We start from the raw sequence: 72,089 nt of genomic DNA on the forward strand, positions 1-72,089 counted from the left end.
TAAATAATTAAAACATAATACAATTTAAATAACCAATTAAAATAATTTTAAAACACAATACAATTCCACATAAGCACATAAATAATTAAACCACAATAAAATTTAAATAACCAAATCCACAAGTAATTTAAATAAAAAGAAACAAGCAAGAAATCAATTAAACTAACAACAATTGCAATTAAATAATTTAAACAAAATGATAAAATTATCCTTTTAAAATTAGGGATATTACATTTTTCCCCCCTAATCAAAGGAATTCCGTCCTCGGAATTCGCTCTTACCTTCTTCCCATAATTCAGGAAACTGCGAGCGAATAACATCCTCCCGTTCCTGAGTAGACTCTGCCTCATTGTGGTGACTCCACTGAACACGAACTAAAGGGATAACCTTATTACGAAGGAGTTGATCCCGGTGGTCAACAATATGACACGGTAACTCCAAATAAGTTGCATCCGGCTGCAACTCAATCTCCCCAACGTCGATATGCTGATACCGATCCTCATCCCGCAAAAATTTTCGTAACATGGAAACATGGAACACATTATGGACGCAATCCAAGTTATCCGGAAGTGCCAACTGATAAGCGACAACTCCAACACGATCCATAATCATTAATGGACCGATAAACAGCGGTGACAACTTCCCTTTCTTCCCAAAGCGTATTATACCTTTCATAGGTGACATTTTGAGTAGAACCTGATCTCCAACCTTAAACTCCAAAGCACGAGTACGCCGATCAGCATAACTCTTCTGCCTACTCTGAGCAGTACGTATGCGATCCTTAATAAGAGTTATTTTCTCAGAAGTATCCTTGATGAACTCAGGACCCAAGAATCGGCTCTTTCCAACCTCCATCTAACAAACAGACGATCGACACAGTCAGCCGTATAACGCCTCAAATGGTGCCATCCCAATAGTCTTTTGGAAACTATTGTTATAAGCAAACTCCACAAGTGGTAAGTAATCCTCCCAGTGGCCCTTGAAATCAAGAACACACGACCGAAGCATATCCTCCATAATCTGATTCACCCGCTCAGTCTGTCCATCAGTCTAAGGATGATAAGCAGTACTAAGGTGCAACTCTGTACCCAAAGCCTGCTAAAAACTCTTCCAGAATCTTGATACAAAGCTCGAATCCCAGTCCGATATAATAGACAACGGAATACCATGCAGCTTTACAATCTCTGCAATGTAAAGCCTTGCCAACTGCTCCGAAGTGAAGTCAGTGCGAATAGGTAGGAAATAAGCTGATTTGGTCAACCTATCTGCGATGACCCAAATGGAATTGTGACCTTTGAAAGAAGTGGGCAATCCCTCTACAAAGTCTATAGAAATGCTCTCCCATTTTCTCTCCGGTATCGGTAGTGGTTGTAGAGCTCCTAACGGCCTCTGATGATCAATCTTAACTATCTGACAAGTACTACACTGAGAAACAAATAGAGCAATGTCCCTCTTCATACCTGCCCAAAACTGCCGCTTCATATCCTGATACATCTTGTCTCCGCCTGGATGAACATAGAACTCAGAGTGGTGAGTCTCAGTCTTCACATCCTTCCTCAAATCATCAGCAGAAGGTACCACCAAATGTCCCTTGTACCTCAAACCTTCGTCAGTCCTAACATGATAAAATGGAACCTCCCCAGAAGCTATCTCTGCAACTTTGTCGATACACTGCTGATCGATGAGTTGTGCTTGTAAAACCTTGCGAATGATGGAAGGTGTAACCACTATGCAAGCCACAAAAGCGTCCGATAACTCATCTACATTCTTCAAAGCATTCCACTCAGTGGTGAATAAGGCAGAAAGACTACCAACAGGTCGGCGACTGAGTGCATCCGCCACCACATTCGCTTTCCCTGGATGGTACTGTATAGAAAAGTAATAGTTTTTCACAAACTCCAACCATCTGTGCTGTCTCATATTCAATTCCCGCCGAGTGAACAAGTACTGCAGACTCTTGTGATCGCTGAATAATCTGAAGGACTAACCCAACAGATAATGCCACCAAATTCGTAAGGCAAAAACCACAGCTGCCAACTCCAAATCATGTGTTGGATAATTAAGCTCGTAAGGCTTAAGCTTCCGAGATCCATACGAAATCGGTCGCTCCTCCTGCATCAAAACACATCCAAGACCCTGCAACAAAGCATCCGTGTAGACCAGATACTCTATCCCGCTCTGTAGGGTAGACAAAACCTGTGCGAAAGTCAACTTAGTCTTTAGCTTATCAAAAACTTTTTGACAATGTTCATCCCATACGAATCGTACACCCTTCTTAGTCAGATGAGTGAGTGGTCCTGCTATTTTTGAGAACCCCTGGATGAACCTCCTATAATACCCTACCAGACTGAGAAAACTCTGAATCTCGGTAGGTGATGTAGGTTGTCCCCACTCAACTATTACGAAAACCTTGACTGGATCCACCACTATTCCTTTTTCTGACACTACATGACCCAGAATCTTCACTTCTCGCTGCCAAAATTCACATTTCTCAAACTTGGCATACAACTGGTGCTCACGAAGCGTCTGCAACACCATCCGAAGATGTCTTGCATTATCGTCTTCAGACCTAGAATAGATCAAGATATCATCAATGAAAACAATGACAAATTGATCCAAATAAGCCCTGAAGACCTTGTTCATTAAGTCTATGAACACTGTTGGTGTGTTAGTTGTCCCAAACGGCATGACACGGAACTCATAAGAACCATATCTCGTGAGAAACGCGGTCTTAAGAACATCCTGCTCCCTAACTCTCAGCTGATGATAACCAGAACGCAGATCAATCTTGGAGAAGGACGTGGCTCCCCTTAACTGATCAAACAAATCATCAATCCTAGGTAAAGGTACTTGTTACGAATCGTAACTTTGTTCAACTCCCTGTAATCTATACACAGGCGGAGCGAACCATCCTTCTTTTTCACAAATAACACTGGCGCTCCCCAAAGTGAAGTACTCCGGCGAATGAAACCCTGGCTAAGTAGCTGTTGAATTTGATCCCTCAGCTCGCGCATCTCCACTGGTGCCATCCTATAAGGTGCCCTAGCAATAGGCGCAGTACCTGGAGCTAAGTCTATCACAATATCGACCTCGTGACTAGGTGGCAACCCTGGAATCTCCTGAAATACATCTGGGAAATCCTGTGCAATCAGTATGCTATCCAATGATACAGTAGTCCCCCCTTCCATTCCCTCATCTAGGTGCTAATGACTCCACTAGAACGCGGTATGGCGATGACATATATGTCCTGACCAAGTATGGTAAACACAATAGACCTATCAAAACAATTAGCTTGGGCATGGTAGTGAGACAACCAATCCATTCCAAGTATAACATCATAAGTGTGCATGTCCAAGACCAATAGATTGGCTAGAAACATGAGTCTGCCAATATCTAGTGCCACAGGCCCATCACTCTTATGAAGAATGGCTGTATCGCCCAACGGTGTAGAAATACTCTGAGGTCTACTGCATACCCGAGTCGTCATCCCAAACAAAGCAACAGAAGTCCTAGCTACAAATGAGTGTGTAACACCCGTATCAAATAAAACACGTCCATGAAAACCATATATTGGAAACTTACCCTCAACAGCCTGAGGTGCCTGCATATCCTATGGCATAAGGTTGTACACCCTGCCATAATGCAGCTACTGCGGCGGCGCTGGTAAAGCTGGATAAGTCTGTCCCTGAATCCGTGGAACCTGTGGAGCTGGTAAAGGTACTGACGCCCTCTGCCCCTGCTGCACATGTCGTCCTTGTCCCTATCTCTGTCCCTGTCTGGCTGTAGGACACTGCCTGGAAGTGTGACCATACTCTCCACAACTGTAACAACTACCCTGGAAAGTACCAAATGGTCTCCTCTGTCGGTTAGCCTGTGGCTGACCCTGTCCTGCCTGTGGTCCCCCATTCTGTTGTCGCTGAACAGGTGCCACATCCCTGGGAGCATCCGAACCACCCTTGTGCTTTTTCCAAGGCTGTTATCCCTTGAATTTGCCCTTATCATTCTGTCGATGTCCATTCCCATTCCCTTTCTCAAGTGACTGGTTAGCAGAGTCTCTGTCACTCCGCTTCTCACCCTTGGCCTGTCTGATATCCACGGTCAACTGGTACTACTGTAGAGCGGCGTCTACCACCTGAGCATAGGTAGTATAGGCTGGACTGCCTGTAATAGCTCTCTTGATAGACCACATCAGTCCCTTGACGAAACTGTTGCTCTTCTTCTCCTCTATATCCACCTCCTCCGGTGCAAAGAGAAACAAACATGTGAACTGCTACTCATACTCCGCTACTGTCATGTTCCACTACCGCAGATTAAGAAACTCAGTCTTCATGGCTGCCCTGATTACATAAGGGAAGTACTTTTCTTCAAAGCGTGCACTGAACTCATCATAAGTCAAAGTCATCTTCTCCTCTATGGTGGTAACTGACTCCCACCACTGTAGTACATCCCCAACTAGCTTGAAGGTAGCAAACATCTACTTCTAAACCTCCGTGCATTGAACCAAACGAAGATGTCGCTCGATGTCCTGTTTCCACTAATGAGCTGCTCTCGTATCGGTGGAGCCTGTGAACTCAGGTGGGCTCCCCTTTGTGAAAGAACTCCTAACCTTCTCTCAAGTATCAGTCTGAACAACCGGTGCTGGTAACGGTGCTGACTGTACCTGAGGCTGATTCCGAAGTACAGCCATTACCCTTTCTTCTATAGCCCGAGCAATAAGGTCATTGAGGTGAGGAGGAAACTCTGGATCTCCTCCCTGATCCCGAGACTGCTGAACTTCCTCCTGCTCCTCGTAGAACTGACCTTCATCCTCCTGACGCTGCCTACGGGCCGCTTCCCTTCGTTGCCGATTGTTCTGTCTGGTTCTTGCGTTGGCCATTCTGTCAACACAGAAAGACAGACATCAGCACGACTAAACCAAACCATAAAGAATACAATGAATCTTAATACTTAAGCTCTAATCAAGAGAAAATGCTATGCGGAAGTTTTATACGATATAATCCTAGAGACACTCGAACCTGGAGTGCTCTAATACCAGCTGTAATACCCCTCGGATCTGAGACACGGGTTGATCAGGCCCAGGCCCAAACCCGAGGGATATCAAACAATTAAGGTATTTTAAATCGAACACGGAATACAAAGTGAAATAAAAATTAAATAATAAGCTGAAAGAAACTAAAAGAAAATCCTTGTATCATAATTAATCAGATCCGATAATCCAAAACTCCATAAGTTTACAACTCAGGAATCCATCCATTGGACCCCTTATTAAAATTCTCAAACCAAAACTGAAATAATAGAAATAAAATCCAAATCTAACATAGAGAAGATTCTTACATAATCGGAGGAATGAATATCTGTATCTCCTCTGCACGTCCAAGCTCTAACCTTGGAACTGACGAGCACTTGAAAAATAAAGGAGTGGATCAGGCCCACAAGCAAGTCTTGATCTACTACAATCCAAACAGTAATCCGATACACAGATACATCCTAGAAAGACTCAACAATATTTAGAGTAGTCCATCTTTGTATATAATACACACTATAGGACGCTCGCTAGTCCAGTAGGTCTATCTCAGCCTGAATAGAAGGCAACATGCGAATACGCATCTTAAGGTGGGCATGAGTACCTAAACCTACCAGGGAACAACACCTATATCCAGTTATTCATCCTAGGTGATATATGCGCCATAACCATGGTTATGAGACTCAAGCTCATACCACGGCACCATATAATATATATATATAAAGCCCGTACTCCTCCTAATACAGAATACCATCCATCTGTGTAGTGGTCTGATATATGTATAACAAATCCATCCTGAAACCATAGTAGGTCATTCAATTCACAGTTGATATGACACATTTAGGTGATGGACTTAACCTTTATGATTAATCCATACCTTAATCTAAATTTAGGTAGGGCTTAGTGTCTGAACTAATCCGTACCTAGTATAACACTGTCCCATACCGGTGCATACCATCATCTAGTTTACGTAGTTAACAACACAGTATAATTATTTATTAACCACATCCCAGAATAAGCATAAATATAGTTTAGCATGTATACAACCAATTTATGCATCCAATATAACATTTAGATATCTCATTGCAGTTCTTTATATAAATGAAAAGACTATACATTTAGCTCCTCCAGTTAACATAGTTGACAAAACAGTATCAGATACTAATCAACCATACCCCAAAATTTGCTTAAATATAGTTTAACATGTGTATAACTAAATTATGCATCCAATAACAATTTTAGAATCCCAGTTCCAATCCTTTAAATTAATAAATTAAGATTATACAATTTACTTCTGCATATAGTACCATAATTGATGCATTATATGGCAGATTTTAAATATCAGTTAATTCCAACTAAGCATACACATATTTAACTACTATATGCTTATATCACAGCTAAGAACATGTCTCACAATTTAAGATTTTGCGGAGAAATAAAATTCCAAAAAAGTAGACAATAGAAATTAATTTTCAAATCATCCACCCACGGGTTCACTGTTTAATCTTAGATTAATTCTGTTCTCAATTCCTACTTGTAATCATGCTTCCCAACATTTTTATAAGTCTTAAACATTAAATTACATCATCCTGTAGCCTTTAAATAATTTTAGAAAATCCAATTTCAACCAAAAAGTCCCTAAAACTCAGTTTCAGTGCGTTTTAAAAGAGAGTAGGCTCTAGAAAAATAGGAGGCTGCTCTTTTCCATCTAGAGCCGGCTCTAGAATCTTTAGAGCCTACTCTAGTCCACCAAGAGCCTGCTCTAAGGGTTTTAGAGCTGGCTCTGTCCATTCTTTGAACCTGCTCTTGCTCCCTTAGGTGCTGTCATCCGTTTCTGTGTCTTCTTCTCCAACTCCGATAATTAACGGAGCCTCTGTGGTGTTGTTAAATCTTTGTTCTAGGTTTAAACTCAGTCCTAGGTACATATTAAACCACTGATATTCAATGATATCATGCATGGAACATAGTTTTAGAAGCAACGATCATAGAACCTTAGTCTGAAATTTTAAGCAACCCACAACAGATTAATTTGGTGAAATTAAATACTATGTTAATTACTTATTTAAGGGTTCATTTAATGTCTCAGACTAATCCTCAAGCATAAATATATATTCACAATAAGAATTTAACACAAGATTTAAAACAATCCGCAACAAGATTTCAGTTAAAACTTTTAAGCAACACTAAAACAGATTAATTCAATGGAACTAAAAACTGATTTAAACATGCATATTAGATGAATCATAACATTCGTTTCATCTATTTTAATCTTTGATTAATCCCTGGAGTCTTAACTAGGCATGTACATAACACGAATTAACGGGAGGAGAAGAACAGAGACTTGCCTGCAGTTTCAGATTTTGAAACTGTAATCCACCGTCTCTAAAGTTTCCAACAACGTCCTAGACTATCGTTCCACTCCTTCGGTGCTCTTGGTTTAACCCAGAAGCACTCCACTCCTTCCACCATAAGCCTCTCTATAAATTACTCAAACTCCCTCTCTGTTTCTCTGCCCTCACAACTCTCTGTTTGACTCTGTTACGTTAATAGGGTTAACAACCCTTGGCAGACGTATGTTTATATATTTATAGACTTTACTTGAAACCCTAAGTTAAATGCTAAACCAACTACAAGTCGGCTCAAAACCTAGACACGATGTATAACACAAAACCCTAATAATTAAACAGTTAAATTACATTTAATTCACAAAGCCACATAAGCACATAAATAATTAAAACATAATACAATTTAAATAACCAATTAAAATAATTTTAAAACACAATAAAATTCCACATAAGCACATAAATAATTAAACCACAATAAAATTTAAATAACCAAATCCACAAGTAATTTAAATAAAAAGAAAAAACAAGAAATCAATTAAACTAACAACAATTGCAATTAAATAATTTAAACAAAATGCCAAAATTATCTTTGTAAAATTAGGGGTATTACAAATCCCACACCGAACATGCTCTGTTCTCTCAAAACCTCACTCTGTATCTCTCTGTCTTTACAGAACTCAGTTTATGTCTATAGGCCAAGTGTTATGATCGTAAATCCTAGACTTATTGTCATGGTGTATTTATAAGTTTTAACCCCTAAAACCCTAATCCTTGTAGGATTAAAGACAGAGCCCAACTCTGCCCACGAACAACCCTCGTTTTAAACTTTGTCGGCTTCCACCTACGGGACTTCTTACAGAAACCCTAATCGTAATACTACAAAAATTTCCCTAATTTAACAACCGAAAAATAAAACAGTGAAATACAAATAAAATAATATAATTAACAAGTAACAGAAAATATCACACAACAATTAACAATTTAAATAAATGAACAATGCACATAAAACCATTAAATCAATTTAATTCAAAAATTAATTAATAAATGCAAGTAACCAATTAAACCACCAAAAAGAGCAATTAAACAAATAAAAACTAATAAAATAATAATTTAAAATGTCAAAAATATCCTTTTAAAATTAGGGGTATTACAGTAAGTGCCTAATCATCCAATAAATCAAATTATTGGCGATCCATCTAAAGGAGTAAGCACTAGATCTCAAATAAGTAATGTTTGTAACTATGTGGCTTTGTTTCCCAACTAGAACCAAAGAATATTCTTGAAATCGAAAATTATGAATCTTGGCTCTTGGCCATGCAAGAAGAACTTAATCAATTTGAAAGAAATGAAGTTTGGCGTTTGGTTCCAAGACCTAAAGATAAAACTATCATTGGCACAAAGTGGATGTTTAGAAATAAAAAGAATGAATCAGGAACAATTGTGAGAAATAAGACAAGACTTGTTTGCTCAAGGTTATAATCAAGAAGAAGGAATTGATTATGACGAAACCTTTGCCCCCGTAGCTCGACTTGAAGCTATAAGAATGCTCCTTGCATTTGCATCTCATAAAAACTTTAAGTTATATCAAATGGATGTAAAAACTGCTTTCTTAAATGGCTTCATTGAAGAAGAAGTGTATATTGAACAACCACCTGGCTTTGAAAGCTATAATTGTCCAAACCATATTTTCAAATTGACAAAAGCATTGTATGGTTTGAAACAAGCTCCAAGAGCTTGGTATGAAAGACTAAGTGGTTTTCTACTTGCTAATGGGTTCATTAGAGGAAAATTTGGTAATACTCTTTTCACTAAACCATTGATTGTAACTTGTTGGTCATTCAAATTTATGTTGATGATATTATCTTTGGATCAACCAATACTGTGCTATGTGAAAATTTTGCCTCTATTATGCAAAATGAATTTGAAATGAGCATGATGGGTGAACTTACCTTCTTCTTAGGGTTGCAAATCAAACAAACACTTGATGGCATTTTTGTTTGCCAATCTAAGTATGTTAAGGATTTGCTAAAGAAATTTGGCTTGGAGGAAGTCAAACATGCCAATACTCCAATGAGCTCATCTTTGAAACTTGACAATGATGAAAAGGGCATTAATGTGGATATTAAAAAATATAGAGGTATGATTGGTAGTCTCTTATATTTAATCGCAAGTAGATCGGACATCATGTTTAGTGTATGCTTATGTGCTCGTTTTCAATCTTGTCCTAAAGAATCTCATATGTGTGCTGTTAAACGCATCTTTCGCTATTTAAGTTATACTATATTCTTAGGTCTTTGGTATCCTAGACATACATCATTTGAACTTGTTGGTTACTCAGACGCTGACTTTGGAGGATGCAAGGTTGATAGAAAAAGTACTAGCGGGACTTGTCACTTCATTGGATAATCATTGGTATCTTAGTCTTGTAAGAAACAAAACTCTGTAGCTCTATCAACGGTGGAAGCCGAGTATATTGCAGCCGGTAGTTGTTGTGCTCAAACGCTTTACATTAAGCAACAACTTGAGGACTTTGGACTTCATTTTGATCATGTTCCTATAATGTGTGATAATACAAGTGCAATTTGTATTTCAAAAAATCCGATTAAGCATTCTAGGACAAAGCATGTAGAAATTAGGTACCATTTTCTTAGGGATCATGTCTCTAAGGGCGACATTGAACTTATTTTTGTTGATACGGAAAAACAATTAGCCGATATTTTTACAAAACCACTCCAAGAGGATAGATTTTGCTTGCTTAGAAAGGAAATTGGAATGTCCTCAGAAGAAGAAATACAGCAGTAAAGCAAAGCTGCAGCAGAGCCTGCTCCATTCAGAAAAAGAGCTGTCTCTTTAAAGAAAAAGAGTCGTTTCTACACAAAGTAGAGCAGTCTCCACAAATGATTTCAAATTGCATGCTCTCGGTATCTCAAAATTTTAAGAGAGAGCTAGTTCCCTTTACATAAGAGCATGCTCTATAATCTGAGAGAGCAGGCTCTATTAAAATAAGAGCCGGCTCCCAAACCCTGCATATTTTTTGTTGCTCTTGGGATCTCTCTGCATTTCTTACTACGAGCCATAGAGCCGTCTCTAGAAATTAGAAGAGCCTGCTCCTTAAATACTTCAATCAAGAGCCGGCTCCATAGAAATTCATTGAGCCGGCTCCCATGATAGTAATAAGCTTTAGTTTCTCTGCATCTCAAGAAAATCACAAGAGCAGGCTCCAATTATTCAATGAGCCGGCTGTCATCAGACATTGGCAAAGAGTCGGCTCTAAATTACTAAGAGCCGGCTCCATTAAATATCATAGAGCCGACTCTATATATATCATGAGAGCTGGCTCCATTAATCCACATCATTGCACTGTCTCGGGATTTCAAGCAACTGGACTGTAGGTTGTTCAAGTGCACTGTAGGATGATATATGTATACTTAATTTTCGGTACTTCACTATTCGGCATATCAAAACTGCTTCCAGAGAGCTTTTCAGCTTTGGCAACCTTTCATTCTCCTTAAGTATCTTTATAAGTAAGTCAAATTCTATCCAAAATTCATGAGTTCTTGCTTTTTAATTGCAATTTTAGTCATTAATTTCTTAAGTTCATCACTTTTAATCCTTCATCCATGAAACCCTTGAAAGCACTGTATCCATTTCACTCTCACAAATAATTAATTCGCTCATTCACTCTATAAATCATTTTATAGTTGTTTTGAAGATTTGAATTTGTTGATACAGTTTTACTATGGTTACTGAACTAAAGAAATCACTTTATTTAGAACTTGATTTCATGGAAACAAGTTTATAATTCTATCCAAATGGAAGCATGAGTACCATATGCTTTAAAGCTGAAGCTGTAAAAATTCTTGGTTTTTGGGTGGTTACATCGCCTCTTATAACTCCATTTTGGGTTTCTATTTTTAAAACTGATATTATCATCTCTAAATCCTAGTCTATGTTGCTCAAAAATAATATTGGGAGTTTTTCAAGCATAAATTTTTCTTTGCGCTCAATATTATGATTGAATGTGCAATTTAAATTAGGCCTTTTCATTGGTTCAATTTGTTTTATTATTTCCACTATAAATCATCAGTTAGTTTTTTATTGGATTTTTATTCTAAGTATTCCTTCTGTAATTTCAGTTTAATTTCTAGAAATATCCATGGCTTCATCTTCACGTAGAAAGAATCCTCCTCGTAGACAAAAAAGGAATACTCAACGTTCTCATGATGGTGAATTAAGCCTTAGTGAACCAAATCCTCCTCCAATTCAAATCTCTGCTACCATGCTATACAAAAACCCTACCTACAAAAGAGCATTTGACAATCACCTTCAACATAGAAAAGTGGCCCCAGCAATGGTGTTGTCTCACACAATCTGCGATGATCTTAATCTCAGCACCTATAGATTGTTTGCTGTAATTGGCCTTGGATCATTTGTTGAAATGAATAATAGATACTATCCAAAGTTAGTGAAGTTATTCTACACTCATCTTGAGGAAATTCCTAGAGAAGAAAAACTTAATTGCTATGTGGCTTGAATATATTTTCACCTCGATACAAGTAGCATTGCTCAAATCCTTCACCTTCACCCTGTGGATGGAATTCAATTCTATTCTCCTTCCAAATGGTTTGATGGACAAGGCTTTAACAAACTCACGGCTATTCAAGAAATGAGTTATGATTCCCGTGTAACCAATACCAAAGAGGTAAACACCAAGCAATTAACTATGGAAGCCCGATTAATTCACAAGATCATCATGTACTCCATTCTTCCAAAATCCGGAAGTCAATCCAAAGTCTCACACATGGATGTCTTCCTTATCTGGTGTGTCTTAAACGGAAAGCACTTTGATCTTGCATACATAATTCTTCATCATTTGCTTGCATGCAAAAGAAAGAAAATGGTCTCTTTGTATTATGCCATGGTTCTCACTTACATATTCATGGATAAGAAAGTTCCGCTTGATGATAGAGAATCCATTGAGCCAGGGTCAAGACACATCCTCACTACCTCAAATCTTGCGTCAATGGGGCTAAAAAGGGATTCAAATGGAGTGTGGTTTTATCCTAGGCAACGAAGGTTCAAAGAGGCTAGAGCTAGAGGAGAAGAGATTGAGGATGTCAATGATGGGGATGAAGACTAACATGACAGTAATGACGGTGCTGAAGATGAGGAAGTTCCAGTTGAAAATTGTACCAATCGTGCTCTCTTATAAGAAATTCTAAAAGGCACTCACCAAAACCAAGCCACTCATGAAAAACAACAAACTCAACTTGACGAAATACAAATGACACTCACTCATCTTAATGAGGATTTTGAAGAATTTCGAAACACATATGAACCTTCCTCTCCTTAGAACAGTATCCCTCCATTTCAAACCTACTTTTGTGTGCACTTATTCGCTTTTTTTGCTTTAAAGAAGCATCTTTTTACCTGTGTTTTATAAACTATGCTTTTGTCTGTCATATGGTAGTTGTGTTCACAGTCTCCTTATGTATTGACTTCTGCTATCTATAAAATGACATATTTGCTCATCATTTGCCCTTTAATTCATTTTTCTCTGATATTTCTTGAAATGGCAAGTTTTTTATTATTATTTATTCTCCCGCCTTTTTAAGATGCCAAAGGGGGAGAAAGATGTGTTCTTATGCTTATGTGTCTATTCGCTTATGTGTCTATTCTACTGCTTTTTAATTATATATCTTGATAGATGCTTATTATTAGGGGGAGACTCGTAAAAATATCTGTTGTAGAATCAAGCATGATATGATATTCTAGATATGCTTATTGAAAGGGGGAGCATTCCTTCAAATGCAACTCCACGTTGACTATAAACACATCAATGTTTTGTCATCATAAAAAAGGGGGAGATTGTTGGCCTAAAGATTTTATCTAAAGGTCAATCTTATGTTTTAATGATTACAAACCATTAATGATGTTTAAGTACTAATATTTTCATTGAATGATATTTAGTTGATCAATATTCAATCCTCAATGTTGAGCTAGAAGATCCATTCCAAACATTCCAAATACTCAAGCTATAGATTCAAGGAAGGCTCAAAGTGTAAGAAATTAAAGAAAAACTCTGACTCAAAAGATCACTTAAGCTTTTCAGCAAGTCTTCATCAAGCTTAAACGATCACGGTCAAGAAATGAAGAAAATGGTAGATAGGATGGTGAGAGTTTAAGATTTAATATCAAAGTTCATTTGAATATATTTTGAAGCTCAAAATTACAATTCATGCATAGCATTCTCATTTCATTTTTCAAAGAACATAATATTAGCTCATTAAGTTTATGAACACATTCACACATGAGCCTCACATAATATGAAGTATAGATAGGACTTAAATAAATTCATTTTAAGTCTCATACTGCAAATGGAGAAGGCTCCATAAAAAAAATGGAGAAGGCTCCATGCAAATGGAAAAGGCTCCATAAAGAAAGATCAAGCTCTCAAAGAATAGAGCCGGCTCTGTAAAAGACAAAGCATGTTCTCACAACTCCAGTAGCTATTTTTCAACGAAAAATGAATCTTCCAAGCAAAGAGCAGGCTCCTAAAATAGGAAGCAGGCTCTCAGAGGCTGGTAGCTGGCTTCATGTAATGGAGAGCCGGCTCTCAAGGCTAGGGAGTCGCCTTCTTTTATTTTACAAGAACTGGCTCCTTCTAGGGTTTTGAACTACAACGAAAACTTTTTCATTTATAGTTTCTCAACCACCTGCAACAGCTATATTGAACATCGTTCATCCATAAATATAGAGGTTGGTCTGCAACATAAATCACACCATTACAGAGAGCATTCTACCAGTCTTGAAAAGCATTAAAGAAGCATTCATTGAGCTTTCATTTCCTTTGCTTTCATTTTCTCTCGTACATTCCACTGCAGTAATTCTGAGCTTCATATATATATTCATCTTTACTATTGTCGGGAGCAGAACTGTGTACTTCTATCTTTGAGAGATTTTTTGTACAATTCATTTCTATTCCAAGTTACTGTAAAGGGTTGGTGTGACCCAAAAGAAAGCCTAGGAGAAGAGTGTTCTCCTAGTAAGGAAGAGAAGCAAGGTCTTGCTTCAATTGAAGATTTACTCTCCACCATTAAGGAGAAGCTCTAGTGAATTTGGGAAGTCTCAAGGGGGACCTTGAGCCGAGGAGTAGGAGTTTCCCAACCTCGCTAAATCGCCGAGTCATTATTTGCAATCTCTTATCTCTATCTCTCTTATACTTGTGCTATATATTGCTTGAATATTTTAATTGATTTGTGCTTAACAGTTTGTTAGATTTAATACTTTATAAATTGCAAAAATTGGCCCTTGACTTTATTCACACCCCCTCTAGAGTCAATTAGTGACTAACACCATTAGCCCTGCATCAAGTCATGAGATGCATAAACCCGAATGGTCAGGAGGTCATCGATATCTAGGGGATCGGGTAACAGTAAAGGAGTGTTACCACACAATGATTTATCCTTCTGATAAGGACAAGAAATCGCTGAAATAGCAATTACCGAGCTCTTTCCCTCCAAAAGAGATGGAAGAACCAGAAGAAGAGCATCTTGTGTAAAACACCTAGAAACCATGCAGATAGTCGCAGGGGACGAGTGCAAGCTGACCTACGTAGGGACTCTCCAGTCAATCAAGGAAAAGGAGGAGTTAGCAGAAATCCTAAGGAAGAACGTCGACATCTTCGCTTGGAATCACTGGGACATGCCGGGAATTGACCCACGGACGGCCTGTCACAGCCTGAATGTGGACCCTAGTCACCATCCGGTGAAACAAAAGCAGAGAAGGTTTGCCCCCGAAAGAAATAAAATCATTGCTGAAGAAATCAATCGACTTTTAGAAGCAGGGCTCGTCAGAGAAGTCCAATATCCTCAATAGTTGTCAAATGTGGTGGTTGTCCAGAAAAAGAATGACAAATGGTGAGTATGCATTGATTTCACCAACCTGAACAAAGCGTGCCCAAAAAATAGCTTCCCACTCCCCAAGATCGATCAGATGGTAGAGCTATGAACGGATATGAAAAACTGACTTTCCTTGATGCTTACTCGGGCTACAACCAGATCCCAATGAACCCTTCGGACGAAGAGAAGACTTCTTTCATCACCGAACATGGGACCTATTGCTACAAGGTAATACCCTTTGGGTTAAAAAATACAGGAACAACTTATCAGAGGCTGATCAACAAAATATTCGAAGAGCAGATCGACCGAACGGTTGAAGCTTACATAGACGATATGGTTGTGACAAGCAAAGATAGGAAAGATTATCGGCAACACCTGCAAGATGTGTTTGTTACTCTCAGGAAACATAGAATAATGTTAAATCCAGCAAAGTGTTTGTTCGGAGTGTCCTCTGGTTAGTTCCTCGGTCACCTGGTGAGCAAAAGGGGAATGGAGGCAAGTCCCACTCAGTTGACAAAATTGCTACAGAGTCAAGAGCCCTGAACCGTGAGAGAAGTCCAAATCCTCACTGAGAGAGTAGCAGCTCTTAGCCGCTTTATATCCAGACTATCAGATAAATACAAATCATTCTTTAATGTAATCAAAGCTAGAAAATAAGATATCTTAGGGGTAGAGCAGAGAGAAGTTCCCGTGAAACTCAAGGAATGCATGACAAATCCCCCAATTCTATCTGCTCCAAAACCCGAAGAGCCATTGTACCTCTATCTAATAGTATCTCAATCAGCAACCAGCTCGGCCCTAGTAAGAGAAGTAAAAAAAAAGCAACACCCGGTCTTTTACTCCAGTAAGGCCATGACCGACATAAAACGCCAGTACTCAATGGCAGAAAAAATCATCATTGCTCTAGTTCAGGCTAAAAGGAAACTTCGACACTATTTCGAGGCTCATCGGATAGTAGTTCCCATGATACACCCTATCAAAACAATTCTCAATAAACCAAATATCTCAGGTCGGATCACCAAGTGGGCAATTGAGTTAAGCTCCTTTGACATTAGGTACGAATCGCGCACCGCAAAAAAAGGGCAAGTGGTTGCGGATTTTCTCTTGGATATTGACCCAGGTGAAGAACAGCAAACCACGGAAGATCCTTGCTGGGAGTTCTACATCGATGGTTCCTCGAGCCAAAATGGAGCCGGAACAGGACTAGAGATAAGAACCCCCTAGGGGACCAGAATCCAACAATCTGTCTGACTAGAGTTTACAGTTACAAACAATGATGTGGAGTATGAGGTGCTGTTGGCAGGGCTCTATGATACCCCTCTGATCCGAGACACGGGTTGATCAGGCCCAAGCCCAAACCCGAGGGAAATATCAAATAATTAATATGTAATACGAACACAGATGACAAAATGAATTTGATAAATAAAGTTTAAGCTGAAAGAAAACTAAATGTAAAAAAAACTTTAATATTAAATATACTTAAATCCCAATAATCCAAAACCTCCATAAGTTAACAACTCGGGAATCCATCTCCAGTGGACCCTTAAAACCAAACTGAAATGAAAGTAAACTGAAGATAAAATCCGAATCAAATATCTGGAAAGAAGTCCTACATCGTCGGTAGAATGGAAGATCTTCTCTGCCCAGCACGAACAAGCTCAAACCTGGAACTGACGTACACCTGGAAAATAGGAGTGGGTCAGGCCCACGAATAAGTTCTAACCTACTACAATCCAAGCAGGGACTCGATACGCATATACACTCTAACCAACTCAACAATAACTATATAAGTCGTGTATATATATATATATATATATATATATATATATATATATATATATATATATCCATACTAAGGGACATTCACTGGACTACAGTAGGGGTCTCAACCTGAATAGAAGGCAACATGCGAAAACGCACCCAAAGGTGGGCATGAGCACCTAGACCTAACAGGGTACACCTCAATCTACTATAGCCAGCTACGCATCCACTGCATATACGCACCCTAACCAACGAGTCTGAGACTCAGGCTCCTCTCGTGGTACCATAAACATATATTTAAAATCCGTTCATAACAATCCATAATAAATCTAGTAAGTCGTTCAGCTTATTCAACTGCACAGACTTAACATAGATAAACAGTAATCCAGCTAGTTATTCAGCTTGTGCAGCTTCTTTGACTTAGCCTAAATATAAGTAGGATTTATTTTTAATCCATTCCCTTATTCCGTATAGGTAGGATATAGCAATTTTTGAGCCAAATCCAAACCTAGTATGTCACCGTCCCATACTGGTGCATACAATCCAATCCATCCGGCAGTTAATAGAATAAATAAAAATATAACTATCAACCAATCCATACATTCCACAATTGACAATAAAACATTAAGTACAAATATCAATTGTTCCATATTAAGCATGATAAAATAATTGTCAATTAACAAGCTTAATCCATACTACTCTAAAAAGTCCACTAATTGATATTACAGGTTATACATGTAAACCAATTAATTCTATAAATGTTCACAGGTTTATTTTTAGTAATTCTGGAACATGACTAACTACAAATCATCACTAAGAATTTTAATAACAAAGCTTAAACATCTTGCAGTTCCTCCCATCCAAACTGTAAACCAATTTAGGGCCAAATAAGCATACTAAACCATTTAAATCCACACGCTTATTTTATAACATTGGGATAGGTTTAACTGAGAATTTTATTGCTAAGAATTGCTATTCTAAGTGTTAAGCAATTCTGCATCCTTTCATGACAAAAACACAGTAAACTGATTAATTAGGCATTGTCCACTGTCGCACTAAAACAAGGTTGTTTTATTTTGCATAAATCTTCTCTCAAGGATTTTAATCAAGCTTAGACCACCATTAAACACCTCAGTATAGCCTCCAATAGAAACTGAAAATCTCAAAATCTGAGTTCCGTAGCCAAACCAATCGCAGAAAACTTAAAACTGGAAGCCGGTTGAAGAGCCTGCTCTTTCAAAAGAAAGAGCCTGCTCCCTTTTTACTTGGAGCCGGCTCTCCTTGTCTTGGAGGCGGCTCCAAGACCCCTTAGAGCCGGCTCCATGTTCCCATGGAGCCTGCTCTTTGCTCCAAAGAGCCTGCTCTTTGAAATCTTGAGCCATCTCTTCTCTGTTCTTCATCCCTTCCACATCCGGTGTGTTTCTGTTGATCTGAATTCCATTCCTAAGGTACTTAGATGATTAAACTAGGTTCCAAGTTAATCCATAGTTCACTAAATTCTTTGTTCAATTTCCAAACTCAACTAATAAATGGATTTTGCAAAAAGAATTTAATACGAGCAGTTTAAGCATTCCAGAGCATCGACTGTTGTAGCAAATCAAACTTGCAACCTAAATTACTTCTAGTGCTTCCCAACATGTTATAGAACTAATTAAAAATCATTACTCATCAGTTTACACGAATTAAACAGATGTTTCACAAGGAAGAAATTAAAATAAACAGTACACACGTTTCATCTACAATCAGTTTTAAAACCACAGAGGTACAAGAAATCCAGTTTAATTTTAATCCTTAACAGTTCCCTGGAGTTGTGTTAGGCATGCGATGAACACGAGGCAACGGGAAGGAGTGAGGATTAGAACTTGCCTTTGAGACTTTTGTTCCAAAATCTCTCCGTCGTCTTCTAAGGTTCCGGCAATTCCTACTGCAAAATTCCTCCTTTGTTCTCTCTCTGCCTCTACAGGCGTGTATAGGTTTTACTTTTCTTAAAACCCTAAGCAGACTTATCTTATATATTTATAGGCAACCAAAAACCTAAGTCCAATTATATCCAAAGTCTGAAACTCGGCCCATAAACACAACCTAGTTTATAAACCCTGTCGGCTCACTAAATTAAACCTAAACAGAACTAAAACGCTAACCACACTTTTATACCTAGTCATTAATTAAAACATTTAATTATTAATTCAATTAAAGAAACAATAAAATTCCAAGTTAACGTAAAACAGAAAATAAAATACAATTTAATAACTAATTAATTAATTCACAAACCACCACTAAATAAATAAAAACAAATAAAGTCACACTTAAACAACAAATTCACAACTAAATAAATAAAAACACAATTTAAATAATTAAATAAATTTCAGAACTATCCTTGTTAAATTAGGGGTATTACATTCTTCCCCTCTAACAACAGGAATTCCGTCCTCGGAATTCGCTCTTTCCTTCTTCCCAAAATTTAGGAAACTGCGAGCGAATGACATCCTCCCGTTCCCAAGTAGAGTTAGCCTCGTTGTGATGACTCCACTGAACACGAACCAAAGGGATAACCTTGTTACGAAGGATTTGATCCCGACGGGCGATAAAACGACACGGTGAGTCCAAATAAGTTACATCCGACTGCAACTCAATCTCTCCAACATCGATATGCTGATACCTATCCTCATCGCGCAGAAATTTCTGCAACATGGAAACATGAAAACATTGTGTACACGATCCAAAGTATTCGGAAGTGCCAACCAATAAACAACAGCTCCAACTCGATCCGTAACCATGAATGGACCGACAAATCACGGTGACAACTTCTCTTTCTTCCCAAAGCGCATAACACCTTTCATAGATGACACCTTGAGTAGAACCTAATCTCCAACCCTAAACTCTAAAACACGAGTACGACGATCGGCATAACTCTTTTGCCTACTCTGAGTAGTACGCATGCGGTCTCGAATAAGAGCAATCTTCTCAGAGGTATCCTTAATAGACTCAGGACCCAATAATCTGCTCTCACCAACCTCCATCCAACAAACAGGCGATCGACACGGGTGGCCGTATAATGCCTTAAATGGTGCCATCCCAATAGTCTTTTAAAAACTATTGTTATAAGCAAACTCCACCAGCGGTAAGTAACCCTCCCAGTGGCCCTTGAAATGAAGAACACATGACCAAAGCATATCCTCCATTATCTGATTCACCCTTTCAGTCTGTCCATCAGTCTGAGGATGATAAGCAGTACCAAGGTGTAATTCAAAACCCAAAGCTTGCTGAAAACTCTTCCAGAATCCGGATACAAAACTCGAATCCCTGTCTGATATAATAGATAATGAAATGCCATGCAACTTCACAACCTCTAAACTGCAAAGTCTCGCCACTGCTCCTAAGTGAAGTCAGTCCAAAAAGGTAAGAAATGAGCGGATTTCGTCAGTCTGTCCACGATAACCCAATGGAATTGTGATCCTTGAAGGAATTTGGAAATCCTTCCATAAAATCCATATAAATGTTCTCCCATTTCCACTCCGGTATCGGTAGTAGCTGTAAAGCTCCTGGTGGCCTCTGATGATCAATCTTGTCCATCTAACAAGTACTACATCAGGAGACAAAAAGAGCAATGTCCCTTTTCATACCTGCCCACCAAAATTGCCATTTCATATCTTGATACATCTTGTCTCCTCCTGGACGAACAGAAAACTTGGAGTGATGAGTCTCAGTCATCATATCCTTCCTCAAAGTATCAGCAGAAGGTACACCCAACGTCCCTTGTACCGTAAGCCTCCGTCAGCCCCAATATAGTAAATTGGAACCTCCCTAGAAGCTATCCCTACAATTATGTCAATACACTGCTGATCCGTGAGTTGTACTTGCAAAACCTTGCGAATGGTAGAATGTGTAACCACTAAGCAAGCCATAAAAGCATCCGATAACTCATCCACAATCCTCAAAGTGTTCCACTCAGTGGTGAATAAAGTAGAAAGGCTACCAACAGGTCGGCGACTGAGCGAATCTGCCACCACATTCGCTTTTCGTAAATGATACTGTATAGAAAAGTGATAGTTTTTTACAAACTCCCACCATCTCTACTGTCTCACATTCAACTCCCACTGAGTGAATAAATACTGCAGACTCTTGTGATCATTGAATAATCTGAAGGACTCACCCAACAGATAATGCCTACATATGCATAAGGCAAAGACCACAACTGCCAATTCCAAATCATGTGTTGGATAATTAAGCTTATGAGGCTTAAGCTTTCGAGATCCATATAAAATTGATCGCTCCTCCTGCATCAAAACATATCCAAGACCCTGCAAAGAAGCATCTGTATAGACTAGATACTCTATCCCACTCTGTGGAGTAGCCAGAACCGGTGCAGAAGTCAATTTAGTCTTCAGCTCATCAAAAGCTCGCTGACAGTGTTCATCCCACACGAACTGTACACCCTTTTTAGTTAGGTACACGAGTGGTCCCACTATCTTAGAGAACCCCTGGATGAACCTCTGATAACATCCCGCCAACCAGAGGAAACTCCGAATCTCGGTAGGTGAAGTAGGCTGTCCCCACTCAACCACGACTAAAACCTTGGCTGGATCTACTGCTATCCCCCTTTCGGACACCACATGACCCAGAAACTTCACTCCCCGCTGCCAAAATTCACACTTCTCGAACTTGGCAAATAACTGATGTTCACAAAGCGTCTGCAATACTATACGAAGATGTCTCGCATGATCGTCCTCCGACCGAGAATGGATCAAGATATTATCAATAAAGATAATAACAAACTAATCCCAATAAGCCCTGAAAACTCTGTTCATTAAGTCCATGAACATTGCTGGTGCGTTAGTCAACCCGAACGGCATCACACGAAACTCATAAGATCTGTATCTAGTGAGAAACGTTGTTCTCGGAACATCCGGCTCCCGAACCCAAAGTTGATGATACCCAAACCGCAGATCAATTTTAGAAAAGTACTTAGTTCCCTTCAACTGATCAAAAAGATCATCAATCCTGGGTAACGGATACTTGTTACGAATAGTAACCTTGTTTAATTCCCTGAAATCTATACACAGCCAAAGTGAACCATCCTTCTTCTTCATAAATAGAACTGATGCTCCCCAGGGTGAAGTACTCCTACCAATAAAACCCTGGCTAAGTAATTGCTAAATATGATCCCTCAGCCCTCGCATCTCCACTGGTGCCATCCTATACAGTGCTCTAGCAATAAGCGTAGTGCCTAGATCTAAGTCAATCACGAAGTAAATCTCGCGACTAGGCGGCAACCCTGGAATCTCCTGAAAAACATCCGAAAAATTCTTGTACAATTGGTATACGATCCAAAGATACAGTAACCTCCTCCTTCGTTTCCTCCTCCACATGGAACAAATAAGTGCTAATGACCACGTTAGACCGTGGCATAGCGACAACATACATAACCTGACCAGGTATGGTAAAAGCAACAGACCAATCACAACCATTAACTTGAGCATGGTAGTATGATAACCAATCCATCCCAAGTAACACCGTATAAGTGTACCTGTCCTGAACTACTAAATTGGCTAAGAATCTGAGCCTGCAAATATCTAGTGTCCCAACTAAACTATCCAAACCAAAATGCTAAATACTTCGTAGAGCAAAACACAGAAGGTACACAAAGTACTCCGAAGTCAACTCATAGTTAGAACATTACTCTATCCTGAGAATTCTTTCTTTACTATCAAACTTGTTGTATTAATGTACACAAGTTCTTATCCAAACTAAACACTTCACTGTGATAGTCATCTATTATTGTAATTTAAAAATACACATTCCATTATAATTTAAAAACATATGTGTATAAATCCAATAATACCATCATAAACCACAAAAGAGATGGCCAAAACTTATAGTTTACTTTATTAAAAACTTCTTTAAATCGTAAACTTCCAAAAGAATAATCATAAAATATTCTTTAAAAACTACTAATGTACGCGATTAAATTCGTACTACACTTTTACTACTCCCTGCAATGCTACTAGTAATTAATATTACTCTTAAAAGTACCATCCTCCCTGTGATTCAGTACTCTCCTGCTTGGACAGCCCGGTATTCCTACGTTTAGGACACTGCTTGAAAGTGTGGCCAATCTTCCCACAAGTATAGCAAGTACCCCTAAAAGTACCGAACGGTCTCCTCTGCTGGTTAGCCTCTGCCTGATCCCATCCTGCCTGTGGTCCCTCATTACGCTATCGCTGAGCGAACCTAGGACATTGTCTGGCTGTATGCCCATAATCTCCTCAGGCGCGCATAACAATGTCCTTTAAACACATTCTGCACCACCGGTACTACTTCTAGTGTTTGCTGAACATGTAGCTGATTCTGAAGTGCAGTTGTTATGCCCTCTGCTACAGCTTGAGCAATGGTGTAAACTAACTGAGGAGAAAACTCTGGTTTCCTGTCTTGATTGTAGCCCCAATCCTGAGACTCTTGAGTCAGCTGTACATTCTCCTGCTCGATATGCAACTGACCCTCACCATTATGAAATGCAGGCATTTGCTGCTCTTCTTCCATATGTCAACGTTGTAGACGTTCTTGCTGTCTACGTGCCGCTCTCCTCTGTCGACTGTTCATGTTCTGTTTTCTTCCAGTGTTAACCATGCTGTTAACATAGAAAGACAGACATCAGTACGATTTCTAAATGGACCATAAAGGAATTCAACGAATCCTACACTTAAGCTCTGATCAAGAGAAAATGCTACGCAGAAGACTTAATATGAAACACCCTAGAGACACTTGAACCTGGAGTGCTCTGATACCAACCGTGATACCCCTCGGATCCGAGACACGGGTTGATCAGGCCCAAGCCCAAACCCGAGGGAAATATCAAACAATTAATATATAATACGAACACAGATGACAAAATGAATTTGATAAATAAAGTTTAAGCTGAAAGAAAACTAAATGTAAAAAAAACCTTTAATATTAAATATACTTAAATCCCAATAATCTAAAACCTCCATAAGTTAACAACTCGGGAATCCATCTCCAGTGGACCCTTAAAACCAAACTGAAATGAAAGTAAACTGAAGATAAAATCCAAATCAAATATCTGGAAAGAAGTCCTACATCGTCGGTAGAATGGAAGATCTTCTCTGCCCAGCACGAACAAGCTCAAACCTGGAACTGACGTACACCTGGAAAATAGGAGTGGGTCAGGCCCACGAACAAGTTCTAACCTACTACAATCCAAGCAGAGACTCGATACGCATATACACTCTAACCAACTCAACAATAACTATATAAGTCGTGTATATATATATATATATATATATATCCATACAAAGGGACATTCACTGGACTACAGTAGGGGTCTCAACCTGAATAGAAAGCAACATGCGAAAACGCACCCAAAGGTGGGCATGAGCACCTAGACCTAACAGGGTACACCTCAATCTACTATAGCCAGCTACGCATCCACTGCATATACGCACCCTAACCAACGAGTCTGAGACTCAGGCTCCTCTCGTGGTACCATAAACATATATTTAAAATCCGTTCATAACAATCCATAATAAATCTAGTAAGTCGTTCAGCTTATTCAACTGCACAGACTTAACATAGATAAACAGTAATCCAGCTAGTCATTCAGCTTATGCAGCTTGTTTGACTTAGCCTAAATATAAGTAGGATTTATTTTTAATCCATTCCCTTATTTCGTATAGGTAGGATATAGCAATTTTTGAGCCAAATCCAAACCTAGTATGTCACCGTCCCATACCGGTGCATACAATCCAATCCATCCGGCAGTTAATAGAATAAATAAAAATATCACTATCAACCAATCCGTACATTCCACAATTGGCAATAAAACATTAAGTACAAATATCAATTGTTCCATATTAAGCATGATAAAATAATTGTAAATTAACAAGCTTAATCCATACTACTCTGAAAGATCCACTAATTGATATTACAGGTTATACATGTAAACCAATTAATTCTATAAATGTTCACAGGTTTATTTTTATAATTCTGGAACATGACTAACTGCAAATCATCACTAAGAATTTTAATAACAAAGCTTAAACATCTTGCAGTTCCTCCCATCCAAACTGTAAACCAACTTAGGGCCAAATAAGCATACTAAACCATTTAAATCCACACGCTTATTTTATAACATTGGGATAGGTTTAACTGAGAATTTTATTGCTAAGAATTGCTATTCTAAGTGTTAAGCAATTCTGCATCCTTTCATGACAAAAACACAATAAACTGATTAATTAGGCATTGTCCACTGTCGCACTAAAACAAGGTTGTTTTATTTTGCATAAATCTTCTCTCAAGGATTTTAATCAAGCTTAGACCATCATTAAACACCTCAGTATAGCCTCCAATAGAAACTGAAAATCTCAAAATCCGAGTTCCGTAGCCAAACCAATCGCAGAAAACTTAAAACTGGAAGCCGGTTGAAGAGCCTGCTCTTTCAAAAGAAAGAGCCTGCTCCCTTTTTACTTGGAGCCGGATCTCCTTGTCTTGGAGGCGGCTCCATGACCCCTTAGAGCCAGCTCCATGTTCCCATGGAGCCTACTCTTTGCTCCAAAGAGCCTGCTCTTTGAAATCTTGAGCCATCTCTTCTCTGTTCTTCATCCCTTCCACATCCGGTATGTTTCTGTTGATCTGAATTCCATTCCTAAGGTACTTAGATGATTAAACTAGGTTCCAAGTTAATCCATAGTTCACTAAATTCTTTGTTCAATTTCCAAACTCAACTAATAAATGGATTTTGCAAAAAGAATTTAATACGAGCAGTTTAAACATTCCAGAGCATCAACTGTTGTAGCAAATCAAACTTGCAACCTAAATTACTTCTAGTGCTTCCCAACATGTTATAGAACTAATTAAAAATCATAACTCATCAGTTTACACGAATTAAACAGAGGTTTCACAAGGAAGAAATTAAAATAAACAGTACACACGTTTCATCTACAATCAGTTTTAAAACCATAGAGGTACAAGAAATCCAGTTTAATTTTAATCCTTAACAGTTCCCTGGAGTTGTGTTAGACATGCAAAGAACACGAGGCAACGGAAAGGAGTGAGGATTAGAACTTGCCTTTGAGACTTTTGTTCCAAAATCTCTCCGTCGTCTTCTAAGGTTCCGGCAATTCCTACTGCAAAATTCCTCCTTTGTTCTCTCTCTGCCTCCACAGGCGTGTATAGGTTTTACTTTTCTTAAAACCCTAAGCAGACTTATCTTATATATTTATAGGCAACCAAAAACCTAAGTCCAATTATATCCAAAGTCGAAACTCGGCCCATAAACACAACCTAGTTTATAAACCCTGTCGGCTCACTAAATTAAACCTAAACAGAACTAAAACCCTAACCACACTTTTATACCTAGTCATTAATTAAAACATTTAATTATTAATTCAATTAAAGAAACAATAAAATTCCAAGTTAACGTAAAACAGAAAATAAAATACAATTTAATAACTAATTAATTAATTCACAAACCACCACTAAATAAATAAAAACAAATAAAGTCACACTTAAACAACAAATTCACAACTAAATAAATAAAAACACAATTTAAATAATTAAATAAATTCCAGAACTATCCTTGTTAAATTAGGGGTATTACAGGCTCAGATTGGCCAAGGAACTCCAGGTAAAACACCTCAAAGCCTATAGTGATTCGCAACTCATCACAAGGTAGGTGACAGGAGAATACACCACCAGAGAGGGAAGAATGGATGCATACCGAGAAGAAGTTGAAAAATTGACAAAGTGCTTTGATACAATCAAATTTCAGCAGATTCCTAGGGAAGAGAATTCGATAGCTGATCGCTTGGCGAATGCAACATCCATAGCGGATAAATCACTCACCAGGGTCATCCCTATTGATGTCCTAGATACTCCAAGCGTCACAAGGGGAATGTGGGTACTGGTCATCCTATGGGAACCAAGTTAGATAGATCCAATATTGGCTTACCTTGAGAGAGGAGAACTCCCAACTTTAAGGAAGCGGCCCGACAACTAAGGATGAAAGCTGCCAAATATTCAGTGGCAGGAGGACAGCTCTTTAGATGATTGCATTATGGGCCCTACCTCAAGTGTTTGACCCCTACGGAGTCCCAAGAAGTTTTAAAACAGATACACGAAGGGGAATGTGAGAATCATTCTAGGGGTAGGTCATTGGCTCATAAAGTTCTCACTCAAGGTTATTTCTAGCCCTACATGGCAAGGGAAGCGGAAGAATACTCCCGCTTGCAGATGCGACAAGTGTTAAAGGTATTCCCCCCTCGTTCATTTACCCCCGGAAAAAATACACACCATGAGCAGCCCATGGCCGTTCGCACAATGAGGAATGGACGTAGTAGGACCCCTACCAATCGCGGCATTGCAAAAAAGGTATGCCCTGTTAGCCACGGATTATTTTACTAAATGGGTAGAGGCAGAGGCATACGTAAGTGTGACTAATGTCCAAGTGAAAAAATTCGTTTGGAACAATCTGATATTCAGATTCAGAATCCCAAAGTCCATCATCATAGATAACGGGCCGAATCTGGATAATTAATGTACTCAATGTTTCTTCAACAAATACGGTATCAACCAGAAAGTATCAGCTGCATATCACCCCCAAAACAATGGGCAAGCGGAGATAACTAACAGAACAATCTTTTCTTGCATAAAAAAGAAGCTTGAAGATAAAAAAAGGGAAGTTAAAAGAATTGCCAAATGTCCTATGGGCATACAGAACCACCCCGAGACGTCCCACCGGCGAAACTCCTTTTTCTCTAGCTTACGGCACCGAGGCCGTAATCCCCACCGAAGTGGTAACACCCACCATCCGAAGCTTAGCTTGGAACCAAAAGTCAAATAATCAGCTTCTGGAACACAGTCTGGATCTATTGGAAGAAAAAAGAGAAGCTGCAGCCATCCGGCTAGCAGCTTACCAACCGAAGATAGCAAATAGCTATAACAAAAGAGTCAGAAGGAAAAGCTTCAATCCAGGAGATCTAATACTCCTAAAATCAGAAAAGTATGTCAGCAAATTGGAACCTAACTGGGAAGGGCCATACCGAATATCAGATGTGATTGGAAAAAGAGCTTACAGACTTCGACACCTGGATGGCACCGAAATGGCTAAACCAAAGAATGCAATGAACCTGAAAAGGTACTTTCAATAAAGTAAATCGTACAGTGTTTTCTAAGACTCTACTTTTTGAATGAATAAAGCTGCTGATAGCCTTTTTCGAATGTCCCACATTGAATAAAAACAAAACTTTTAACTATTATTTAAAGTGGAATAACACGAGATCTAAACAGTGGAGTGGACCTCGTGATGGTAGGTAACCCATAATGGGACCCACCATCAGGGGTCTCAACTTCACACTTTTTATCTTATCACAGATAAGGTCTCATTACCTACAAGAAACGATGTCCTCCATTGTTCAAAAAGTGGAATCTAACCCTTTTTCTTATAAGGATCCACACTTACCTCCTATCAGTGTGTGGGACCCATTGACAATGGGACACCACTTACGACACTAAAGTGCCCCATTGTCAGAGGTCTCCATACACTCCCCACAATTTTTCAAATGAAAAGATATTTTCCCTTTCTTTGGAAAGTACAGTCCCACGTCGGTAAAAAAGGAAAAGAATTCCTTATTATTATAATATGACCTGCCGGGTATACAATCAGCGGGTGAGGGCCCTAAATTATGAGGCCCGTGGATAGTCACAGCTCATTATCAGAGGGGGTCCATAATTTAGAGCCTTCCCCGTTTTCTTTTGGGATAGGTCGCTTCTTTTCAAATCTCTATCCACTTTAAACAGAAAATGAGTTTTCTACAAAACAGAATCATTTAATTCTAAACGTCAGCAAGGGAATGCCCATACAAGGAAGGTCCGACACCCATTTTGACCAAAAAAGGCCCAATAAAAAGGGGTCAACTTGCGACGAAATGCTCAAGACGGACCTACAAATAGGCGAAGGCCCCAAGAGCCTAACGCTTGAACGGGCTTGATCAGATTAACTGCTCAAGTCCAAAAATGCCGAACGGCCCCAAGAACCGATCGCAAAATAGGCGAAGGCCCTAAGAGCCTAACGCCCGAACAGGCTTGACCAGATAAACTGCTCAAGTCCAAAAAAGCCGAACGGCCCCAAGAGCCGATCGCAAAATAGGTGAAGGCCTTAAGAGCCTAACGTACGAACGGGCTTGACCAGATAAACTACTCAAGTCCAAAAAAGTCGAACGACCTCAAGAGCCGATCGCAAAATAGGTGAAGGCTCGAAGAGCCTAACGCCCAAACGGGCTTGACTAGATAAACTGCTTAAGTCCAAAAAAACCGAGCGGCCCCAAGAGCCGATCGCAAAATAAGCGAAGGCCCCAAGCGCCTAACGCCTGAACGCTAATCGCAAATTGGACAAATACATTAAATCACAAACAATAACGTAAGCGAAAGAAATCCCAAAGATTTGTCAAAAAGAAACCTCCATGTTCTTAAAAAAAGGTGAGGGTTTTCTACAAAAAAGGCAGGGTATACCCAACACCTCCAAAAAAAAAAAAAAAAAAAAAAAAAAAAAGAAAAGAAAAGAAAGAGGAGCTGCGCAGGATCACCATCAGGCATAGCTCTACCTTCCGCATTAAACCTCTGTGTGAACGCATCAACCAACTCTACCCTGGCTGGAGGTTCTGCCTTCTCTCCAATATCCTTCGGGTTCTGAGGTGTTTTGCAACAACTTAGCGGCCGCCTCCCTCTCTTTCTTCGTCATACAAGGTTTTGGAGGAGGAAGTTCCATTGCTGATTAAGAAAAGGTGAGAGGGGCAGGCGATAAGATAGCCTTAGAATCGGAAGTGTCAAGATCAATTGGCTCTTCAGGATTTAGAGCAATTACTGGAGAATCCCTCGAGATCACCTCAAGAAGAGAAGATGAGAGAAGGATCTTGGCCGAATGGACGTCGCTCCAAACTCTTTCATATAAATAAGCAAGACGACTATCTGCAAATTTCGAAGAGAAAAAATCAGTTTTGTGACCTAGGAAGTCATATATGCAACAAAAATGCTTACAACACAGACGAAGCAAGAAGACTCGCCTGAATCATCAAATGCAGGAGTAACATGAAAGCTCGATTGGACGAATAAATCCCGAGCGGACAAAGATCGCCACGCCCCTCCGACCTTAACAATTTTGTACTTTCATTCTTTGTCAGAGGTATTAAGATGAGAAAAAAGAGTTCTACCCGTTCTAAAATGAAGGTAGAACCTACCCTCTCTTCCTTTCAATCTATCAAGTGAGTAGCAAAACAGAAGATCAACAAGATTTAAGGTTAAACCTCGAACCCTGTTCAGAGCAAGAAGACATGAGAGAATACGGAAGAAATTAGGGTTAACTTGAAAAGGAGTCAGATTCAACACCGACAAAACCCGAAGGAAAAAAGGATTTAAGAGGAATCGAAAGACAGGAAAATGTAAAGCTGAGAAGAGCATTTCGCCCTCCTCCAAACCCTCACCTATACTGAAGTTCAAATCATGATTGTACTCCTTAAGGGTAACGTCAGAAGGAACACGATTCTTTTTTCTCAACTGAGAAATTGAAAAGGACTTCCTTTTTACAACATCTGCAGGGAGGATTATAGGACCCTCGGCATAATCGCTTAGACTCGCCGCCATAGTTCCCGACTCGAAATCAGACATATGAACACTATGAGTTCGTTCATTACTTTCTTGACTCGTAATGTAAGAAAGATGGAACCAAAAGAAGACTAACCTCGGTGGATGGAAGGAGATGTCGAAGTAACAGTTAGATTCTCGCCAAAACTCAGGAACAAGATCACAGATGCAAATGTCCAAATCGCGAAAACCCAATATATAAGCTGAAAGGGGCAGATAACGGAAAGGCAATCACGAAGTCCCAGAATCGACAGCACGAATGGTAATGATAAGCAGTAACAGCCGCAAAAACTTCTCCACTTCCCGAAAACAGTTACAATTCCTTATATGAATCAAATTCATAAAAAGGAATCGAGGGCAAAGTGTAGAGGGAAAAAACCATACCAATTGCAAGACACCACGTGGCACAAAAAGCAGCCCACAACCAAGTTAAGGTAATTGGAAGCCCACAATCAGCTGTAAGCCCAACAGAGGAAGCCTCACGCGTGTACCAGCTCAACCCAATTAAAGCAAAGGAAGTTCTGCTTAATACAAAGGCTAAATGGACAGCCCAATCTTGACAAGGCCCAAAATCCATAACGTCCGCAATAATGTTGAATGCACGATCTATAGGCATAATTACCCACGTTTGGGAATAAAAGCCAAGAAACGGCTCAATGTAAATCTCTAAGCAAAAACTTATAAATAGAGCCTGAACAAAGGTGAAGAGGCATTGAATTCCCAATATTGCTACTCTCTCAAAGATTTGTTTGTTGCATTCTTGATTTTTCTGTGTGTTCTCCATAATTAATCTCTTTAAGTGTTCGGGTGTAAAAAATTGTACCTACACATATAAAACCCCAAAATATGTACTAATTAAAGGCACATAGTAACGGTTACGGAGAATTTGTAACACACTGCAAGGAACACAACTGTACAAATAAATCAGTCATAACTTATATAAGTTACATAACCTTTACTCAAATAAGAAATTAATGATTCAGCAAAGTAATTTAAATTTTCTTTGAAACTGAAGAAGCACAAATGGCACTTGAAATCTTTAAAATTTAAAGTCATAAAATTCAAGTATATATAATTAATTGCCCATAAGAAACCGCATATACAATTACAAGGATAAAATGTACAATCCTGCAACAATTTTCCTTATATGCAGCAAATATTTATTTCTTGTATGTATAAAAAGTAACAACATATTTTAAATAATTCTCTTAAATTTTGAAACGGTAACATACTCTAATTACTAACTATATATATTCATCTATACAACCTCAAAGGCTGTTATGATTAACATAAAGGCAATTTGATTGAGAAACGGATGTTTTTTCATTTAATTGCATTAACCAATAGTAAACAATATTCTAATAGGAAATGTAACCCAAATCTATATCAGATGTGCAAATACAATTAATAAGAGAATTCAAATATAAAAAGATAGCATACCCAGCAATCATTTTTCCTAATAACAACTAGCATCTATAGAATACACAAATGCAAATCGTAACATTAAATGAATGTAATCATTTTTAAAATTCTACACCATGGAATATGGATATTGGTAATAAATAACTTGCTTAATCCATATCAATTTACTAGAATAAGCGCACGTAACTTGAACCAATTACCATATGGGGGATACTCAGATTCATACTAACAAAAACACTAAAAAGAATAATAATACTTTAGAAAGAATTGATAAGATATTAAATCAAATCAAGGGAATTCATAATGTAAAATTTTCTCTTCTAGAAAAACATAATACACATTTTCTCACTAAGTAAAATAAGTGTAAAATTAATAAACTATTTTCTCTGTCAATTTACTTTAGTCCAAAAACTAATTTTCCCTGTCAATTTACTTTAGTCCAAAAACTAACTTTTCTATGTGTACGGTGGAGATGTATTTTTCTTTTTAAATCATAAACAGATTCCTCTTTAGTAAAAAATAGAACTTGTATAAATATATAGGAGATATCAGCTTTAGACTGTTGTGGAAATTTCACATCTTTATAGAAAAATATAAAGTACAATATTCATACATAATGATTCAAAGAAAATGAACAACACCAATACGAAAAATCTAATAGCGATTCTTTCATTAAACTGAATAGTACATCGATTTGAACAATATGGATATAATGATGAATAAGAACTTATTATGATAAATATTTCAGCAATAATATAATAATAGAAATTAAGAATGAAAACAACAATAATAAAATAGGTAAAAAAGTGCTGGCCTAATTATTGAGGCATTTATAAACACATTGACCTAAAGCTGATAGTTCTTCCCTTCGTGCGGGTATTGGTGAAACTAGTCAATTCCAAGATACAATCCAATCATCTCGCAGCGGCGTCTCCTCCATATGTACGACCACAGGAAGATTAGGTCCAAGTCTATATAAGCACTAGATATACATATCCATGCTTAATTCGCCCTTAGAATGATAAACATATAGTCTTTTTATAGTGTAAAAGAGTGTAATGGTTATAGCAACATAAATAGAGAATTTAAATACAATTATTTCATCAATATAAATATAATAAATCATTCTATTAATTAATATTATTTAATATATTATAACTTAATATATAATTTAATATATTTATTAATTTTATTAAAATATTACTCAACAATAATGTGATCGATGGACTAAAGTCAGCCAAAGTTAATTAAGATGATTAAATGATGTGAATCATATTGTAAACCCCACCTCATTTAATAATTGACAGCTACTTTGCAACACTTTTGTAATGCAACATCATAAGAGGTGTAATTAAACTTTTATTGGGTGATTGATAATAATACCCCTTGCAAATCCACAAAATCATATTCTTTAAACTAATCACAAGCCAACATGAATCGAGTAATAAGTTGTTTAAGCTCATTACAATTTCGAACGTGTGTTTCAAAAAAAAAAAAAAAAAAAGAATTTCAATATGTGATTAAACTTAACTTTTTTGAGTCAATTTAAATTAACTTTTACTTCGAAGATCATGAACCGCCTTATAGAAAAGGAGAAGATTGTGATGAAGGCGTCTTGGGCAGTTTCGATGCTAGCTCATATTCTTTATTCATTAAATTTCCTGATTTTATATTTGGAAGCACCTGATTAACGGTTTAGTTTTGGAATTGAAAAAAAAATTAGTTAAATCTCCAATTTTAAATTCAAATCTCGAGATGTTTCCAAAAGTGACATAAATACTCTCCCTCAAAAAAAAAAAAAAAAAAAAATGTTCATTTTTTGCAATATAACATTTTAAAAGCATAATTTTTAATGTTATTTTATTTTATTTTTATCATAGTATTAGAGAATGAATTTTTATATATTCATGTTTTTATAATATTTCTAATTTTTTTTTATTTTTTATTTTACTTACCGAAAAAAAAAAAACATAAATTAGAAATATTAAAAATATACTAGTAAATATTGTACATCGGATTTTGATTTGAGACAATTGTTTTGGAACAGTCAAAAATAGATCTATGCTACCTCGCAATTCCCATACAGTGAGCAGTAAGTGGTCTTGGTTTGGCCACGTTTTACTCCATTTAGGCACTAAGACTGTGTTTGGTAATTGCACCACTTTTTGTAAGTAACATTTCACCACAATTTATAAGTAACATCATAGAAGTCTAAAAGTAATATCACATAGTTTAAAAAGTAACATCACCACTATTTATAACCATTTATAAGTAACATTGTACACACAAATTTTGTAAGTCTGCAATAGAAACAAAATATGGAGCAAATAGAATTTATTAATTTATGAATGTGGAGTACAGTCCTTTGTAATATCTTTTACAAAAAAAGAATGATCCTCTGATTCGATCTCCTTGTTTTTGGTTGGTTGGATCCAAGGGCTTGAATCACTGTGGAATTTGATGAAGAACGGCACGTTGTTGGATGTGCTTGATGTTCTTCGCTTTTGGGTTTTGATTCTGAATTTGTGTCTGAATTCTGAGTCTCTGGATTTCTGAATCTCTGAACTTCTGAATTTGTGTCTGAATTTGTAGACTTCTGAATTCTGAATACTCTCCCTTTTTCTTCCTCCAAGCCTCTATTTATAGGCTTCTTGGATTAATAGGATGATGACACGTGTCATCTCCTGATAAGGATAAAACTATAACTGGGCCGGGCCGGTTATATTGTGATAATTATCCTTAAAAATAATTATTCAAAATATATTTTATTAGGAATAATTATTCTTTTTATTTGACCATCTAGACTGGGCTTAATTAAATAATTTAAGTGTACCATACTTGGGCCAATTAAACAACTTAATTAAACATTAGGCCCATATTTAATGGGTCCATTTGTCCAAATTAAAGTCCACTAAAATTTTAGTGTCTACAAATTGCCCCCACTTCGAGTTATACGCTTAACAGGACTTGTCTACTTTTTCAAGTGGGACTTGAAGTATCCAACTTTTTTTTTTTTTTTAATTGGATTTTTACTTTCCAATTTATACAAATCCCTTGCCTATATATACCACCCAAGTCATAGGGTTTGACATCAATTTCAATCAGTTCTGAAGAACTTGTAAGATTGCGGCCTCTGAAGATTATGTTAAATTGCCGCATCTGCTTGAACACATAGGTATGAATGTTTTTTTTTTTTTTTTTTCTCCACGTTTCCTGGAGGATTGAGATTTGAAATTTAGTTATTTATTATTATTTTTTTTCACACTTGTTGGAGAAACACAAATTTTTTTCTTTCTCTTTTTCTTTTTTTTTTTCTTTTTTTTTTTTTTTTTTTTTCACGCTGTTTGTTTTTGTTTTTGTTTTTTTATTTTCCTTTTCTTTTCTTTCCTTTTTTTTTTTTTCTCTTCTGTTTTTTTTTTTCGTTTTTTTCTCACGCTGTTTTTTTTTATTTTTTATTTTCCTTTTTTTTTTTTTATTTTCCTTTTCTTTTCTTCTTTTTTTTTTTTTTTTTTTTTTTTTTTTTTCCTCCTTTCTTTTTTCACGTTATATTTTTTTTCTTTCCTTTTTTTTTTATTTTTTTTTTTACGACTTTTTTTTTCCTTTCCTTTTTTTTTTTTTCACGCTAGATTTCTTTTTTTTTTTTCCACAGTTGACTATAGGATTTTTTTTCACGCTTTCTAACTTTTTTTTTTTTTTTTTTTTTTCACGCTTTCTAACTTCTTCTTCTTTTTTTTTTTTTTCTTTTTTTTTTTTTTTTTTTTTCACTATAGATTTTTTTTTTTTTTTTTTTTTTTTTTTTACAAAAGGATTTCGGTTATAGTTTTCCTTGCGACGGTCCGGGACGAGGCGATACTTGTGATATTTCGGCTTGGGCCTGGCGCCATTCCCGTCCTTGTATTGTGCTTGAATTCAGACCGGACCAGACTCTTCTTTGTTTGAGCGCTCCCACGCACGCAGACCGAAAGATCTCACTTGTCCCAACCAGGTCGCGGATGCCCCTTAAGTAGGAAGGCAGGTCTGGCGGCATTTAAGTGTTGAGTATAGATTTTTTTCACGCTTTTTAACTTCTTCTTCTTTTTTTTTTTTTTTTTTGAAGGAATTGAGAAGGTATAGCAAATTGGTTTTGTCGGCCATAACAGAAATTGAAATCCTCTTTCTAAATAACATCGATCGAGTTTTGGTATCCATCATGGTGGTGTTCAAGTGTTTCGCAAAGCAAAAGCTGACTATCTTAGAGAGCGAAAATAGCCAACGAGTCCAAGGAACGACATTAAGTGTATATGACTCACTTTTTGGTCGCAATGCTATTCAAGTGCCTGATTCTAACAATAAACATTGTTCATCTCATTGGACATGCACGGCCGCATGCGAACTCACCGACTTTGGTCCTGATCAGATTAATGAAGAATCTATTGTCTCTAAAGTCTTGATACTAAATTCTTCACTTCATGAGAGAGTTGTTGAAGAAAACCAGTTTTCATTATTGGGTCTTAATGTTCAAGCGAAGAAAATATCATGGAGTATTCCCTATAAACTTCCTGCTGAATTGCTATACACCGAACTATATTGGGAGTGGTTAGAAGATGTCTTGGCGCGTTTCCATGACTTTCTATCAAAACAACAACTATATGGTGCTTTATTCGCCTCCCTATTTTCCTATGATCATCATGAAGATGTATTCAAAGCATTCCTTGAATGTTGGTGCCCAGCCACTAATACACTTCATTGTTCTATTGGCGAGCTATCAATTTCTCTTCGAGATCTATATATGCTAGGTGGTCTCCCTCAGCAAGGAACAATTTATGATGAAGTTATTCCTTAAGCAGATGAACTATCAAGAGCTGGCAACAACAAAAATTCTATCCCTTTGAGTTGTCAACACCTATTTTTGGCCTTCCACAGACTTTCCAAGAAGTATAAAGGAGATCAGAATGTGAAGATATCTGACTGGATTAATTTCTGGTTTAAAGGTGCATCAAGACATGCCAAACCTTCAAAGAAATCAACAAAAAATAAAGTTCACCGCCCTATGAGGACTCAAAATCCGTCTGGTGTGATCCCTCCTGTCCGGTCGATGTCCACCAAAGAAAAAGAAGTATTTATCAACCTTGGTGTAGATGAAACATCGAGAGACACCACTTATCTAGCTGCTTTTTTAACATGTTGGCTCTGCAAATTTGCCTTACCTGCACACCCTGGCAACATAATTCGTCTTGGGACTTTCAAGGTCGCCAGCATGTTAGCAGATGGCTGTAACATTTGTCTTTCCATCTCGATTCTGGCCAGTATTTACAAAGGCTTGAACGAGATTGTTTCCTCGCCAGATCCTGGAAGCTGCTCTGTGATATTTCCTATTCACTATGTATTCGGATGGTTGAGTGAATATTTCAGAACTAATTTCGCCATTCCTAATACCAACTATTGGCCTAGAATGACATTATATGCAGGCGAAGGAGGAGCAAGATACTTTGACCATTTTGAAGCCCAAAATTTATTCAGATCATGTAAAGGAATAAACTTCACTCGAATGGCTAAAAGATCTTCAAAAGAGCGACTTATTGTAGATAATGGCGAGATAAAAAAGGCTGACTTTGACACCCTAATCAATCTTCGATCATGTTATTTGACATTGCGCCAAAATGACCGTCTTATCATTGAGCCGTATAGTCCACACAGATTTAGCCAACAATTTGGGTACCATCAAGATATTCCTGGAAAATTAAAAAATGACTTTCGTACTTACACCTTAGAGGAATTTTTAAAGCATTGGAACTCATCCGTTCATTATTCTTCTGGTTGTGATGCGTTGCTTCTTTCAACCTTCAGCCACCAAAAATCCTCAGTTACCAGAGCATATGCCAAATGGTGGTCCAGCGTATATATTGATCCATTTACACAGAAAGAAACTACCTCAAAGCAATCTAAACGCACGATTTCCCCACCAAAGAAACCAACTAAAATCAGGAAGGTTTTAATTAAGGGGCTGAAGTCAAATCTCCCATCTAAGCCAGTGCCAAAGTTAACCATCAAATCTCATAATGATTGTGCCGTTGTTGGAGGATCTAGTAGCCATCACCAAACAGCAGAAGATGTCCCACCACTAATCAATAACCGTCGCCGTCGTCAGTTGTCAATGGAGTTAGATGAGGATGTGAAAGCTTATGATGAGGATCGTAACTGGAAGCATGTCACCGACAAAGTGAGACTTGATTCAGTACAGGAATGTGTTGCCACTTCTCTTGATCAATTTTTTACTGGGGTACCTAGCAGTTCACAACCTATATAGGTAACTGTTATTTTATATATATATATATATATATATATATATTTTGTACTGCAAATTACCATTATTTATTATTATTTTTTTAATAGATAAAAGACAGCAAGGGATTTCTTGGGGAAGATGTCGTTATTGTTGCTAACCCAACATGTAGTGAAGAATCTATTTATAGACCGTCTGCCTTAGAGTTGGCCACTGCGATAGGAGAAGGTACAGAGATTTCACTACAAAGAAGCAGAGTTAGTCAACACTCGGATGTTTTGGGGGTTGCTGAAGTGACTAGTCAAGCTATGGAGGTGGTTGAAACTATTGGTAAAGATCATGTAGTTATCCCTTCTTTGATTTTAAGAGAACAGGGTCCACCCTTGTATCGTGTTGCCCCTTCTGAAATGTCAATTTTCAACGCAGAAGAGATCGTTCTTGATGTTCATCGTCGTGCTGCTTTATTCTTTATTAATTTCATAAAGAATATCATACGCGATACTCCTACCGATAAAATACCGTCTCGAGCACCTAAACTTCAAACACTTTATGAAGGACTCGCAAAACTCCCTGGAGACCATTCAGCTTTGAAGAGGCGAATTGACTCATATACCAATAATGTGGCCAATTATATTGCTACATCTTCTTTATATGCCTGTATGATGACTTCAGACTCTTAATCCCAACGATTGGCCAGTATTGATGCATAGCTCACCAATGCTAGGTCTATAGAAAATGATGGTGCTAAGCGTATAGAATCACTTCAATCTAGTTTGAGTGAAGCTGAATTTAAAGAAGCTAGATTAGTGAAAGAATTGCAGGAAGCCAGGGAAGAGACTCAAGGGCTTAAAGTCCTCATATCGACAACGGATGCACAGTTATCTCAAAAGAAGGAAGCCATCACCAAACTTTGGGAAGATCAAAAATCAATAGAAGAAGCTAACGTCATCTCGAATCGCGATCTTGAAGTAGTGAAGCAACTGGAAGAGATATTATGGCAAGAACGTGACGAAATTATCGCTATGGAATTTTAGTATTGATCATCATTTTTTTTTTTTTTTTTTCAAAAACAAAGTTGTAACTTTGAATTTTAGCAATAAAACAAATGATTTATTATCTCCATTTTATTTACAAAGATGTTATCATTATTTATTTGTTTCACCGTTCACAGTTTATACTCTTGCGGGCCAGGAGTTTATAAAGAATTTTTTTTTTTTTTTTTTTTTTGCAATCACAGTTTTAACTCATGTAGGCCAGGAGTATAGTGCAGTTTAAGCTCGTACGATCAGGAGCATTGCCTTCATGGGTAGTAGCGCTTCAGGAATTTGCCATTAATGGGCCCCACTCTTACTCCGTCTTCATCAATAATGAGATATGCGCCGTTAGTATAAACTTCGCGAACAACATACGGTCCATCCCATTTGGATACAAATTTATTTCCCTTGCGATTTATGACAATCGGTCTACGAACAGCTAATACTAAGTCTCGAACTTGAAATGACCGAGGTTGAACTCTCTTATTGAACGCTTTAGAAAGTCGAGCTTGATAACACTCTAGCTGTTGTTGAGCTTCTAATCTCTTTCCATCCAATGCTTCCAGTTCTTGAAGACGTAAGATAGCATTTTCTTCACTTGTAAGACCTTCTTGTATGGCTATCCTTAATGATGGGATTTGTTGTTCCAATGGAAGAACTGCTTCTACGCCATAAACCGGAGAATATGGAGTTGCTTGAGTAGGTGTCCGATGCGTAGTGCGGTATGCCCATAATACTTCTTCCATTCGCTCATGCCAATCTCGCTTTGTTTGGTTGACTACTTTCTTCAATAGCTCACATAGAGTCTTATTGAATGCTTCTGCGAGACCATTTGCAGAGGCATTGTACATGGAGGATTTACGTTGTTTGAATCCAAATTTCTCACAAAGGTCAGTTACCTAACTGTTTTTAAAATTCGTCCCGTTATCAGTGATGATGTATCGAGGGACACCATATCGATAAATAATGTTGGACTTCATGAAGTCAACCACTGTTTCCTTTTTCACATGTTTATAGGGTGCAGCTTCCGCCCATTTTGAAAAATAATCAATTGCAGCCAAGATATACAAGTGGCCTTTTGAAGACTTTTCTAAAGGACCAACTACATCTAATCCCCATGCATCGAACGGCCATGACGTCACAGTAGGGTGTAATGGTTCCGGTGGTTGGTGTATGAAATTGGCATAGAATTGACAGGCTTGACACCTTTTTGAATACTCCAAGCAATCTTTGACCATAGTGGGCCAATAATAACCCATTCTTTTGACGCGAAAGTGCAGCTTTGGACCAGATTGATGAGCTCCACAAATCCCAGAATGTGCCTCCTTTATTGCATGCGTTGCTTCATCATTTCCAAGGCAGCGAAGGAAAAGGCCCTCATAGGAACGCCTATACAATGTATCGTTGTAATAGATGAAACGAGGTGCTCGCCTTCGTATTTCAGTCTTATGGCGTAGGTCTTCGGGAAGCTTTTCATGTTCCAGATAATCAATGATAGGGATTCTCCAGTCTTCTTCCTCTTGTGTCCAACAAGAAACCACATTACTTTCTTCAAATTTATCCTCCAAGACTTGTGGCAAGACCCATATTTGACATACAGGAACATCAACCAGGTCTTCATCAATTAACGCCAATGTTGTAGCCATTTGCCAAAGCATCAACTATCCGATTTTCTTTTCTTGGAATGTGCTCTAGTATGACGCTATCAAACCGTTCCAACAAATGAGAGGCGTAACGATGGTACGGCACTAGATCATCTTTCTTAACCTCATATTCTTTAAGAAGTTGGTTGATCACCAACTTAGAGTCTCCATATATTTCGAGGTCCGTGATATTCATCTCATTCGCCATTTGAAGGCCGATAATCAAGGCTTGATACTCAGCTACATTATTTGAGTAGTTTTCAGCAAGTGCAAAAGAGTATGGAATGACATGTCTCTTTGGAAAAACAAAAACTACATCTGCTCCAGCCCCATCTGATCGTGCTGCCCCATCGAAAAACATCATCCATGGAGGGAGGATGTCTACAAGGAAGACTTCTTCATCAGGAAAATCTTCAGAAATTTCCCAATCGGCTGGAATAGGATGGTCAGCTAAGAAATCAGCTAAGACTTGTCCTTTTACTGCTTTTCGTGGCACATAAATAATTTCGAATTCGTTGAACAAAATTGACCACCTTGCCAATTGTCCGGAAAGGACCGGCTTAGACATGACATATTTGAGAGGATCTGCCCTTGCAATAAGATGTATCGTATGAGCCAAGAAATAATACCTCAATTTCTTAGAAGCGAAGACAAGTGCGAGGCATGTTTTTTCAATTGGAGGATAATTTTGCTCCGTCGGGGTGAGTCTGCGACTTAAATAATACAATGCCTTCTCTTTATGTTCTTCATTATTCTGAGCAAGTAAGGCACCCAGCGATTCTTCTTGCGCAGCAATGTAAAGTATGAGTGGCTTTCCAGGTACCGGTGCTCCCAATACCGGAGAATTGAGAAGGTACTTTTTGATGCTATCAAAAGCATTTTGGCATGATTGGTCCCAATTAAATGGAACATCTTTTTTTAGGAGTCAGTTAAAAGGCTGACAACGACCCGTTAAATTTGAGATGAACCGACGAATGAACGTAAGTTGACCTTGTAAACTTCTAAGTTCACGTAAATTTTTTGGTGGCGGCATCTTTTGAATGGCCTCAATTTTATTAGGATCAATCTTAATACCACGATGACGTACGACGTATCCCAGGAATTTCCCTGAAGTCACACCAAATGCACATTTAAGGGGATTCATCTTAAGTTGATATTTTCGAATGCGATTAAAGACAGTACGTAAATCCTGTAAATGATTTCTTCGTTCTTTTGTCTTAACCACCAAGTCATTAACATAACATTCAACAATCTTGTGGAGTATGTCGTCGAAGATCCTTTGCATAGCGCGCTGGTATGTTGCTCCCGCATTTTTTAGTCCAAAGGGCATAACTTTGTAACAATATATGCCTTTAGGAGTGCGAAAGACAGTTAACTCCTCGTCCCTCGGAGTCATTCTTATCTGATTGTACCCAGAATAACAATCCATAAAAGAGAGAGCTTCATGTCCAGTGGTTGCATCTACAGTGAGCTCAAGGATGGGAAGAGGAAAATCATCTTTTGGGCATGCCTCATTCAAATCACGAAAGTCCACACAGATTCGAATCTGTCCATTTTTCTTCTTCACTGGAACAATGCTCGAAATCCATGTTGGATATTTGACCTTACGGACAAACCCTACTTCAATCAATTTGTTGAGTTCTTCCTCTATCCTTGGAACTAGCTCTGGACGGAAGAAACGTTGAGACTGCTTAATCGGACGTGTCCCACGTTTGACAGCGAGATTGTGCACTACAATTTTAGGATCAAGACCGGGCATCTCTTTGTATATCCAAGCAAAGACATCCTTGTACTCAGACAATAATTGAAAGTAATCATTTTCTTCTGAGGGGTTTAGGAATGCACTAACAAAAACTGGTTTGGGTTGATCGTCAGTTCCTAAGTTGATTTATTTGAGTTGATCAACAGTAGCCTGCCCCCCGTCTTCTAGTGTTGGTGGAGCTTTCTCGATATCATTTGGTTGTTCACAGTCAGGTTCCTCTTCAACAGTGATGTGGTATGAAGTAACACAAGACAATTCGCCAGTGCCTTCTATTCTATCCACTTCTGCTTATTGATTAGTAAATACAATGGTTCGCCTTCGAGCTTTCAATGTAACATCATTGGTGACATCTATCTCTGTCTTACGTTTCATTCGCGAAGGCACTAGGCTCTGAACCTCACTATTATTCACCATGTCGATGTTAGCTTCTTCTGACTTCACAATCTTGCTGTTTTTTAGTGGTGCATCATGGATAGTACCAATTCGAGAAAATACTGACTTTCGAGATTGAGGTTGTGCAGATTTTCTTCCTTGGTCATGAAAGCTCATTCTGTTAAAAACAGAGGTACGAGGCAAATTGCTGATATGAGAACTTGAAACATTTGATTCTCGGCTTGACAACCTGTTGAATACAGATGTTCAATCGCATGGAGCTCTTATACAGTCAAAGACTGATTTTTGATGCCCAGTCTGCTGATCTTGTTCATCCTCAACTTCTTCAAACCCAATGTATGAGGTGCTTGACTTCTTATCCCTCTTTGTGATTTGAATTCGAAGTGGCTCTAAAGCTACGAAACCGAGACCAGACTTAGGTGAAATGATTTTATGCCCTTGATCTTTCAACTTCTTCTGTGTCTCATTGAGGCTGTGCACCTTCTCACCGGTGACCTCAACATTCAGTTTTCCAAGGCTTGCAGGATTTGTAAAATCATACCCCGACTTAGCCAAGAGTTGGTATGCTTTAGGATCGAATCCTTCGTCAGTCCTTTGTTTTGGAAGTGATAAATGATCAACCATAGATTGAGAAGGCCGCACGAACCCTTTTAACGGAGACTTGGAAGGCGAAGACTTCTGAATCTTAGGGAGAGGAAGAGTTAACTCTCCTTTAAGCTTTTGCATATCTTCTTTTTCCTTGGTTTGTGACATCTTTAATTTAAATTCCTTAGTTTCAATTATCTCGATAACAGGTGCCTGCCCTTCTTGTCACTGAGATTTTGGAACATACTTTAAAATAGGTTTCGTCCGATGTGCTTTTATCGAGACCCCTCGCGTTTTAGCTACCTTTACAATGTCTGTCACCGAAACGTCTAGTGGATCACTTAATGCTTCTTTTGCTTTTGTAGATTGAATCTCTTGTGTAGACGGAAGGCTTGGGATGGGCACTTCCGAAGGTGTATCATGATCGATATAGAACTTGGCATCGGCAAAATGAGATTCTGCCTCTGTAAATGGCTTATGATCTGCCACAATCGTTTGTACGCCATTTTTGTAGAATTTGAAGCACTGATGAAGAGTCGATGGAATGACGCCATTACTATGTATCCAAGGCCTTCCCAACAACAAATTGTAGGACGTTTTTGCATCAATCACATGGAATAAGGTTTCTGCTTGGAGCTCGCCAATAGTTAGCTTTGCCCGAATCATGCCGATAGCTCTCTGTCCTCCTTGGTTAAAACCTTGAATAATAAGACGGCTACGCGATAACTCGTCAATTGTGATGCCAAGATTTTTCATCGTAAATTTTGGCATTAGATTCACCGCCGAGCCACCATCAACAAGAATACGAGTAACTCTTCGTTCTTTTATATAACCGGAGACGAAGAGAGGACAATTGTGCAGCTTCGAACCCAACTGAAGATCCTCGTCCGTGAAAACAATTGGTGCACAACATGACTCAAACGTACCTCTGACCACTTCATCATCATCAGATTTTTCAATGATGGCTGTATTATGGTTCTCTACAGTCTGGACTTCATCTTGATCCTCATTCTTCTCATCATTAAGGCTTGTTTTCTTAGTTGAAACCATGTAAGTTGTTTCAACTTCGTCATTTAGGTATCCTTTTGGAAAGAACTCTTGCAAAGTAATAGGCTTCTCACTCTTTTTGCTTATAGAGGGGTGTTTAGTTGACTGTGTCTTCTTGACCCATTTTCTGTTATGGCCAGATTGTTTATGGTGATATTGGGGTTTCTTCTTCCTTTGCCCTCTGTCAGAATAATTAGTCTGAAAAATATCAGCTTGTTGCTTCCATGGTTTCTTTCTTGTCACCAGAGTCCATCCTTCTTCATCATCCTGAGGAAAAACCCTTCCAAATGTTGAAATGTCACGTACACTCCCTTGGCCAATATAGATTGGGATTGGTTCTAATGAACCAAACTGGATAGTTGTGCAAGATACCTCCGAAGTTAAAGGTTGAGAACGAGCACTCCCCACGACAGAGGTTGTCAAAGTAGCAGTAGTATGATTTGAAGTTACAACTTCGTCTATATCCAACAAGATTTTTCCTTGTTTTGCCAAATTCATCACCACCTCCTTGAAGATAAAACACTTCTCAATTGGATGACTGATAATGCGATGATATTTGCAGTATTTTGGATCGTTGATACGTCCCATCTCTGGAGGATGTTTGCATTCAGGGAGTTCTATAACTTTACTTTCAAGTAAACATTCCAAGATACCAGGAACATCGGAATTGGGGAAGGGGTATTCTTTCTTCTCTAACTCCTTTAGCGTAGGACGCTGTCTCTCCCTCTCTTGAAACTGGCGAGGCTTTTTATCATCCTTCTTGTCATCTTTAACAGATATCTTAATTGGGGTGGTTGAGATAACCATTGAATCTTTAGCCGCATTTTTTGATGACTTGTCGCCCTTCTTCCAGTCCTTCTTATCTTTGCGTAGTTCTATAGTCATGGGACTTTTGCCGTCATGGGATTTCATACTGATCTCCATGTCATGGGCACGCGTAGCCAATTCCTTAAATGTGCGAGGTTTTATGCCTTGCAGAATGTAGAGCAGACCCCAATGCATTCCCTGCATACACATCTCCACAGCAAATACTTTTGACAAACGGTCTTTGCATTCAAGACTGAGGGCTCTCCACCGATTAATGTAGTCGATTACAGGCTCATCCTTCCATTGCTTCGTGTTAGTCAACTCTATCATACTAACAGTACGACGAGTGCTATAGAACCTGTTCAAGAATTCTCGTTTCATCTGATCCCAACTATCAATTGATTCTGACTTTAGGTCAGTGTACCACTCGAACGCGTTTCCTTTAAGGGACCGGACAAATTGTTTGACTAGTAAGTCCCCCTCTGTTCCGGCATTGTTACAAGTCTCGACAAAATGGGCAATGTGTTGCTTGGGGTTACCTTTTCCGTCAAATTGCTGAATCTTCGGAGGTTGGTATCCTACATGCATTCTCATACTGTCGATTCTCCTTGTATAGGGCTTTAAGTACATGAGAGTGCTCTGTGAGACACCACCACATTGAGCTCGGATTGTATTCGTTATCATATCTTGCAATTGTTCGACAGATAATGAAGAGACTGAAGAAGAGGTATGATTGGTTTGACCAGTCGCCTGTTCTATCCCCGGCGTCTGGTTTTGACTGGTCGCTTGTTCTGTCACCGGCGTCTGTTTGGGATTCTCCCTGTGAGTACCTTGTGCTGTAGAATTAGGATTCTCCGTTAGTATTGCTGTGGAAGATGTAGGTTTCCCAGACGGTGGTGGTGTGAAAGTTGCACAATTCCCGGATGGCATTGGTGTTTCACCGAAGGTCTAAACTTCCAATTTATTCATTAGTGTAGCGATTTGCAAGTCCTTTGCTTCAATAGTCTTTGTGAGGTTCTCAATGGAATGAGCCATAGTTGCTAGTTGTTCCTCCACCGTAGCAGCTCCAGTCATCATAGCAGCAACCACATCTGAGTATGATAGGCCTTGAGAATCCACGTTCCTTGAAGTGATTGATTGCTCCGAAGTCTGACGTGGTGACTCTGGGGGTAAACCGACACTAGAGTAAGCATCATAGATAGAACGAAGTGAATTTGGTGGTGGAGCCTCCTCTGGAACAATGTCAAGGTTTTTGACATGTTGAGTTTTCACGTTCGCCGGTGTTGCAGGATTAGTTTTCACCACATCTTGCTGAAGTTTGAATGACGCCATCGCCTGGGACTTGCTACGTGTCACAGGGCCCGTCAAGGTACTTCCATCGCTTAATTTGGTCTTCGTGCCACTTTTCAGGGTGGCTTTAGCATCGACCTTTGCAATAGCGATGTTCTTTTGGGCTTTCTTGTCTGTCTGAATCTCAGGGGGAGCCATAGAATCTGATAGAGAAGAAACTTGATGGTAGGAGAAAGAGATGAGAGGCAAAGGTTGTCCCACCGAGCATGCCACAAATTTGTACACACAAATTTTGTAAGTCTGCAATAGAAACAAAATATGGAGCAAATAGAATTTATTAATTTATGAATGTGGAGTACAGTCCTTTGTAATATCTTTTACAAAAAAAGAATGATCCTCTAATTCGATCTCCTTGTTTTTGGTTGGTTGGATCCAAGGGCTTGAATCACTGTGGAATTTGATGAAGAATGGCACGTTGTTGGATGTGCTTGATGTTCTTCGCTTTTGGGTTTTGATTCTGAATTTGTGTCTGAATTCTGAGTCTCTAGATTTCTGAGTCTCTGAACTTCTGAATTCTGAATTTGTGTCTGAATTTTGAATCCTCTCCCTTTTTCTTCCTCCAAGCCTCTATTTATAGGCTTCTTGGATTAATAGGATGATGACACGTGTCATCTCCTGATAAGGATAAAACTATAACTGGGCCGGGCCGGTTATATTGTGATAATTATCCTTAAAAATAATTATTCCAAATATATTTTATTAGGAATAATTATTCTTTTTATTTGACCATCTAGACTGGGCTTAATTAAATAATTTAAGTGGACCATACTTGGGCCAATTAAACAACTTAATTAAACATTAGGCCCATATTTAATGGGTCCATTTGTCCAAATTAAAGTCCACTAAAATTTTAGTGTCTACAAACATCATAGAAGTTTAAAAGAAATATCACATAGTCTAAAAAGTAACATCACCACCATTTAGTAAGTATCTTCACCCTCAAAACATGATATTACTTTTAGACTATGTGATATTACTTTTAAACTTTTGTGATGTTACTTATAAATGGTTATAAATAGTGGTGATGTTACTTTTTAGACTATGTGATATTACTTTTAGACTTCTGTGATGTTATTTATAAATGGTGGTGATGTTATTTTTTAGACTATTTTTACATTTCACCACTTCTAAAAAATAACATCACATAGTCTAAAAAGTAATATCACCATTTGTAAAAGGAAATATCACCACTTTTAATTTCAAATAATAACATAAATGATATGTTGAATTGAGTTATGTTTATATGTGACATTACTTAGTTTGTATTATGTGCATACTTTATTTTGAGGGTGAAGATGGTTTATTATTTAAGTGGTGATATTGCCCTTTTACAAATGGTGATGTTAAAAAAGTGGTGATATTTCCTTTTACAAATGGTGATATTACATGTTACTTTTTAGACTATATGATTTTACTTATAAATGGTGATGAAATGTTACTTATAAATGATGGTGAAATGTTACTTATAAATAGTGGTGTAATTGGCCAAACACAGCCTTAGTGTCCGTTAGCTGAAGAATGATGTGGCCAAATATGAATCATTTAAAAGTTACAGCAGGAAACTGCATGGAAACATCACTGCAAGTGATTCACGCCCGACATTTACAGGGCACACGAGGATGACGATCATATGGTGATTGGAGAAGCCGAAAGAAAGTGGGTCCCAACCCCCAAGTCATAGAATGTCAAATCTATAGGTGCTGGACCAAGTTCATCAGACATTCTAGTTTAGTTTATACTTGGTGAATTAATTCAATAAAAGCTGGTGTTGAGATTTTTTTATAATATATCAAGATATTTTTGTAGAATTATTTTTTTAATTGGAGAGTTTAAATTTAATTTGTCCACCGAATGTCAATAGATTGGAACTATCTAATAATATCACCTAGATGCTCAAGGAAAGACTAGGGCTGATTCATAAAAATGAATTATGATGAATTATGAAAGAACGAAATGTGAATTTCCACCCAAAAAAAAAAAAATTAGATGCCACGTCAATATATTATTCATTTCGGTATTTATATTTTTATTTAAAATTTTAAAATTCAAATAAACAGTCAAATATCCACAATATTGCCTTTAATAGATTTTGTTAACTCAACCTCTCATTTCAAAAGGACTAGCAGACTTAGCACTATTTGTTTGTGCTGTGACCTAAACCGGCTTTATTGAAACATTTGATTGACAAATGGATCATGTTTTGTAATATCAATTGAGATCATGGGCTACTTTTCTTTCCTTTAGCTGTTTAGTTTAGTGATGAAGTAAAATAGACACTCATTCACTCACTTTATTCTTAAAGTACCCCAGATTACAATTCTTAATTAATGTAATAATAAAACAAAATTAGAGTATGAGACCTACCCAAAAAAAATTGTTGGGAGCAAGAAATTAACTAGTTCAAAAGAATTAAAAAAAAAAAAATGTTTCATCTCAATTAATTTACTGAGTCCAATCACCTCGTGTTGGTGGAAGGATAATTAATGGCCTTTAATTGTAAAATTTGTTTCATAATTTCAATAATTATTTGTTTAGATTAGAACATGGGTGGATGATGATTGAGTGATATGATATCACAAACTTTTTTCACAGGGTCACCTACTTGGCAGATTGCACAGAAGCACACACAACCAAGAGAAGATCACATCCCTTAAGAAAATGGCCTTCATTTTCAGTCTCTCAAATTGAAAACTACAACCAAATACTCCTAGTTTTTTATAAAGTTGCGAAACCTAGCTCATCATCTATTAGCTACTCTGTGTTTAACTTTAATTATTGTAGAGAACATGCCAGTACTCTTCTTGTAATCAGTGAGATAAGATGTCATGTTCCCATAATTAATCTTCAAGCTAGTGTCCCCACCTCTCTTCCTCTCTTTCATATCTCTCTCTCTCTACATATATACCTCTACTATCACTTAATTATCATCTCTTCATCATCTCGTAATAAGACAGCCTTCTTTTATCTATTTATTTCCTCATCATTCTTGTTTTCCTTCTCAAAATCTTCTTTGTACTTCAAATGGCCACTGTTGAGGTAACTTTTAACTCCTGCCATATTTATTATACAGCTTGAATTATATATATATATGATCCAATTTTATTAGTACATTTGTCAATAAGATCGAATGCATGCCTCTTTGTTTCATAATTTTCATTTTCTATCCCATTTTTTTTATCACCATTTGTGTGTGTGGGGTAGGGTTCTGATCCTATGCAGATTCTTAATTAACATGAAAAACAAGAGTGATTACAAAGTAAAAGTCCTATATTTTTGCTGGTCTAACTTATGGTAACCTATCAGTTAATAATCATATCCATGCTCGTTATATATAGAATGAATTTTTTTAGCTTATTTTATTGGGAAAATTACATATAAATGGAGTTAAAGTTCATATTTACTTAGAGACTGAGTCAAAGTTCCATATTTTTCTAAAATGGATTGCTGAGGTGGCACATGGTTTTTTACTGTTTAGAAAATTGTGGTGCCTAAAATGCCCTTCCCTAACAAAAAAGTAGTACCTTCAGTTCAAAAAAGTAGTACCTTCGAAGAAAAAGTAGTACCTTCGCGGAAGGGTATTTTAGGCACCACAATTTCTAAACAGTAAAAAACCATGTGCCACCTCAGCAATTCATTTTAGAGAAATATGGAACTTTGACTCAGCCTCTAAGTAAATATGGAACTTTGACTCCATTTATATGTAATTTTCCCTATTTTATTCTACCATATTCTTAATTAATTAATACTCTAGCTTTTATTATATGCATACACTAATTATAATAGTAATAAGAATCAATATTTAGGGATATATATAGCAGTGGTTATAGGTATAGCCAAAATATCATTAGTTTGGTTGATTAATTGAACTGGCTATATTGAAGGTCTGAATGATCTACATAGCTCATACAGTTCTTAATTAACGTGATCTATTTACAATTTTTTTTAGTACGTGTTGCATTTTAGAAATTATTTCTTTAGCCTTTGATTATTATATTGGTCCCATACATACATATATATATATATATAGGTTGTATCAGCAACAACAGCACTCCCAGAGGAGAAACCAGAGGAATCAAACAAGGCTCAAGAAACCACCACAGAAGAGGTAGTGACTACTAGTACTACTACACCCGAGCCTGCACCAGAAGAGCCAAAGGAACCCAAGACTACTGCTGTATCGGAAGAAGTACTAGAGGCTCCGGAAGTTGAGACTAAGGAGGAACTAAAAGAGGCTAAGGTTGCACCTGAAGAGCAAGTAGTGGTGGAGAAAACAGAAGAAGAGACACCAAAGGTGGAGAAAGAGCCAGTGGTGGAGGAAACTACTGATTCTGCCGAGGTAGCGGCGCCACCAGAACCAGAGGCTGAATCTCCAAAAGAGGAAGTTGCTCGGGAAGAAGAGAAACAAGCTGAAGCTGCAGAAGAGGAAGTTGACAAAGAAGCTGCACCAGTTGATAAGACTGAGGAATAAACCTATGAAAGTGTGGCTTAGTGAAGAGTTTGTGTCACTATATATGTGTCATGTTCGATGAGTGTCTAGTACTCTATCTAATAAGGTCGACAATAATTAGGTGGTATGTTTAGGAGACCGGATTCGCTGCTGTAACATCACCGTCGTTTACTTATTTGACATGCACGATTATACATACGAGTGATCGTAATTGTTATCGTATTGGCGACTCTCTATATATTTTTTATAAACAAGATTTCAATTTATAAATATATATGAACAGTATTACAACCCCAACCTGGCCCAACACCAACAACCGCAATAGGCCCAAAACTACATTAACCCAATAACCCAATTACACACAAGAACATCATTCAAATGCTCAATATCTGACCGTCATAGTCTTCCTTGCAATCCAGTGAACATGGGGCTCATACCCTGCTGCAAGCTTGAAGCTTCAATAAGTTCTTGCAATGCTTTCTGGGAGTTCCCATTCTGCTGCAACTCTTCTAGCATTATATGAATCATGAATATAGTAGCTTGGATCGAATGGATTCCAATGTGAGATGTAGATGCTTCTTCTGGAAAATACTCCTATTACGCTCCGTCCAAATATTGTAAACCAAAGACGCCAAACTCAATTTGGTGAGAGGTGCATGTGATTAACTCAATCCAAGAGGATGGTTGGATATGAAAGCCACATATTACTTGTAAAAATGTCCATAAGGGCTCTATGTTGATACAAGATAAGTTAAGTTGGCTTGAATAAAATAATATGATAATATATGAAACTTTTAATAACACCTTAATTTCTTTTTACTTTCATGGTTTATATATACATGCGTACACCAATATTTTGGATAAACCACAATAATATTGCATGATAAAATTTTAGTAATCGACTGTCCTCACACGAATGGTTTCAAACATGAAGAGAGGTTATTTGCGGTTCTATGACTTCTGAGGATCCATGGATTTGTTACTCTCTTCATTTTTGTTTTAATTTTTGTACATAAGCTCATTATTCAGTATTAATTAGTCCCTGCTATTAAACAAGACATATATTCAAAGGGAAAGATGAAAAATGATATGATCTTTATCATTATTGAATAAAGTTACTTATTTTAATCTGTAGCTCTATGTAATGATATGATTTTTTAATCATCATCAGAATACAGTTATTTATTTTTATCAGGAGTCTGCCTCTATGAAAATTTAAAGTCGAAAATTTAAACTCCAGATTTCTGAGCCACATAATGACTTCCCTTAGGAAAGAGAGAAACTTGTCTATCAATAGTAATCGAATTGACTAATGTAACAAATAATGATTGAAATATACAGTTAGAGATAATTTATTATTCTTAATTAGGAGTTGACAAAAGTTCTTATTGGACTCAATTTATTGAAATTGAAACAAAACTTAATTTTAATATTATTTTACACAAGTAACTGCTTGTTGATTTAAACCTTGTTCTTATGCTTAATTCCGACTGAATAGTCGGAGAAAGTTAGATTTAATAATGTCAAAACTTCAACTGAATACCACTTTGTATTTCAATTTAACCAATTAATTGAATTTGAAAATGGAGTCAGAAAAGGAATTCATGTTTTTTTTTTTTTTGAAAAAAATAAAGCAATATATTATATATGTGAGAAAAAAAGTACAGAGGATGAGCTATCTGGCCCAAGAACAAAAGGGGGAATGGTCCTAAGGGAAACAAAAAAGTAGGGAGTCCATCGGAGCAACCCAAGATATAACAGGTAAGCCCTGTTAATTAAGAGGCTTCAGCGTAGCCCAAGCCTAAAAATTCCAATTGTGACCCATTCAAAAGATCATTTTAATTGGCCAACCAGCGCATTTTAGCGCGGTTACCTGGAGGATTCTCAGTCGATCATCCATTTTTTTGTTTAAATGAAAACCCTAATTTCGAAGTGTTCTGAGTAATCGGTTCTTCTGGTATCGTGAATGCATTTCGTCCATCGCGTGAATACATATATACACACACACACATATATATATATATATACTTTCACCAGATAACGTGTCAGTATCGTGAAATAGCATTAATAGGGTTAGGTTTTTGTCCAAAAGTGACGAACTTGAGTTTGCAGAAATTATAGGTTCCCATAGAGTTGATGTGATCGTCGATTTTCATTTGAAGGATTATTCTTTGAGAGTATTGAGTTGCTATTTTTCAAACTCAGACTTTTTTCGTTTGATTAAGAAGGATTATGATGTTAAAAGAGTCTTGGGCTAAATGTTTTAGAAAAATTTGTTGGGTTTAAGCATATTTAAACTCTATGCTATCAGAAATTGTTGAAACTTCAATTCTGTATAACAATCAGACTATAATTTCATATATAATCGAAGCTTAGTCAATCTTCCATCTTGATTTGAAGCAGTTACTCATGTGGGTAACTAAAATATATAATGAAGATGTAACAGAAGAAAAAGTTGGATTTTCTGAGGAAAATTTGGCTTTCTCAGTGGGAAACCTCAAATCTGGAAAGTGGAGAGTGGGTATATGCCAAATGTATAAACTACTGATTAATGTCCTTGGCCCGGAACTTGGGATTGATTTTTTTTCGTGAGCATGCCGTGGTGTTAGCTTGAGCTTTATATGATCCTACTGCAGGTGAGCTGTCTGTTATGAAGTTTTACTCGTTTGAAATATTGTTATTGATTAGCTTGAGCACAATTGATTTACATTGATGTATTTGGCATTGAAGATTAAACTTGTTCAGCTTGTAATGAATGTTAAAGATTTTACCTCTGTTATTGTAGAACCATGAATAGCGATGCAGGTTACCTGTCACTACATGAATGCAAGAGCCAAAAGGAAGGAAGATGAATCTAGATGGTAAATGTTTATTGCTCATCTCAAAGCACTCTTTTCGATATTTTCTTTCCTTGTTTGTAGTACTATTTGCCTGACCATCTCTTGATTTTTATCTCTTTATCATTAAATTAAACAGCGAAACAAATTTGACCAAAACTAGAACATTTCTGATTTTCCTTCTTCGACTTTTTTTATTTATTTATTTTCATTTTGGAAGAGTTTATGTAAAACATATCAGTATAAGTGAACATGCACGATTTACTTCATTTTATGACTTTAATTGCATTGATAATAATTTCAGACTTGAAGTATCCTATTATACTAAATTTATTGTGAATGCCTGAAGTGGAACTTGTTAATGTTGGATCCTGGATTACTTTGTTGTACATAATCTGGTATTTGGGGTGCATACTGACGATGGTCTGTCAATATTTAGTGATGTACAATAGATATATTAAAAGAAGATAAAAAATATATATACAATAGATGCAGTGGAAGTACATCATCATCATCCTTGCCGTTTTCCCATATGGATGGGGTCAGCCAAGATGCAATGGAAGTACCTAAAAGATGATGCAAATTTTGATTTCTCATTGTGGCTTGCAAGTTTGGGTTTAAGTCTGACATTGAAACAATGTGACGAACAGATCAAGCAAAATCTGATTAATGGGATCTTCTGAAATTCAGTATTCAAAAGTGAGGTGCAGGATGGGCAGTGATTTTAGGTTGCTGGTGAAAAAGAGAACTGAAATAGGTTGCTTCACTCATTACAAAGTCACCTAAGACCTACCTTGGTATTCCATCTCTGCTAGTACGGGATTGTGGATGGAAGGCTCACGGTATTAGCTAATGTTCACTAGCTTGTTTGGGTGCTACCCTATCAGAACAGCAATTTTTTTTTTTTTTTTGGACCAGTCATTGTTGTGAACACCTGGCAGCCTGCAGAGATTTATGGTGCAGGGGTAGTCTTTATGCTCAATCCTTCTGAAAATGCACAAGATAAAATGAAGAATTCTGGTTGAAGTGAAGTACATAAGCCTGCTAACCTAGAAGGGAGAATCAAATCTTCTTTTTATCTGCATTGTGCCATCTTGATAGTAGGGGTAATTAGGAGTTGGTCCCAGGAACACTTTCTGCCCAAGCAAAAATTTTCATTATGACTGGTATTTCCTGTACTTCTGTATTTGGTAATTAGTAAGACTGTTATGTGTTAGAAAAATGTAGGAGTGTGGTGCCGATTCTGATTTAAACTTGAGAAATCAATAGAAGCTACTAAAGGGTGCTGTTCTCAAGTCAGAAACTCGAAAGCTGATGAGGTAAATGTTAGTCTTGGCTAGCCAGCCTTGCCAACAAATCTAAGCAGGTGTAAAATAGAAAGCTTATTGTGCTGTTGATGATAAAGCTTTTAGCCAGGATTGTGTTGTCTCACAATTTTTTCTCATTGTGAATTCGGACTTAACTCATGCAGTCACTTAACCATGTGCATTGCACAGGTCAACTGGGCATGCTTTGAATGAATGGATTTGTGGTTACCTATCTGAATAGCTAGAAGTGCTGCTTGTGAAGAAGCTGCAGATTCCGCCTGATTTCTCCATTTGCAATTGTGAGTTTACAGAGGACAAACTTGTCACCTTTGAGGATGGCAAACTTTCATTTTAAGCAGTAAGTTGCTGATGAGTTTACCATCCTTTTTTTTTTTTCCTTCCCCTGTTGTTGCGAAAGAATGTGCCTTTTTCTAGGCTCTCCTCTTCATATTAGTTTTATATAAATTTTTATGTTCCTTCCCCCCTCCCTTATTTTCCCTCTTTTCTTGAGTTAATATGGCCAGCATTGAATTTTTCTTTTTTCCTTTTTTGGATGGATTTAATACATTGGGTGAATTACTCAGCCCTCTTATGAGGTTTGGAGTTTTCACCCATAGATGAAACCTTGGTCAAATCTGCGGTCAACTCCCCTGAAACCTTGTAAAGTATTAGCCATTAAAGCTGTGTCAGAATTTATGGCCGTTGCAATGTCAGTGTGGTGCTCTGTTAGGAATTTGTGGGTCCTTTGGATGGGGATGAACCTTTGAGCTCATCGCTCTAATACTTCTTAGAGGCCCTTCATATGTGCTGCTGTTGGTCGCACCACTTTTTCAAATGGTAAGAATTTAGTTGCCCACTTGCAAATTTAGTTATGTTATGTTTTAAAGTCTCAGCCTTCATAAAAGTTGAGTCACCTGTTGTTGGATTTAGGATGCATCAATTCCTTGCATGATTTAGTGTTGGATCAGCAGCTGGTTATTTAAGATTATTAATTATCAAGCTTTCCAAGAGAGAGTTCTGTCCTACATTCGGTGACTAAAGTACTACTTTTTGGCAAGGTTGTAAACTTCATCTTGATATGTTTATGGACACAAGATTTGCGAAATAAACAGTTAACATTTATGGAAAGCATAGTATCTCAGGAATTTTATTCATTGTGAAGAACTGACAATCCTTGACATGGTTGGATGACTTTAAGAGCAATGTGCCACGTCAATATTTTGTGAACTGCAATAAAAAATTTCACGCCCATTTTGCAACTCTATTTTCCTTGTGATAAATTTCATTTTTTGAGATTGCCACCATGAGATGCTACATAAATGACTAGTCACCTTGAAGAATGTAGTGTGCATGTCTTGGTTTTGCATCACAAATGATAATTTTGGCCTAATGATATGAATAGAAGGCATTCTATGTATTTTTTTATAGTATATAATTGTTTGTCCTCCACTAATTTCTTTCTTTGGTTGATTCTGTCCATATGGAATTAAGGTAAGAATGATGATAGTATAGTTGTTTGTTATCCAATGACGAATAGTAATGACAGCAACTGGGTAACCTGGCAGGGATGGGTCTTGGAATATTGTAAACGACATAGGGTTGGGTTTGGGAATAGAGAGTAAAGCCTGCTCGGGTTTATTCGCGGACAGGTTTAAGGGAGATCTGTCACCCTCTCTTGACAATGTATTAATTTACCACAATCTCCTTGTTTCCTTTTGAAATAATTGATTTTCCCTTCTTAATGTGTTTCTATTGCTCACTTATTTATTCTCTTAGTTTCATTATCACATCCTAACCCTAATTTCTCAAGCGCTGTCATCTCGCTTCACCTCATCTTGCCGTCCTGAATTGCTGCCGAATTTAGCAAAGGTGAGTTTACTTGTTCATGTCATTTAATTTCTTATACCTAGGATCTTTTGGATTTCCTCTTATCAATTTCTTCACATAATCACTATCACCCTCTACATTACCAGCATCATCATCAACATTTCCTTAGAGATCTTACTCTTCTTCTCTGTTTGGTAATTCAATCTTTTTTCAGTTCTTGTTCCCTAAGCAGGGTTCTTATTGGTGAAATCCCCATCCTTAAAAAAATGGAGGGAATCCCTATTCCCCACTTAGATGCACCATAGATGTTTTATGTTTCCACTCAGATACATATATTTTTTATTATTTTTATTTATTTAATTTTTTTTATAACTTTTGATCGGTAAATACCCTTTTGCTTTTTTGGACCATCCAGTCTCTAGCATTATGTGTCATCATCCTTCTCTGTGTGTGTGCTTTTAATCGAGCATTGTTCCTTCCTTAATTGTATAGTGGAGCCGAGCCAGGGATGCGTGGAGGGCCACCCCCTCTGTTTATGGTGGGGTTTGTGGTGTGAGACGAATAGGAGATCCTTTGATGGAGAGGAGTCACCTATTTGGTCTCTCAAATATAACATACTTTCTTCTTTATTCGTTTGGGTCAATGGGACAAATTGTAAATCTTTAGATCATCTTTTGGAGTTTATGGATAGCTTGAAATTATAGTGTCACCTTGTGCGTCATTGCATTTTTAGGGTTCGCTCCCCTTTTGAGGCTTTGAGCATCATTTAATGAAATCGTACTTATCAAAAAATAAAAAATAAAAAATAAAAATAAATAAATAAATAAATCTATATGGTTTATTTTTAAATTTTTCAGAAAAAATTGAAAAATCAATACTAAGCCTTTTATTATAGAAGTCTTCTTTTCTAGGTACTTAGAATAAGATATTTGGAGTCTCTTTTCTGCTTTCTTTTGCCTCTTTTATGAAAAATATCTCATCTCCAAGGTGCCCAATCTCATATTTCTGTTCACCACGTCTACATGAGGGAATTGATTCTTAAGTATTTGAATATTTTTTAAGGCATGCAGAAAATTTGTTATCGGAAATGAACTTTTAAAAGTTTTAGAATTTGTACTTGGAACCTAAATATGAATTCACACATTAGAATAAATATTTCAACAATTGTTTAACATAGGTAGATTAAACTTCCGCCGCTACATGTTCTTTATTTATTTATTTGTTTGTTTTGATGAATAAATGGGGAGTATTTATAACTTATGTAGGTATATAAAGTTTCTGGTTTTGCTTTATGAATAGCTGGAGTGGAATAAAATGTTATATTATGAAGAATGTTGGATTTTAAAGAATGAACATGCGGTACTTAATTTTTCATGTATGTAACATTTTACTGTTTTGGATTTTAATCCCCAACTATTTGATTCTTTTTGCACGTATGTTTCTATATCTTTCAATTTATGGTTTCTTTTTTTTCTTTTCTTTTCTTTTTTCAATGATATCGTAACTTAGATCCACAATGTAATATATACACAGTTCTTAACATACAAATTGGTAATTAATTTGATATGAATAAGTAGGCTCATGATTACCTATTTTTATTCACTCTGTAGTTTTCCCAATTGTGTTCAGGTTTTTGGCTACTCATATGTGTTGTTAGGTCATGCGTGTATCAATTATTTGTAAATGCTATTCCTTTTCGTTTGTTTGTAGAGGTCAATTACTTTGAGATGTTCAGGATAAAGGCAAATATCTTCTTTTTGTCCTTGAAACCCATAGGGTTTTCACAAGTTTGTAGTTGTGAGAACTTACATTCATGTACGGTCTCTGTTTTGGATTGGTAGTCTGCTAGGTAATGCAGATATTGACATGCCATGATTCGGATACGTTGATATAATAAATACTTAAAAATCATATTGACATGTACGCATCAAAGACATCTTGTTTAATCTGTATTTTGTGTTGGACACTTATATAATCTTGATTAATTTGTTCATATTTGTGTATTATAAAAATGACTTGAAAGATGAAGCTCAACAAATATCTTTTTCATATAGATTTATTTTTATTGTATACCTTACTCTACTCCCTTATTATTTCTCTCTTTTACAACTATATTCGTTTTGTCTTCTGCTTTGATATCAAAGAAAATGAGCTAACGGCCAAATTTAGTAACTAGGGCTTGCTTATAAATACGCCTTTTGTAATAGGATTTTTTTTTTTTCCTTTCATTTTTATGACTGAATAATAATTATAGATACCCTCCTTAAATTTCATCTCTCTATTTCATCTTCTATATCCTCCCCCTCTCTCCCTCTCTTCCGTTTCTCCTCTTCTTCATGTATTAGGTATCAAATGCCACTTTTTCGTCTTCTGTATGCAAGTATCCAACAAATTTCTAGGTGTCTTGTGTGGAGTCATCATCTCATGCGCAGCGCATGTTCAGACATTGACGCAACAACTCCTATGAAGTGTTGGTGCATCATAGTTAGTTATGAGGTAACAAATCTAAAAAAAAAAATTAATTTTTTTTAATAAATGTGTTGTGTTTGAAACAAGAACACCTTCATGTAGCTGAAATGAGAATATTGAATGGATGATAGGAGTCACTAGAAGAGATAAGATTAATATATCAACAAGTGATGGAGAAATTAGGTGTTGTTACTATCAGTAACAAAGTAAGAGAAAGCAATCTTAGGTTTTATGGACACATCCAATGTGGACTTGCAAATGCACCTGTGAGAAAAACGAAGATTAGTTTGTAAAGAAGGGAAGAGAAAGGGGCCAATCAAAACTAAAAAGGGATTAATGAAGGAAATGACTTTAGAAAATAAATACAACAGGAAAAATGACTTGTAATAGAAAAGAGTGAAAAAGAAAAAATTCATTTGTCCGACCCCATTTATATGAGATAAAGACAAGGATTGTGATGATGATAAATGTGTTGTATTTATTGGCTGCTTGCCACTATGGTATCATGCACCATCTTATGTGAAAGATTAGATCTAGAAAAGAGTGCATCTTTAAAATTGGAGAGGATCCAAATAGACTTACTGGGTGTTCTCCTGTTCTGATAATGAACATAAGTCAATTATGTTATATGTGCATTGACATGGTCTGTTGGTTTCTGATGATGAACACAAGTCAGTTTTGTCATATGTGCATTTACATGGTCTGTTGGTCAAATTGTACAGCTTATGCAATATCAAATGTAAGCTTATTGTTATTATTATGTATTGGTACGCTTGTCTGCTTTTTAGTACTTGTTTTGTGGTTCGTCTTAACACCCCTCCGCCCCCCACCCCCACCAGCACAAAGAAACATGACAATTCATATCCAGTTTGATTTGGTATGATACTACAACGGACTGAATATGTTCTTCTGGAATATTAGCAATCGTTAAGACTGTACTGAATAGGACCGGGACACTTCAAGGATTATTAGTTCTCTCTTCTTGTAGTTTTAAATCTTCCAATTAATCTGCTGCTTGGTTTCATAGATGTATTGGTCAAGGTAAATACAAATGCTATATACTAATCATTTGAATTGGCTTCATTGTAACCAGTAGGTTCTAATATCTGACATAAAATAATAATGGCTTAATTTGTTGAGTTTTATATGTGCATGCAAGTGATGCAACAAAACTAGAAATTACCTATTTTAATTGCATCATACTTTGAAGTTAGCGGCTTTTTTCTTTTTTCTTTTTTCTTTTTTTTTTTTTTACCTGAATTTTTTGTTGTTGTTGTTTTTTTTTTTTTTATTTACTCGAGGTAACACCATATTTTCTTCTTAAAGTTTGTTAGCAGTATATTTTGCTACTTGAGTAGGTTCTTATGACTCACGAGCATTTTATAACTACTAACTGGAGAAGGAGAAAGTTGACACAGGATGCTTTGCAAAATGCAAACCTATAGATATATATATATCTTGGAGAGCCTTTTAGATGCTCCTCCATCAGACAATAAGGCATTTATAGTGCGCACACAAACTAAACCACTATATATATATATATATATTTTTTTTTTTTCTCGTACTATATATATTTTTTTTCTCGTACTATCAGATTAGTGGTTTAGTTTGTGTGCGCGCTATAAATGCCTTATTGTCTGATGCAGGAGCAACTAAAAGGCTTTCCAAGACTAACCGGGCCGCTAGCCAACTAGGCTTGGGTTTTAGTTATTTGCTTATTTTCCAATGTGTCTTATTTAATTTTTATGTTTTATATTATTTGGTAGATGATAGTTATAGTCTTAGTCTTGTAAAATAGCCATGCTACTGTCATGTGACTTTTTAAGTACTTTTAAGGTTTAGCATTAAATAGTTATTGAAGTAATCAAGGGCTAGAATGCTAAGGTCTACTGTAACCCTAGTATAAATAGTCTATTAAGAGACTTTGCAAGCAGTTTTTATTCCAGAAAATCAGATTTAGAGTTTCTCACGGTCACTTTGCCCTAGAACTCACCTATCAACATTCCAACTTCGATTCTATTGCTTTATCTCCCTGTTTTTCCTTGTTTATTGCTGGAAATCCTTTTCCTTAGAGGTTTTGCACTGCTATAGTTGCCAGACAGCAGTTTATTGCTACTGCCCGCACCATTGTCATATCATTTCCTAAAGTTGTATCGTCCCATGTTACATGGACTCTTCAAAAGTAGGTGAAGCAACCGTATCAACCACACAACTCTAGATATGGGTATGGACATGTATGACACTTTTGGTTGGATGTGCACCTAAAAAACGTATTTAATAATTCAATGTTATATTATATTATTACTTCAAACAAGTGAAATTACATTATTGTACCCCAGAAAATAAAATAATAATATTATATAATTTGAATAGTAGGATTTTCCATGTGTTCTCTTGAAACTTATTTTTAGGTGGTAACCCTGCTTCCTCCCTCTAGCAGGCGGTAACTGGAGTTTGAGCTCCTTTAAAAATTGGAACAATCAAGCTCCTTAGGAGGCCGTTATGAAAAAAGGATCGAATAGGAGTTTTGAGAACAAAAGAAAAAAATTAAATGACAAGAAAATAAAATGGCACACACACAAACGAGACAATGATTTACGTGGTTCGGTTATGCCTACGTCCACAGAGAGAAGACAGAACAATATTTCACTATGGAAATAAAGGGATACAAGGCACAGTGGCTCACACCTTGTACACACAAATTTTGTAATCTGTAAATAAGAAACAAAATTGGGAGCAAATAGATTTTTATTAATTTATAAAGATGAAGTACAATCCTCTGTAATAATCTTTACAAAGAATAAGGTCTTCTGATTTGATCTCCTTTTTGGTTGGTTGGATCCAAGGGTTGCACGAGCTTGATCTTGAATCACTGTGGAATTTGGATGAAAGACGGCACGATTTGATGTGCTTTTTGTTGATCACCGTAGAATTTGGATGAAGAACGGCACGATTTAATGTGCTTGTTGTTCTTCGTCTTCAGAGAGGAGTTGTTAAATTTGATGAAGAACGGCACGGCTTTGGATGTGCTTGTTCTTCGCCTTCAAATTTGGAATTTCTGGACCTTCTGGATTTCTGAGCAGACTCTAAATTTGTGTACCCCTTTCTTCTTCCTCCAAGCCTCTATTTATAGGCTTCTTGGATTAATAGGATGATAACACGTGTTATTTCTTGATAAGGATAAAATTATAACTAAGCCGGGCCGGTTATATTATGATAATTATCCTTAAATATAATTATTCCAAATATATTTTATTAGGAATAATTATCTTTTCATTTAATCATCTGGGTTGGGCTAATTAAATAATTTAAGTGAACCAAGCTTGGGCAATTAAATAACTTAATTAAACATTGACCCATATTTAATGGGTTCATTTATCAAAACCAAAGCCAATTAAAATTTTGCTCCTACTTCGAGTCCCAAGTTTGACAAGACTTGTCTCCTTTTTCAAATGGGACTTGAAGTATCCAACTTTCTTTTTTTTTTTTTTTTTTAAACTTTGGATTGTTAGATTTCATCTTTTACTTTTTTATCCAACTTTGGATTGGAATTTTATTTTCCTATTTGAACTGAATTATACAAATCCCAATACAAACAGAAGATATTTTGTTGCCTTTATATACCACCAATGTTATAGGTTTTGCCATCAATTCTAAAGTCTCGAAAGACTTGTTAAATTGTGGTCTCTGCTTGAATAAACCTTTTTTATTTTTTATTTTTTATTCCTCCTTCCTTTTTTTTTTTTTTTTTTTCTTTCCTTTTTCTCTTTTTTTTTTCCACCCAATTTTTTTTTTTTTTTTTTTTTTTTTTTTTTTTTTTTTTTCACGCAATTTTTTTTCTTCTCTCTTTTTTTTTTTTTTTTTTTCCTTTCCTTTTTCTCTTTTTTTTTTTCCACCCAATTTTTTTCCTCTTTTTTTTTTTCACGTAATTTTTTTTCTTCTCTTTATTTTTATTTTTTCTTTTTTCTCTTTTTTTTTTCACACAAATTTTGTTTTCTTTCCTTTTTTTTTTTTCACGTAAATTTTTTCTTCTCCCTTTTTTTTTTTTTTTTTTACCCTTTTTCTCTCTTTTTTTTTAAGTAAAATTTTTTACGTTTTTTTTTCACGACTTTTTTTTTCCCATTCTTTTCTTTCAAGATTTTTTTTTTTTTCCTTCCTCTTTTTTTAGGGCTTAATTGGGTATAGCAACTTGATTTTAGCAGTCGTAGCAGAAATTGAAATTGTCCTTTTAGACAACACTGATCGAGCTTGAAATTTGTTTGTTGTTATATCATGGTGGTATTCAAGTGTTTTATGAAGCAAAAGATGACTATCTTAGAGAGTGAAAATAGTCGAAGAAGCCAAAGAACCATTGTCTTGATCAGATTAATGAAGAATCCATTGTCTCGGAAGCCTTGATATTAAATTTTTCACTTCATGAGAGAGTTGTTGAAGAAAACCAATTTTCACTCTTGGGTCTGAATGTTCAGGCGAATGAAGTATCATGGAATATTCCTTGTATACTTTCTGCTAAATTGCCACACACCGAACTATATTGGGAGTGGTTAAGAGATGTCTTGGCGCGTTTCCACGACTTTCTATCAAAACAACAAGTATATGGTGTTCTATTTGCTTCCATATTTTCATATGATCGCCATGAAGATGTATTCAAAGCATTCCTTGAATGTTGGTGCTCAGTCACTAATATTCTTCATGGTTCTATTGGCGAGCTATCTTCATATGAGCACCATGGAGATGTATTCAAAGCATTCCTCGATTGTTGGTGCCCAGCCACTAATATTCTTCATGGTTATATCGGCGAGCGAAAAATTTTTCTTCGACACTTCAGTAGAAAGCCAAAGATCTTTTTCAGCAATACCTCAGCGACAAGTAGAATTTTTCTTAACAACACCTCAACGGAAAGCCAAATTTCTCTTTTAGCAATACCTCGGCAGTGAGCAGAATTATTTTTTTCCTCAACAATATCTTAACGAAAAGCCAAATTTCTCTTTCAATAATACATCAGCGGTGAACAAATATTTTTTAGCAATACCTCGACAGAAAGTCAAAATTTTCTTTCAACAACACCTCGGCGGCGAGCAGAATTTTTTTTTTTCTTTCAACGACACTTCAGTGGTGAGTCAAAATTTTATTCCAACAACACCTTAGTAATGAACCGGATTCTTCAGCAACACCTTGGCGGCAAACAAAATTTCTCTTTTAGCAATACCTCGGCGATGAGTAAAAATTTTCTAAGCAACTGTAATCTGGCGACGAACCAATTTATTTCTTCGCAGCTACGCTTTGCCAAATCAAAATTTCTTTTGTAGCTACAGTTATGACGACAAACCAAAATTATTCTTTGCAGGTACACTTTGGCAGCGGGCCAAATTTCTTCGTTGTAGTTGTACTTTGGTGGTGTGCCAAGTTGACAGATGCGACGAGCACTTTTTGATATCGCATGATGAGTGACTTTGCCATTTTGCAACTTTGGGGAGTTTTTATTTTTTATTTATTATTATTATTATTATGGTGGACTGAACTTGGAACAGGTCTCCAAGATGCCTACGTACCTTGAACAGGGATCAAGTCATCACATAGTTCAATTTTGTTCTTCTTCCAGACAGTTTATACTCGTATCAAAGAGTTCTTGATTTTTATTTATTTATTTATTTCAGGTAGACAGTTTAAGCTCGTGTCAACGAGTGTCATATTTTTTTTTTTTTGAGAGACAGTTTAAACTCGTATCAAAGAATTCTTGATTTTCTTTTCATGTAGACAGTTTAAACTCGTGTCAAGGAGTGTCATTATTATTATTATATATATTTTGGAAGACAGTTTAAACTTGAATCAAGGAGTTCTTGATTTTTTTTTTTAGGTAGACAGTTTAAACTCGTGTCAAGGAGTGTCATTTTTTTTTTTTTTTTTTTTTTCCGAGAAACATTTTAAACTCGTATCAAGGAGTTTTTGATTTTTTTTTTTTTTTTTTTTTTTTTCAAATATACAGTTTAAACTCGTGTCAAATAGTGTAATTTTTTTTTAAGTCGACAGTTTAAACTCGTGTCAAGGAGTGTCATCGACAGTTTAGGCTCATATCTGGGAGCACTTTAACTTTAATAATTTTCTTCAACTTTGCAAGAATCAGACGACAATCTAAGCTTATACTAGAGGGCACAAACTATCTCGTCGTCACTTTGAGGATTTTCTTCTTGGGTTCCTTGACTTAATACCCCCTGTGATTTTGCACTTTTGGCTGAAGTCATTGTTATAGCATGGTGCGTTTCTTGATGCAAGTCTTTCGAAATGATACTTATAATGAAAGATGAAGCTATTTCCTCATCCGAGTTAGGAAGTATATTGTCTTCTTCTTCGGACTCACTTCTTTCATTTTCTTAAAGGTTGTCGGATATATCAGGAACATCTTTTCTAGCACCATGATTTTTCATGCTAAGCTCCATGTCATGGGCTCGAGTATCAAGCTCTTCAAATGTGCGAGGCTTAATCCCTTGTAGGATGTAAATAAGCTCCCAGCGCATACCTTACATACATGCTTCAATTGTAGAAATTTTAGACAAACGATCATTGCAGTCAAGACTTAGAGCTCGCCAACGGTTGATGTAGTTAACTACGGGTTCACCCTTCATTTATTTTATATTTGTAAGTTCCAGCATACTTACAGTACGATGAGTGTTGTAGAAACGGTTGAGAAATTCTCGTTCCATCTGCTCCCAACTGTCAATACTACTAGCTTTGAGGTCTGTGTACCAATCAAATGCATTCTCTTTGAGGGAATGAACGAATTGCTTGATAAGGAGATCTCCGTCTGTACCAGCATTTCCGCAAATTTCTACAAAGTGTGCAATATGTTGCTTGGGATTGCCTTTTTCGTCAAACTGTTGAAGCTTTGGAGGTTGATATCCAACCGGCATTATTAAGATCCCAATTCTTTCTTGTAAGGCTTTGAGTACATGCGAGCACTTTGAGGAACGCCACTGTATTGTTCTCTTATGCAATTCACTATCATGTCTTGAAGTTGTTGGACAGAAAGTGAAGTGACGGAGACAGCATCAATTGTTGGATTGGCGGACACGTCATTTTGATCATCAATTAGAATGTTCTCTAGCACGGAATTAGAATAAGGAATTCGGCCTTTGCTTGACTTAGCATTGTCGTCACGCAATTTTAACTTTTTTGTTAGCAAGGCAATTTTCAGATCTTGCTCCTTCAGATAGTGTTATAATCTTTCAATTACACGGGCTATAGTAGTCAATTGCTCTTCGTACGAGGTAGTACTCGTCATCATGACTGGCATAGTGATGGGGTCAGAAAAAAATCTTTGGCCTTGAGTAGACCAGCCTTGAACTTGAACTTGTGACTGGAGCAACCTTTGAGGTTGTAGGAACCTTCTTCCTTGCCCCGAGCGAGGTGGAACTTGAACTTGTAACTGGAGCAACCTTTAAGGTTGTAGAAACCTTCTTCCTTACCCCCAGCGAGGTGAAGGTGGTATAAGTTTGAGTTCTTACTTTGACAGATTTGGCAGAATTGACTCTCATCGCATCGTGCTGTCTTTTGGCAGGAACAGATGATTTGGCCATGCTCCACATTATTGAACTTACAGAGGTGTTTGTACCACTTGATGAAGTTACAATCTTCTTGCCACCTTTTGTGATGGTATTGATGTTGTCCGTCATGACCGCAATGTCTTTGGTGGTTTTCTTGCTCTTCGTCTGAATCTTATTGGAAGTCATAGAATCTGATGATGAATTTGTTGAGGATTTGATGTAGGGGAAAGAGATAAGAGGCAGAGGATGTCCCACCAGGCGTGCCAGAAATTTATACACACAAATTTTGTAATCTGTAAATAAAAAACAAAATTGGGAGCAAATAGATTTTTATTAATTTATAAAGATGGAGTACAATCCTCTGTAATAATCTTTACAAAGAATAATGTCCTCTGATTCGATCTCCTTTTTGGTTGGTTGGATCCAAAGGCTGCACGAGTTTGATCTTGAATCACCGTGAAATTTGAATGAAGAACGGCACGATTTGATGTGCTTGTTGTTCTTCGTCTTCAGAGAGGATTTGTTGAATTTGATAAAGAACGGCATGGCTTTGGATGTGCTTATTGTTCATCGCCTTTAGATTTGGAATTTCTAGACCTTCTGAATTTCTGAGTCTCTAGATTTCTGAACTTTAAATTTGTGTACCCCTTTCTTCTTCCTCCAGGCCTCTATTTATAGGCTTCTTGGATTAATAGGATGATGACACGTGTTATCTCCTGATAAGGATAAAATTATAACTGGGCCGGGCCGGTTATATTATGATAATTATCCTTAAATATAATTATTCCAAGTATATTTTATTAGAAATAATTATCTTTTCATTTAATTATCTGGGTTAGGCTAATTAAATAATTTAAGTGAACCAAGTTTGGGCCAATTAAATAACTTAATTAAACATTGACCCCATATTTAATGGGTCCATTTGTCAAAACCAAAGCCCACTAAAATTTTAGTGTCTACACACCTAAAACCCAAATACACCCTTGAGCTATCACTCTCTAACTGATATTACAAGCTTACAATACAACTGATGATTTCAGATCATTCCATAGCATATGGGCATAGGCTATTTATAGCCAAACAAAAGCATCTTGTGCTTGCTGATCAAGCACATGGGCTGACAAAAAACTCTACAGCTTGTTGATCACGAAAACTTGGAGGCCAAAAAGATGATGTCATGGGTGATGCATTTACTTGGAGTTGAGCTGTCAAATTTTGAGCCACAAAGTTTAACAAATCTCCACCTTGGCGGAAAAAAATTCAAATGAGTCATTATATTTCTGCAAAACAAACTGTCTTCTCCATTATAAGCCCCTAAGGGCAATTTCAATATTTGAGAATTTTAGTTAAGTTTGAGTCATGCTCAAACTATGACTCAAACTTAACCTTTAGGCTTTTATTCTTCAACTCGTGCATGTCTTGCGTTGCCACAAGCATACCTCCGGTATTTGTGTCAAACTCTAAATGCTTTCCAAAAACAACCTCATAAATTCTAAGTTTGACATCTCCTTCAGCAACCTTCTCCAACCACCCACAAACCGGCTGGTAATGAAAAGTCATCTTCTCACCCTTGTGGAGAATAGGATGTCCTTGACTTTTCATTGCATCTCTATTATGACCAATTACTTGTCTCCCACGCATTTTAATGGCACTCGAATGGACCATCTCATTACCACCAAGATTATTGCAAGTCAATATCACACATGTCCTCATGGGTTTGCCTCCTTGTAAGGACTGCTGCAATTTCGGTTGCCATCTGAAAACGGGTTTCATTCTCCCACCACGTTGTATAGTCCCCTCACAACCCTTTTAAGAACTAGGATCATCACTCTTCTTTCTAACTCTTCTTTTGCCAAGATCTGAACACATATTTCTACTAGCTATAGAAGACCTTGTAAAAGCTCCACCTGTTACTGTATTCCCTTGGAAAAGATACAAATTTTTCACCTTGGTGCCTTGTAGTACCACAAGAGAATCCATCACAACCATTATTACTTCACCCTCTGTTACAACCTTATAATCTTTTGAGTCTAGCACACCTACTAAAATAAGATTCATCTTCAAATTCAGTACATGTCGCACATCTGATAATGTTCTCACCAACCCATTGTGTGTCTTGATCTTGACTGTTCCAATTCCCAAAATTTTGAAAGTTTTCCTGTCCGCCGTCAAAATTGAACCACCTTTCACCTCTTTATAGGAAGAGAAACAATCCCTGCTGGGACACATATGAACGGAATAACCGGAATTAAGAATCCAACTGCTATTAAATGACATACCTGAACACAAGGTTGTCATGAGAACATATTCGTCACTTTCCAAATCACTCGTTGTAGCAGTTGCCACAGAAGCTGTTTCTTGAACCTTTTCTTTGTCATTCCCATTCTTTGCCTTTAGTTTAGGACAGTGCTTGATAATGTGCCCTATCTCGTGACAGCAGTAACATTCCATAATTTTATGAGATCTAGATTTGCCCCTACTACCAGACCCTTTGTCTCACTCTTGCCTCTTACAAATAGATCATCGGCTTGTTTATCTCCAATATTCCCAGACACCTTTTTCCTCAACTCCTGAGAATTCAATGAGGATTTAATATCCTCCATACTAATAGTGTCTTTTCCATAGAGTAATGTGGTAACAAAATGCTCATAGGAAAGAGGCAAAGAACACAACAAAATAAGGGCTTGATCCTCGTCATCAATTTTAATATCAGTATTTTTTAAATCCATAATAATAGAATTAAAATTATCAATATGCTCCTTAAGAGGCATACCTTCCTTCATACGAAGGGTGTAGAGTCTCTATTTCAGGTAAAGTCTATTGGTGAGAGATTTCGTCATATACAGACTTTCCAATTTTAACCATAACTTTGCCACCGAGTCTTCATCAATAACTTCATGCAGCACCTCATCAGCTAAATTCCAAATAATCGCACTACGCACCTTTTCATCGACCTCCTCCTTGTCTTCATTGGACATAGTTATTGGCAACTTGTCCTTCCCAAACAACACCTTCTTTAGACCTTGCTGAGTCAATAGGGCCTACATCTTAATGCGCCAAAGACTGAAGCTAATCTTGCTATCAAATTTCTCAATCTCGTATCTGGCTGACATCTCAAAAAACTCCCTAAAATAATTCTCGGTGAATAGTATCGTATTTGCGAACAGTACCTGAATAGTATATGTGAACAGTATCTGTACACAATATACACGAACCCGAGTTCTGTTACTAGTTTGTTATGAAAAAATGATCGAATAGGAGTTTTGAAACTAAAAGAGAAAATTAAATGACAAAAAAATAAAATGGCACACACACAAACGAGACAAGGATTTACGTGATTCCGCTATGCCTACGTCCACGAGGAGAAGACAGAACAATATTTTACTATGGAAATAAAAGGATACAAGGCAAAGTAGCTCACACCCAAAAGCCAAATACACCCTTGAACTCTCACTCTCTAATTGATATTGCAAGCTCACAATGCAACTGATGATTTTGGATGATTCCACAGCATATGGGCATAGGCTATTTATAGCCAAACAAAAGCATCTTGTGCTTGCTGATCAAGCACATGGGTTGACCAAAAACTCCACAGCTTGCTAATCATGAAAACCTGGAGGCCAAGAAGATGATGTCATGGGTGATGCATTTACTTGGAGTTGAGCTGTCAAATTATGAGCCACAAAGTTTAACAGAGGCTAACCATCAAAGCCCTGGTCAAAGTGTCAACGCCACTGGACTTTATTTGTGTTCTCCCCTAGAGGGTGTTACCCAGGTTTCCTTAATTTACCTCTGCCACTTCAATAAGTTCTCACAGACAATTTAGAACCCTCCAATTTGGAATTAGAGATGCTCGTATTGGTTTTGATATTGTTATTCCTTTCACGGGGATTCAAAAGCTGTAGGTTAGTTATGGCATGTCTTTGGGGGAGTCATTCATATAATTGTGCATTTTTTAGGCCGAGTTGATGGCAAGAATAACACATTGCGCTTGCCAGTTTGAAGCGTGACACTGAAACAATGGGATGTGCAGATCAAGCAAATTTTAATTTGTGGATCTTTTGAACCGAAGTATTCAGAATGGAGATGCAGGATGGGCAATGAAATTAGGCTGCTGATCAAAATAGTAAACTGAAATAGGTTGCTTCACTCATTACAAAGTCACCAACCTTGGTCTTCCACTTTGTTATTGAAAGATTATAGAAGACTCACGGTACTGATGTTCACTAGCTTGTTTGGGTGCTTCCTTATCACAAAAGTAATTTGACAGTCTTTTGGTTTATAAGCCACTTATTATTGTTGGGACACCTGGGCAGAGTGTAGTATCATTGTGCAGGGGTAGTCTTTGAGGTCAATATTTCTGAACATGCACAGTATAAAATGAAGAGTTTTTGTTGGAAACAAAGTGCATATGAGCCTGCTAACCTAACAGGGGAGAATCAAATCATCTTGGTATATGCATTGTGACATCTTGATAACAGGGGCAATTAGGAGTTTGTCCCCGAATCTATCCAAGCAAAAAAGGTCACTATGACTGGAAGTTTCGCTCCTTCTGCACTTGGTAATGTGTAAGACTGTGTTATGTATTTAGAAAACTGTAGGAATTTGGTGCCGATTCTATGTCAAACTTGAAAAATTAATTCAAGTAAATAAATGATGCTTTTTCTCAATTCAGA

General features: G+C 37.1%; 2 protein-coding genes and 1 long non-coding RNA gene across 3 annotated transcripts; all 3 read left to right on the plus strand.

Annotated features, from left to right (window-relative positions):
• The first annotated feature begins 26,751 nt into the window (after nt 1-26,751).
• Nucleotides 26,752-28,192, plus strand: LOC132309647 (uncharacterized). Its single transcript, XM_059807935.1, has 2 exons — nt 26,752-26,939; nt 27,760-28,192. The coding sequence occupies exons 1-2, from the start codon at nt 26,752-26,754 to the stop codon at nt 28,190-28,192; spliced, it is 621 nt and encodes a 206-aa protein (XP_059663918.1).
• Nucleotides 28,193-49,930: 21,738 nt separating this feature from the next.
• Nucleotides 49,931-51,656, plus strand: LOC132310324 (major latex allergen Hev b 5-like). The gene is made up of 2 exons (XM_059808509.1): nt 49,931-50,021; nt 51,013-51,656. Exons 1-2 carry the CDS (start codon nt 50,007-50,009, stop codon nt 51,451-51,453), a joined length of 456 nt encoding a protein of 151 aa, XP_059664492.1. The 5' UTR covers nt 49,931-50,006; the 3' UTR covers nt 51,454-51,656.
• Nucleotides 51,657-53,313: 1,657 nt separating this feature from the next.
• LOC132310325 (uncharacterized) lies at nt 53,314-56,808 on the plus strand. The gene is made up of 3 exons (XR_009482590.1): nt 53,314-54,068; nt 54,218-54,293; nt 55,766-56,808. It is a non-coding gene; the product is annotated as an uncharacterized LOC132310325 (long non-coding RNA).
• The last annotated feature ends 15,281 nt before the right edge of the window (nt 56,809-72,089 follow it).

Source organism: Cornus florida, unplaced genomic scaffold (assembly GCF_030987335.1).
Source record: "Cornus florida cultivar Cherokee Brave unplaced genomic scaffold, ASM3098733v1 CherokeeBrave_3.0.0_Hap2_Chr05, whole genome shotgun sequence".
Taxonomy (NCBI): Eukaryota; Viridiplantae; Streptophyta; class Magnoliopsida; order Cornales; family Cornaceae; genus Cornus; species Cornus florida.

Excerpts from the sequence above, each read along its gene's own strand:
- LOC132309647 (XM_059807935.1), top strand. The coding sequence starts at position 26,752 with ATGGATGCATACCGAGAAGAAGTTGAAAAATTGACAAAGTGCTTTGAT. Across the intron at positions 26,940-27,759 it reads CCAAGCGTCACAAGGGGAAT|AACCACCCCGAGACGTCCCA; the intron begins GTGGGTACTGGT and ends ATGGGCATACAG.